This window comes from Saimiri boliviensis, chromosome X (assembly GCF_048565385.1).
Source record: "Saimiri boliviensis isolate mSaiBol1 chromosome X, mSaiBol1.pri, whole genome shotgun sequence".
In the NCBI taxonomy this organism is placed as follows: Eukaryota; Metazoa; Chordata; class Mammalia; order Primates; family Cebidae; genus Saimiri; species Saimiri boliviensis.
Genome location: NC_133470.1, coordinates 37,865,216 through 37,936,569, shown reverse-complemented (window position 1 = coordinate 37,936,569; position 71,354 = coordinate 37,865,216). Strand labels below are relative to the sequence as shown.

General features: G+C 45.6%; 1 protein-coding gene and 4 pseudogenes across 2 annotated transcripts; 2 read left to right on the top strand and 3 right to left on the bottom strand.

The window, feature by feature from the left end:
* Nucleotides 1–11,306: 11,306 nt before the first annotated feature.
* Nucleotides 11,307–12,354, bottom strand: LOC101042856 (glutathione S-transferase A3 pseudogene; annotated as a pseudogene).
* A 22,564-nt stretch (nt 12,355–34,918) lies between these two features.
* DDX3X (DEAD-box helicase 3 X-linked) lies at nt 34,919–51,420 on the bottom strand. Of its 2 annotated transcripts, none has more exons than XM_003924030.4 (17): nt 50,468–51,420; nt 47,257–47,314; nt 46,146–46,193; nt 43,607–43,739; nt 42,554–42,709; nt 42,371–42,470; nt 41,847–41,982; nt 41,115–41,200; nt 40,887–40,985; nt 40,603–40,763; nt 39,809–39,953; nt 39,581–39,725; nt 38,784–38,965; nt 38,586–38,703; nt 38,187–38,340; nt 37,754–37,893; nt 34,919–37,563 (listed from the first exon to the last, which is right to left on the bottom strand). In XM_003924030.4, exons 1-17 carry the CDS (start codon nt 50,510–50,512, stop codon nt 37,484–37,486), a joined length of 1,986 nt encoding a protein of 661 aa, XP_003924079.1. In that variant the 5' UTR covers nt 50,513–51,420; the 3' UTR covers nt 34,919–37,483. The 2 variants fall into 2 exon arrangements, with proteins under 2 accessions (XP_003924079.1, XP_010333111.1); XM_010334809.3 differs by having other exon boundaries at nt 37,754–37,890; nt 50,468–50,621.
* Nucleotides 51,421–58,030: 6,610 nt separating this feature from the next.
* On the bottom strand, nt 58,031–58,528 carry LOC101043182 (small ribosomal subunit protein eS10-like; annotated as a pseudogene).
* An 891-nt stretch (nt 58,529–59,419) lies between these two features.
* LOC120366554 (protein shisa-5 pseudogene) lies at nt 59,420–62,552 on the top strand (annotated as a pseudogene).
* A 4,632-nt stretch (nt 62,553–67,184) lies between these two features.
* Nucleotides 67,185–68,167, top strand: LOC101042545 (large ribosomal subunit protein mL46 pseudogene; annotated as a pseudogene).
* Nucleotides 68,168–71,354: the final 3,187 nt, after the last annotated feature.

Below are 71,354 nucleotides of genomic sequence, written 5' to 3'. Positions count from 1 at the left end.
TGGGGACGTGATGATTGAAGTCCCATATTCACATTCACATCTCCCTGGGCCTGCTCTGAGCTACTTTTCTTTTCTCAATAGATAATTGGGTTGTTTCCAATTTGGGGCTATTATGAATAATGCTTCTATGAACAGTCACTTGTGTAGGAGTTTTATGCATACATACGTTCTCATTTCTCTTGGGTAGATACCTAGCATGAAAGAAAAATGGAAACTCGGAACTCCAACTCACTATGCCAAAGGGAAAGTCAAACTTGGGAACTGAGTCATGCAAAAACTGCTTTCCTTTCATTCCCAAACAGAGAGCTGTAATTTCACATGCTTACTCTATCTTATGTAAAACCTATATTTACTGAGTGGGGGGGATGCATAGTTGACTCTCTCCCCATCCCCTTTCTTTTCATATGTAAAACATAGATTCACTGCCTCAAAGAATGTAACCACATGCCTCATTGCCTACCCACCCTGTTGCTTTTTCCCCCTCCTGATTGCTCTTTCCCATTTATTTAGTTAGTTAGTTAGTTTTGAGACAGAGTTTCCTTTTTGTTGCCCAAGTTGGAATGCAGTGGTGCGATCTCAGCTCACTGCAACCTCCGCCTCCTGGGTTCAAGCGATTCTCCTGCCTCATCTTCCAGAGTAGCTGGGATTACAGGCATGTGCCACCACACCCGGCGAATTTTCTGTATTTTTAGTAGAGATGGGGTTTTACCACATTAGCCAGACTGGTCTCAAACTCCTGACCTCAGGTGATCCGCCTGTCTCGGCCTCCCAAATTGCTGGGATTATAGGCATGAGCCACCATGCCTGGCCCCCCCTTTACTTTTTAAATTTATTTATTGTTTTTTGTTGTTGTTTTCTTTTTCTTTTTCTTTTTCTTTTTTTTTTTTTTTTTTTGAGATAGAGTCTCACTCTGTCTCCAGATGCCAGGCTGAAGTGCAGTGGCACGAACGGCTCACTGCAACCTCCGCCTCCCGGGTTCAAGCAATTCTCCTACCTCAGCCTCCCGAGTAGCTGGGACTACAGATGCGCGCCACTGCGCCCAGCTAATTTTTATATTTTAGTAGAGACAGAGTTTCACCATGTTGGCCAGGATGGTCTCAATCTCTTGACCTCATGATCCACCCACCTCGGCCTCCCAAAGTGCTGGGATTACAGGCGTGAGACACCGCGCCCGGCGTTTTTCTTTTTCTTTTTCTTTTTTTTTTTTTTTGGCCTGCCTGCCAGACTGACGGGCAGGCTGGCTGTTGTTGTTTTTGACATAGAGTCTCCCTCTGTTGCCAGGCTGGAGTGCAGTAGTGCAATCTTGGCTCACTGCAACTGCTGCCTCCCAAGTTTAAGCAATTCTCGTGCCTCAGCCTTCTGAATAGCTGAGATTACAGGTTCACACCACCATGCCCAGTTAATTTTTTTATTTTCAGTAGAGATAGGGTTTCACTATGTTGGCCAGGCTGGTCTTGCACTCATGATCTCAAATGATCCATCGGCCTCGGCCTCCCAAACCACTGGGATTACAAGTGTGAGCCACCCACCAAACCTGGCCCTTTCCCCTTCATTTTTCATTTATTTTTATTTATTTTGTTATTTATTTTTTGAGACAGGCTCTCATTCTGTTGCCCAGGCTGGATGGAATGTCGTGGCATGATCTTGGCTCACTGCAGCCTCTATCACCTGAGCTCAGATGATCCTCCCACCTCAGCCTCCTGAGCCACTGGGACCACAGGCACGCATCACCATGCCAGGCTAATTTTTGTATTTTCAGTAGAGACGAGGTTTTGTCATGTTGCCCTGGCTGGTTTTGGACTCTTGAGCTTGCTTGAGCCTTGGCCTCCCAAGGTGCTGGGACTGCAGGCGTGAGCCACCACGCGCAGCTGTTCTTTCCCCTTTAAATACTGAAGTTCCCAAACCCTCTTTAGTCACAGATTCTACTGTGACTTATGTTTTATTTTTCCCCAGACATGTCCTCAACCTTGGATAAATAAACCTCTAAATTCATTGAAACCTGCCTCAGTCAGTTTTGTTGTTGTCGTTGTTGCTGTTTTTGAGACAGAGTCTCACTGTCGCAGGCTGGAGTACAATAACACCAACTTGGCTCACTGCAGCCTCTGCCTCCCGGGCTCAAGGAATTCTCTTCTCAGCCTCCCGAGTAGCTGGGATTACAGGTGTGAGACAGCACAACCAGCTACTTTTGAATTTTTAGTAGAGATGGGGTTTCACCATGTTGCCCAGGCTGGTCTCCAGCTCCTGACCTCAAGTAATCTGCCCACCTCAGTCTCCCAAAGTGCTGGGATTACAGGCATGAGCCGCCGAGCCCTGCCATCAGTCATTTTTTGATTTACACTAAAAGTGGAATTGCTGTGGCGAATGGTAACTCTTTGTTTAACCTTTTGAGGAACCACCAAACGGTTTTTCTTTTTCTTTTTCTTTTTAAGACGGGGTTTCACCATATTGGTCAGGCTGGTCTCGAACTTCTGACCTCAGGTGATCCGCCCGCCTCAGCCTCCCAAAGTGCTGGGATTACAAGCGTGAGCCACCATGCCCGGCGCCAAACCGTTTTTCAAAGCGGCTGCAACATTTAGCAGTCCCTCCCGCAATGCATGAGGGATCCAGCCTCTCAGCATCCTCCGCTTGTGGATTTCTACCTTTCTCCACAGGCGTGAACAAGGTCAGGCATCCCTGCGCTGAGCTCAGAAGCCCTTTCTACCATCCTGAGAATTACCTGGCACTGCTGTGAGGTGTTGGGTGGCCCTGGATTGGATCATCTTCTCCAGAGAGCCCCAGGGTGGGGAGGGTGGAAATGGCGTACCTATGGGTGTGAGCATTGCTAAAGGAATTAATCAGGGCAGTCCCAGTGCTAAAACTAAAGTCCCAAGAAACAGAGTGATTAGAGATATTTAAAAGGAAGTAGCTGGAGTGGGGGCAGGGTCTGAGACCAAGCCAGGTCCTGACTCAGCCTCTGAGCTGCTAGTTCACTGTGATTTCGTCATTTAGGGGGGGTGCAGTGGCTCACCCCTATAATCCCAGCACTTCGGGAGGCCGAGGCGGGTGGATCACCTGAGCTCAGGAGTTCAAGACCAGTCTGGCCAATATGGTGAAACCCTGTCTCTACTAAAAATACAAAAATTAGCAGAGCTAGGTGGTGGGCGCCTGTAATCCTAGCTACTTGGGAGGCTGAGGCAGGAGAATCACTTCAACCCGGGAGGCGGAGACTGTGGTGAGCTAAGATCGCACCATTGCACTCCAGCCTGGGCAACAGAGTGAGACTCCGTCTCAAAAAACCAAACAAACAAACAAACAAAATAAACAAAAGAAATGGCTGAGCGTGGCTCACTGCCTGTAATCCCAACACTTTGGGAGGCCGAGGCGAGTGGATCACCTGTGCTTGGGAGTTCGAGATCAGCCTGGCTGACATGGTGAAACCCTGTCTCTCTACTAAAAATACAAAAATTAGCTGAGCATGGTGGCTGGCACCTGTAATCCCAGCTACTCAAGAGGCTGAGGCAGGAGAATCACTTGAACCCAGGAGGCAGGGGTTACGGTGAGCCAAGATTGCACCACTGCATTCCAGCCTGGGCGACAGAGTGAGACTATGTCTCAACAACAACAAAAAAAAGAGGATTGTATCCGCTCCCTCCTATTCCCATCCCCAGAAGGATGCTGTGAAATTAAAACGAGCCTGCTGACAGCATCTGGTGCCAGTTTTGAGCAACTCATATATTCTCATGGTATTATCTCTGTCGCGTCCTTGGTGGGAGCGGGAGGGCATGGTTGATGGAACAGGCAATGCCACAATCTTCTGGACTGATCCAGTAGCTTTGATGCTTAACGAAAGTAATAGGCACAGCTTCCAGCTCTGCTCCCTCTCCACCCCCAGGCTGAAGGGACTGAAATAAACAGGAAGTTTCCCTTCACCCAGATCGCATGGAGCTGTGTGACTTTTGTCATCTGGTACATTATCTCTCTGGAAGGAACCCCAGGCTGAGGTGTGGCTGCGTTTGTACTCGCTGCAACACTTCACCTGTTTTTTTGCCTTAACAACTTCCTGTCTAGAAGTGGTTATGGCTTCCCACCCCCGCCCTACTTTTACAACCCAGCCAGGACAGACAGGTGCTGAAATCAAAGGGTTAGCATTCATATCAAAGCCCAGCATCCAGGATCTTGTTGCAAATCGAGACTGAGCTGTGTGTGGGCAGAGGCTGACAGTTGTTACTCAGAAGCTCAGTTCCGGGGAACAGAACGAGGGCTTTTTTGTTTTTGTTTTTGTTTTTATTTTACCAGAGTGAGTGAAACTTTAATCCCTTGAGATTTCCCTATAAAAATCGCAGTGTGTTTCTTTGCCTTGTCCCTAATGGGTACCCTTTGGAGTAGGTCGAAATAGAGACTGGTCTTTCTTTGTCCCTGGGCTTGTCACCGAGTCCCAGGAAAGACTGAGCTAGGGCCACCATTGAGCTAGGGCCACCATGTGTCCCTGGCCTAATGTTAGCCAAAAAACAGAAGAGAAAAGGGGTGACTGGTATACAAAGGAATTTCTGTTTTGGGGTTTTTTCTGCCATGTTTTAAAGAACAGCAAATCCCCGATGTGGGTCCATGTGGAACTATTCATTAAGAATAAACAGCTGCTCTCCACAGAGAGCCGTCACATCCTTCTCGGCCACCAAAGGTCACCCTCTCCTACCTCCTGGAATTGGACTCAGGCAGATGGTGTAGGCTCATTTGTGGCTTTGGAATTTTTTTTTTTTTTTCCTGAGACGGAATTTCACTCTTGCCGCCCAGGCTGGAGTGCAATGGTGTGATCTCGGCTCCCTCAACCTCCGCCTCCCGGGTTCAAGCGATTCTCCTGCCTCAGCCTCCCAAGTGGCTGGGATTATAGGCACCCATCACCACACCTGGCTGATTTTTATAATTTTAGTACAGACGGGGTTTCACCATGTTGGCCAAGCTGATCTCGAGCTCCTCAGCTCAGGTGATCCACCCACCTTGCCTCCCAAGGTGCTGAGATTACAGGCATGAGCCACCTCGCCCAGCTGGCTTCTTTTTTTTTTTTTTTTTAACAGAAAAACTAAAAGCTTCTTTGGCCGGGTACGGTGGCTCACGCCTGTAATCCCAGCACTTTGGGAGGCCGAGGTAGGTGGATCACCTGAGGTCAGGAGTTCGAGACCAGCCTAGCCAACATGGTGAAACCCTGTCTCTACTAAAAATACAAAAATTAGCCAGGCGTGGTGGCAGATGCCTGTAATCCCAGCTACTCAGGAGGCTAAGACCGGAGGACTGCTTGAACCTAGGAGGTGGAGGTTGCAGCCAGCCAAGATCACACCATTGTACTCCAGCCTGGGCGACAGAGCAAGACTCTGTGTCAAAAAAAAAAAAAGAAGAGAAAAGGAAAAGTAAAGGCTTCTTCATGGGCTGCTGCGCAAGTCTTTGTTACATTTTGTGAAGCCCTTCCTTATGTTTATCGTGTCATCTCATCCAGACCTCAGTCATAAACACGCCCATCTGAACTTCTGATCCTCTTTTCCAGAAATGGGATGAGTCACCCAGTTCCTCAGCTTTCCTCTTTCAGAAGCCAGTGAGAGTATGGCTAGAGGGGACTCTGCCCCGAGGGAACACCAGGCAGTGGCCTCTGACCCAGGCCGCCCCATAGTACTCAGCTTTCCAGAACAAAGAGTTCCAGTTCCAGTAGAGGATGGGGACCTTCATTCGTGACCGGGAGAGTTTCGAGGACTTCCAAAGAGGACCCAGAAATTTCCCAGAGCTCTGAGCAAAGTGAGGAAGGGCATCCTTGCCCCAGGAGCCCACCAGTCGCCCCTAAAGAAAAAAAGAGGCCACACAGGGATTCTGGCCTCGCCCCCAGGACCCTGTCCTGGGGATGCAGTCAGTTTGAGAAAGGGGCTGGAACTGGAGAGAGAAGGCCGCAGGAAAGCTCAATGTGCACCTTGAATTTTCTCTGGGCTTGCCTTGGGTCAGCCCTCAAACCTCACCCAGGCCCAGGCCAGGACTGGGGGTAGTGAGACTTGAACCCCGAGTGCACCTACACTGAGCCGGCCCTGAAGCTTCAGCATGAGGCCCACACTAGCCTGGCTCTTGTGCAGCACCTGCCTGTCTCTCCCAGGCGCCCTGCCCACCCAGTTGGGCTGGTTGGTGGCCACTCCCTCCCTGAGAGCAGTTTCTCACAGACACCAGCATCCCTCTCCTGGCACTGCCAACCCTCAGACTCCAGGGCATTGTCCAGAATGGCGATAGTTGGCAGATAGCTCTGGAAAATAAATGGAGTTTAAAAATGACTAGCCAGGGCCAGTCACAGTGGCTGACGCCTGTAATCCCAGTGCTTTGGGAGGCCAAGGTGGGCAGATCACCTGAGGTCAGGAGTTCACATCAGCCTGGCCAACATGGTGAAACCCCGTCGCTACTAAAAATACAAAAATTGGCCAGGTGTGTTGATGCATGCCTGTAATCCCAGATATTCAGGAGGCCGAGGCAGGAGAATCGCTTGAACCCGGGAAGCAGAGGTTGCAGTGAGCTGAGATCGCGCCACTGCACTACAGCCTGGGCAACAGAGCAAGACTCTGTCTCAAACATAAATAAATAAAATAAAATAAAAATAATAAATAACTAGCCAGTGCCACCCACCTCACCTCCCCAGTTCCCTGCCCAGCTATGTAGCAAGGGGACAGAGCCTCATTTTTCAGAAAGCAAACTCATAGGCTAATGATGCCAGCTCAAGTCAGAGGGTTCTGAGAAGGCTGCTGAGAGCCTCTCAGCAATTTCTCTGCCATGAGGGCAGCACCATCCCAGCCCTGAGGGGGGCACTGGCACATGGCAAGTCTCGGCCTCTCAGGCTGATGTTCCTCAGAGGTGACAAGGGCAGATAATGGCTCTGCTGTCCTGAGCTTGTCATGATGATCAAAGGAAATCATGTGAGGGAACTCTCAGAAGTTCTGTAATGTTCTGTAGCTTGATCTCGGTGTGGGTTACCTGGTAAAATTCATTGAACTTGTCATTTAAAATTTATGCATTTTTTATATGTAAATAATATCTCAACAAAGTCCACTTGGCATGAAAATGAGCGAAACGTGAGAAAATGCATATGCAAAGGCACTTTGTACCCTGTAAACCATTTGCAATCATGGATTTTTTAAAACTTAGTGAACTATAACCACTATCCTGACTTCTATTGTCTGGATTCATTTGGCCTGTTTTGGAACATGAGCGGAATCATGCAGTATGGACTCCTATATTTGCTGGCCTGCTTACTCAACATTACGTGATGAGGTTCCTCCATGTCTTCTCAAGAGCTTACTGATTCTTGGTGCTGTATAGTATTCCATTGGGTGAATACACCATTTATTTCTCCATTCCCTGCAGGCGGTAGGCAACTGGGTATTTGGGTAGTTTTCTGTTGGGGCTATTGCGTAAAGCACTGCTATGGACATTTTTGCCTTTGTATAAACAAAATATTAGCATTTCCATTGGCTATCTACCTAGGAATGGAGTTGCTGGGTCAGGGAATGTGTATATTCAGTTTTGAGAGATATATATTGTTGATTTCTGAAGGATAATCCCACAGAGTTCTCATTACCAAAATAAATATACAAAGCTCAAAATGAGCTCATATAGCAATTTCATGTAGAAAACAGTCACATTTCAGCTGGGTGTAGTGGCTCACGCCAGTAATCCCAGCACTTTGGGAGGCCAAGGTGCACAGATCACTTGAGGTCAGGAGTTTGAGACAAGTGTGGCCCACATGGGGAAACCCCATCTCTACTAAAAATACAAAAATTAGCCAGGTGGGGTCATGCATGCCTGTAATCTCAGCTACTTGGGAGGCTGAGGCAGGAGAACCGCTTGAACCCAAGAGGCAACGGTTGCAGTGAGCCAAGATCACGTCACTGCACTCCAGCCTGGGCGACAAAGCGAGAATTCCATCTCAAAAAAACAAAACAAAACAAACAACCCCAAACGGGAAATGGTCACATTCTACCCAGCACCATTCTGGAGGTCAGCATTTTTGCCAACAGCATGTTTTCCTTGTGTAGCCTCCATCCCTACTGCTGCAGTTGAAGGATACCCAGTACAAACTGTTCGACAAGAATGAAAACTGTAGCCGGGCGCGGTGGCTCAAGCCTGTAATCCCAGCACTTTGGGAGGCCGAGGCGGGTGGATCACGAGGTCGAGAGATCGAGACCATCCCGGTCAACAAGGTGAAACCCCGTCTCTACTAAAAATACAAAAAGTTAGCTGGGCATGGTGGTGCGTGCCTGTAATCCCAGCTACTCAGGAGGCTGAGGCAGGAGAATTGCCTGAGCCCAGGAGGCGGAGGTTGCGGTGAGCCGAGATCGCGCCATTGCACTCCAGCCTGGGTAACGAGAGCGAAACTCCGTCTCAAAAAAAAAAAAAAAAAAAAAAAAAAATGAAAACTGTTTCCATCTGCCCAGTTTTTTTTTTTTAAGACAATGCTTTATTAAATCATCTCCTTATGTAAAAGGTGTGCTTAGAAACCACGGCCATGTGGCTGGTCACCATCATGGCCCTGGTCAGGCTGGCGCAGTGTGACATCCGAGCAGCACGGTTCCCATGTTCTGCTCCATGAGCAGCCCATGCTGTCACAAGATCAGGCAACGTGAGCGTCCCAACCCTGCAGACTTGTCCCACAGGGCAGGAGGCCTGGAGCTAGGGGCTGGAGGGGGCCCAGCACTCAACTCCCCAGAGGACGGCGAGGTTCCTCCTGGAATGGGCCTTGCAGCTGCCACATCACTAGACAGCTCCCCAGGACCCAGACTGCAGCCCACACAGATATCTAGACAACGCCGACATTCTGCCTCACGTGTCAAATGGTTCAGAAATACTGCTCTGCACTGTTACAGGAACACAGATTTGACATTTTAATAAAAATATAATATCTGCCGGGCACGGTGGCTCATGCCTGTAATCCCAGCACTTTGGGAGGCCGAGGCAGGCAGATCACCTGAGGTCGGGAGTTCGAGACCAATCTGACCAACATGGAGAAACCCCATCTCTACTAAAATTACAAAAAAATAGCCAGGCATGGTGACACATGCCTGTAATACCAGCTACTTGGGAGGCTGAGGCAGGAAAATCTCTTGAACCCGGGAGGCAGAGGTTGCGGTGAACCGAGATACTGCCATTACATTCCAGCCTGGGCAACAAGAATGAAACTCTGTCTCAAAACACACACGCGCGCACACACACACACACACACACACACACACACACACGCAATGTCTACAAAAGGTGCTTAACATGGCCCTGGGATGGGGCTCTAGGCAGACTCCACCCCAGGATCCCTAAAGGACGCATCAAGACAGAATCTGCTCCCTGACCACGTCCCTGGCCACTGCTGGGTACCTTTCAGTTAAAAAAAAAAAAAGAAGTTAGACTGTGACATTCCAAAACAACTCTGGACGTCACATGCCAATTTCCTGAACCCCTACTCTAGAAGTGAATGTTTTGGTGAAGTGAGGAGAAAACACCAAATTCCCATGTCAGGAATTCCAGTTTCATTTTCTTTTTCTTTTTGCTTTTTTTTAAGAAGGAGTCTTTCTGTCTCCCCCAGGCTGGAGTGCAGTGGTGTGATCTCAGCTCACTACAGCCTCCGCCTCCCGGGTTCAAGTAATTCTCTTGTCTCAGCCTCCAAGCAGCTAGGGCTACAGGCATGTTTCACCACACCTGGCTAATTTTTGTATTTTTAGTAGAAACAGAGTTTCGCCATGTTGGCCAGCCTTGTCTCGAACTTCTGACCTCAGGTGTTCTACCTGCCACAGCCTCCCAAAGTGCTGTGATTTCAGGTGTGAGCCACCGCTCCTGGCCGCTCCAGTTTCATTTTCAACAGGTGTAGACAGCCCAGCTCCTGAAAAAGACCAAGGGTTCAGGCAATGGCCAGCTGTAAGACAGGGACAGGTTGTAAGAATCTTATCACTGCTGAATGTGGTGACTCATGCTTGTAATCCCAGCAATTTGGGAGGCCGAGGCGGGTGGATCACCTGAGGTCGGGAGTTCGATAACAACCTGACCAAAATGGAGAACTGCCATCTCTACTAAAAATACAAAATTAGCTGGCCTTGGTGGGGCATGCCTGTAGTCCCAGCTATTCAGGAGGCTGAGGCAGGGGAATCACTTGAACCTGGGAGGCGGAGGTTGCAGTGAGCCGAAGTCGCACCATTGCACTCTAGCCTGGGCGACAAGAACAAAAACTCTGTGTCGAAAAAAAAATCTTATCACACTAAGTTCTTATTTCTGGATCCACCATTGGTTACGCCTGCACCCGGATACCACTTTTAGGTGCAATGAAGAAGGGTCAGGACATACAGAAAAACACACACATAATAACCAGGGCTGGGCATGGTGGCTCACACCTGTAATCCCAGCACTTTGGGAGGCCGAGGCAGATCACAAGATCAGGAGTTAGAGACCAGTCTGGCCAACATGATGAAACCCCATCTCTACTAAAATACAAAAAATTAGTCAGGCATGGTGGCACACGCCTGTAATCCCAGCTACTCAGGAGCCTGGGGCGGGAAAATTGCTTGAACCTGAGAAGCGGAGGTTGCAGTTAGCTGAGATCATGCCATGGCACTCCAGCCTGGGCGACACAGCAAGACTCCGTCTCAAAAAAACAAAACAAAACAGGGAGGAAGCCTGCATCAGAACCTTCCCCACGTGCCAAGCCCCTGCAGCACCCAGAGGGCGAGTAGGCAGAGGGGACAGTGGGACAGGCTGCTCATGGCAGTGGCTGTTCATGGCAACAGCACCTGGCCAAGGTAGTGAGGATGAGGACAAGAGCTGGGGCAGGTGATGGGCCTGGGATCCTGCTCACAGGGGAGGCATCGGCATCTGTGAACACATTTGGCAACCGCAAAGCTTGTTCTCAAAAGTAAGTACACTTTGGCCAGGCGCGGTGGCTCACACCTGTAATTCTAGCATGTTGAGAGGCTGAAGTGGGTGGATCACTTGAGGTCAGGAATTTGAGACCAGCTCGGCCAACATGGCGAAACCCCGTCTCTACTAAAAATACAAAGATTAGCAAGGTGTGGTGATGGGTGCCTATAATCCCAGCCCCTTGGGAGGCTGAGGCAGGAGAATTGCTTCAACCCGGGATTCGGAGGTTGCAGTGAGCCAAGATTATGCCACTTCACTCCACCCTGGGTGACAGAGCAAGACTCTTGTCTCAAAAAAATAAATAAAAATAAATAAATGCATTTGGACAAATGAACACCAGGCTACTAGCACAGGGTAAGAGAATTCATAAATATTAATTAAGGATCTAAAAAAACACACTTCCTTTTTTTTGGCAAATGGGAGTTTTTTATTATTTAATTTGCATATAAGTGGAAAGAGTTCATTAGCTTCACAACAGGCACAATCAACAGTTAGGTAAAGCACTTTATTGTTGCAAAGCTTTAGAATATCGGCCTGGCATATTCTTGGCCTCCATGGCTGCTTTATTAAAACTTGAAAATCTTCCTTGCTGCTTCTACAGATTTCACATTTGTAGGAGGCATCCTTGGGCTGCCAGGTTGCAGAAACTTCTTCACTGTGGGCAGGTTGCTGATTCTGGTTTTCAGGGCCTGCAGCAGAGGGAAGCTGGAGATAAGGCTGGGGTCAAGCTCTTCCACAAAGTAGAGAAGTTCCACCAGCTGAATGTCAGCCCAGCTCAGCTTGTTGCCAACAAGGTAGTCTTGTTCGTGGCTCTTTAACACTATTTCGAAGGCAGGGAAATAGCGATTTTTTGTTTTCTCTTGGATCGAGGCAATCTTGGCATCTTTTTCCTCAGGTCGGCATAAGGGCAGAAGAAGGATCATTTCATACAAATCTGCCATGCCTTCTGTATACATATCAGTCAGGGCTCTCTCCTTTGTGTCTTTCCCACAGAGGTCGTATTTGCTGGCAATGCAGTTGAGAATGGCTCTGGTCTGCACCAGCTTCAACCCGTCAATCTCAACCATTGGCACTTGCTGGAATATCAAATACCCATCATTTCTTAACTTTTCCAAATCTTCTGCAGGTTCTAGAAATTTCTCTTCAAACTCCACTCCAGCTGCAGCCAAGAGCCACCGGATGGGCTCCATTCTGCCCCATGCATTGAAGTAGTGAAGCTGGGGCTTCCCCACCATGGTATCAGTCCTTGGTTTCTCTAATCAGTCCAGCGGGTCTCTGTTCAGCTCAAGGCCCCCTTCTTGAATATTTGAAACTTGAAGGCCTTTTGGCCAGGTGCAGTGGCCAAAAACCCTGTAATCTCAGGGCTTTGGGAGGTTGAGGCAGGTGAATCACTTGAGCTCAGGAATTCGAGACCAGTCTGGGCCACATGGTAAAACTCCATCTCTATTAAAAATTTAAATAAAGAAAAGCCTTTAGAGGCCAACTGTTCCTTCACAAAGGTTTGCAATTGAGAAATATAACCTTGTTCCTACTTCGTCAAGTTTCTTCTTTAATGGCTGAACAGAAAGAAGCTTCAAGTAATAGAGAAGGCATCATTGGAGTGTGGCCGCCCTCTCTGGCTAACATGGTCTTCTGCGTGCTCTGTTCTTATATCTTCCAAATCCTATGTTTGGAAGCCTCCCCCGGAACGGACACTTTTGCCAGGAACCATCCTGACCTTAAAAAGGTGAGTGTGGGCCAGGCGCAGTGGCTCATGCCTGTAATCCCAGCATTTTGGGAGGCCAAGATGGGCAGATCACCTGAGGTCACGAGTTTGAAACCAGCCTAGCCAACATGGTAAAACCCCATCTCTACTAAAACCACAAAAATTAGCCAGGTGTGGTAGCATGCGTCTATAATTCCAGCTACTTGGGAGGCAGGAGAATCGCTTGAACCTGGGAGGCGGAGGTTGTAGTGAGCCAAGATCGCACCCCTGCACTGCAGCCTGAGCGACAGAGCAAGACTCTGTCTCAAAAAAAAAAAAAAAAAAAAAAGAGGGGGTTAGTGAGACACAGCCGGCTGGGCAGGAGAGTGAAGGTGAGGTCACAGAACACTGCCTGGCCACCCCAGGCCAGCCTGACTGTGCTGCCGAGTGCCCAGAGGCTGCTGGCCCAGGGAGGCCGGCCAGCTCAACCCAGAGGGCACAGGGCAAGCCCTAAACACTGAGAGTGTCACCCTTGAAGACCCCGGGATGCCCTGTGCCATGCATCTTGCTTCTCGGTGACCAGCCTGCTTATTAAAGGAGCTAACCCTCGACATGGTAAGGGGCGAGAGTGGTGAGCGGCTGTGGATGCAATGGACTTAAACTTCACTCCAGAAGCTACAAATAACCCCAAATGCACTTCAGGCTGGAGTTCTGCTGTGCCACGTCTGTTGCAGAGCACCACCCCCACCAATCCCCTGAGCCAGGCCCACATCTGCCCCAGTTTTCTGGGTTGGGCCCTTCACCCCAGGACCCCAGCATTTTGAGCTATTACCACAGCTCCCAAGATCCAGGTCCATCAGCAGCTTCTGCAGCCAAGGATGGTGAGCCCTATCCCCAGAATTGGGGCAGGGCGTGGGGCATTTGTCACCTCAAGGGATGTCTTAGTCAGCTAAGGCTGCCGTAACCAAATGCTGCAGACTGGATGGCTTAAACATCAGGCATTTATTTCTCACAGTTCTGGAGGCTGGAAGTCTGAGATCAGGGTGCCAGCACAATCAGGCTCTGGGGAGGGCTCTCTTTATGACTTGCAGATGGCCACCTTCTCACTGTGTTCTCACATGGCCGTTCCTCAGTGTATCACATAGATAGAGCAAGCTCTCTGGTGTCTCTTCTTATAAGGGCACTGACCTCATCGTGGGGGCCCCACCCTCATGACCTCATCCAAACCTAATCACAGCCCAAAGTCCTTTTCTCCAAATACAATCCCACTGGGGATAAGGGCTTCAACATATAAGTTTTGGGGGATACAACTCAGTTCATAAGAAAGGGCAAGAAGGCCGGGCACAGTGGCTCACATCTGTAATCCTAGCACTTTGGGAGGCCGAGGTGGGTGGATCACCTGAGGTCAGGAGTTCAAGACCAGCCTGGCCATCATGGTGAAACCCCATCTTAAAAAATAATAATAAATAAAAAATAAAAATAAAATAAAAATAAAAAATAAAACAACAAAAACAAACAAATAAATAAAAAGAAAATCAATGAAACTGAAAGCTAGTTTTTTGGAAAAAAAAATTCAGTAAAATTGATAAACCTCTAACCAAAGAAACAAAGACAGACACAAATTGCCAATGTCAGGAACAAGAGTGGGTATCACAAAAGATACCATGGCCATTAAAAAGATAAGGGCATACTATAAATAACTCTTATTTACATAAATTTGACGACTTAACATGAAATGAACCAATTTCTTGAAAGCCACAAACTACCCAAGAAGAAATATATAAGTGGAATAATCCCATGTCTAATAAAGAAATTGAATTTATAGTTAAAAACCTTCCAACTGGCTGGGCATGGTGGCCCAAGCCTGTAATCCCGGCACTTAGGGAGGCTAAGGCAGGAGGATTGCTTGAGCCCAGGAGTTCAAGACCAGCCTGAGCAACATGGTGAAAGCCCATCTATGAAACACAAAAATTAGCTGACTGTGGTGGCACACATCTGTAATCCTGGCTACATAGGAGGCTGAGATGGGAGGATCACTTCAGCTGGGAGGTCAAGGCTGCAGTGAACCGTGATCACACCACTGCACTCCAGCCTGGGTGACAGAGCAAGACTCCATCTCAAAAAAAAAAAAAGGATAAGAGTTCTTAGACATGGCTGGGCGTGGTGGCTCACTCCTGTAATCCCAGCACTTTGGGAGGCCAAGGTGGGCAGATCACTTGAGGTCAGGAGTTCAAGATCAAACTGGCCAACATGGTGAAACCCCATCTTTATAAAAAAAAAAAAAAAGTTCTTAGACATGAGTCCAAAAGTTGATCCATACAAGATAAAATCAGTAAATTGGTCATCACCAAAATTAAAAATAGTCTGGTCCCCAAAATACACTGTTAGAGCCAGGCACCATGGCTCACAACTGCAATCCCAGCACTTTGGGAGGCCGAGGCAGGAGGATCACTTGAGCCCAGGAGGTTGAGGCCAGCCTGGGCAACATAGCAAGGCCTGTTTCCACAAAAAGGTTTAAAATTAGCCAGATGTGTTGCCACACACGTGTAGCCCCAGCTACTCAGGAGGCTAAGGGGAGGATTGCTGAAGCCTGGGAGGTTGAGGCTACAGTAAGCTATGATGACACTACTGCACTCCAGCCTGGGCAACAGAGTGAGACCTTGTCTCAAAAAAATTCGAGAGAGAGACACCGTTAGGAGAATAGAAAGAAAAGCTCCAGACTGGAAGAAAATATTTGCAAATCACGTATCTGGCAAGGGACCTATATCTAGAATATATAAAGAACTCTCAATACTGAACAATAAGAAAAGGAACAAGCCAATTTTTTAAATGGGGAAAAGATTTGAATGAATATTCCACCAAATAAGATAGATGGCAAATAAGCACATGGATACATGCTCAACATCATTGGCTGTTAGGGAAGGGCAAAACGAAATCACAATGAGATACCAACTTAAATATTGGAATGTCTGGAACAAAAAACACCCTGACAACACCAAGTTCTGCTCAGACGGAAGAGCCCCTGGAACTCGCATACACTGCTGGTGGGAGTTCAAAATGGTACAGCCACTCTGGAAAACAGTTTGGGGCTGGGCACAGTGGCACACACCTGTAATCCCAGCACTTCAGGAGGCCAAGGCAGGTAGATCACCTGAGGTCGGGAGTTTGAGACCAGCCTGGCCAACATGATGAAACTCTGTCTCTACAAAAAATACAAAAATTAACCAGGTGTGGTGGCACAAGCCTGTAATCCCAGCTACTCGGGAGGCTGAGACAGGAGAATCGCTTAAACCTGGAGGCAGAGGTTGCAGTGAGCTGAGATCGTACCACTGCACTCCAGCCTGGGCAACACAGTGAAATGCTGTCTCAGTAAATAAATAAATAAATACAAACCAGCTTGGCAATTTCTTATAAAGTTAAATATCCACTTACCATGTGATTCAATAATCCTACTTGTAGACATTTACCCCTAGAAAAATGAAAACTATTTTCACAGGAAAACTTGTACCTGAATGTTTGTGGCATCATTATTCATAATCACAAAAAACTGGAAGCCATCTAAATGTCCTTCAACATGTCAATGGTTAAACTAATTGTGGTACGTCAATTCAATGAAATACTGCATCTACTCCAAGATAAAAAGAAAGATGTACTAATGCTCACAACGACATGGTTGAATCTTTAAGGCATGCAGAGTGAAAGAAGCTAGTCCAAAATGTTACATGCTATGTGATTCCCTTTATATGATACTCTGGAAAAGGCAAGACCACAGTGATGGAGAACAGATAATTGGTTGTCAGGGAAGGGTGTGATAGAAACAGCAAGAGGGAGAGTTTAGAGATGATGGAGGTGCTCTGTGTCCTGACTGTGGGTGGTGTTTACGCAGTCTGTGTATGTATTAAAATCAGAACTGTACAGCACCAAAACTTCAGTTTTACTCTATGTAAACTTTAAAAAATACAAGTTAAAAAAAATCTTGCCAGGTGTGCTTCTGTTTTCTCTCAGGTCCCTGACTGATCCAGCCACTATAAAGAGATTTGAAGGATAAATTAGGCAGAAGAAGGAGAAAGGTAAGAGTGTCTTTGACAGAAATTGCATGTAATCCACGCCTGTAATCCCAGCACATTGGGAAGCCAAAGTGGGCAGATTGCTTGAGATCAGGAGTTCAAGACCAGCCTGGCCAACATGGTGAAACCAGGTATCTACTAAAAACACAAAAATTAGTCATGTGTGGTAGCTCATATCTGCAATCCCAGCTACTCCACAGGCTGAGGCACAAGAATCGCTTGAACCTGGGAGGTGGAGGTTGCACTGAGCCGAGATCGCACCACTGCACTCCAGCCTGGGAGACAGAGCAAGATTCTGCCTCCAAAAAAAGAAAGAAAGAAAGAAAGAAAGAAAGAAAGAAAGAGCCAGGCGTGGTGGCTCACGCCTGTAATCCAAGCACTTTGGAGGCCAAGGCGGGCGGATCACCTGAAGTCGGGAGTTCAAGACCAGCCTGACCAAGGTGGTGAAACCCCGTCTTAAAAAATAAATAAAATAAAATAAAAAGAAAGAAAGAAAGAAACTGCATGTGCAAAAGCCAGGAAGTGAGAAAAAGATCAGAAGAATAAACGTGTCTCGGTGTGGCTAGTGTGAGTGTGAAGGAAGGAGTAGTTTAAAAAAAAAGTAGGGGCTGGGCACAGTGGCTCACACCTATAATCTGACTTTGGAAATAAAGGCCAAGGTGGGATCATTGTTTGAGCCCAGGAGTTCAAGACCAGGCTGGGCAATATAGCAAGGCCCTCCCTCTAATAAATAAATAAATAGGCCATATACAGTGGCTCACGCCTGTAATTCCAGCACTTTGGGAGGCTGAGGCAGGCAGATCACCAGAGGTCGGGAGTTCAAGACCAGTCTGGTCAACATGGTGAAACCCCATCTCTACTAAAAATACAAAAATTAGCTGGGTGTGGTGGCGCACGCCTGTAGTCCCAGGCTACTCCAGAAGCTGAGGCAGGAAAATCACTTGAACCTGGGAAGCAGAGATTGCAGTGAGCTGAGATCATACCACTGCACTCCAGCCTGGGCAACAGAGTGAGACTCTGTCTCAATAAATAAATAAATAAATAAAAGAAAGGAAAAAGGAAAGCTAAAGCAGGAACCAGGCGATATCAGTCACATTAAAGAATACACGTAAAGGGGAGTCACTGGAACAGTGATTCCTACTCAGAGGTTTGCCCCCAAGTCACATGGGGAATGCTTGCAAACTACATATTCCCAACCCGCAAGCCAAGCCAACAACTCAGGATCTCCAGAGACTGAGCTGGAGCCTCTGTGTTTGGCAAAGGCACCCCCAGAGATTCTGATGTGCGTTCCTCGTTTCAAACAATTGCATTGCAGTGTTAATTGTTGAAGCTGCTGATAGCGCTATGGGGGTTCATTACGCCATTCCTTCTCTACTTTTGTGTCGGTTTGAAAATTCTGCAACCACTAATCTTGATTTGCAGTTGTTCTCAATAGCAAATAACTGAAAACAACGCAAATGTCCAGCAATAATAAAGTGGATTAAATATATTGTGGTTGGCTGGCCACGGTGACTCATGCCTGTAATCCCAGCACTTTGGGAGGCCAAGGCTGGGGGATCTCCTGAGGTCAGGACTTTGAGATCAGCCTGGCCAACAGGGTGAAATCCCATGTCTTCTAAAACTACAAAAATTGCCAGGCATGGTGGGTCATGCCTATAATCTCAACACTTTGGGAGGCCGAGGCGGGCCGATCATCTGAGGTCGGGAGTTCGAGACCAGCCTGAACAACAAGGAGAAACCCCATCTCTACTGAAAAAAACAGAAAATTAGATGGGCATACTGGTGCATGCCTGTAATCCCAGTTACTCGGGAGGCTGAGGCAGGAGAATCGCTTGAACCCAGGAGGTGGAGGTTGCAGTGAGCCAAGATCGAGCCACTGCACTCCAGCCTGGGCAACAAGAATGAGACTTCAACTCAAAAAAAAAAAAAAAAAAAAAAAAAAAAAAAAACTTAGCTGAGCGTCGTGGCAGGCACCTGTAATCCCAGCTACTCAGGAGACCAAGGCATGAGAATCACTTGAACCCTTGAGGTAGAGGTTGCAGTGAGTTGAGATCAGGCCACTTCACTCCAGCCTGGGTGACAGAGCAAGACTCTTTTTTTTTTTTCTTTTTACTTATTTATTATTTATTTTTTTAAAAAGACGGGGTTTAACCATGTTGGTCAGGCTGGTCTTGAACTCCCGACCTCAGGTGATCTGCCTACCTTGGCCTCCAAAGTGCTTGGATTACAGGCATGAGCCACCACACCCAGCCAAGACTCTGTCTTAAAAATGAACAAATAAATAAATAAATACATTGTGGTGTTCATGAAATGGAATATGATACAACAAAGGAAGCTCAAAAACAGGTAAAGCAAAATTTAGGGCTGTGTATCTGGGTGATTAAATTATAGAGCAAGGAGGGAGTATGGCTGCCCCTAGGAAGAGGAGGTTAAGATTAGGAAAGTGTATCTTGTTTTTTTCTTTTGAAATGGAGTCTCGCTTTGTCACCAGGCTGGAGTGCAGTGGAGCAATCTCAGCTCACTGCCACCTCTGCCTCATGAGTTCAAGCAATTCTCCCGTCTCGGCCTCAGCCACCACGCCCAGCTAATTTTTGTATTTTTAGTAGAGATGAGGTTTCACCATGTTGGTCAGGATGGTCTCGATCTCCTAACCTTATGATTCACCCACCTAGGCCTCACAAAGTGCTGGGATTACAGGTGTGAGCTGGCCTTTTTTTGTTGTTTGAGACAGAGTCTCACTCTGTCGCCCAGGCTGGAGTACAATGGTACGATCTTGGCTCACGGAAACCTCTGCCTCCCAGGTTCAGGTGATTCTCCTGCCTCAGTCTCCCGAGTAGCTGGGATTATAGGCATGCGCCACCACACCTGACCAATTTTTATATTTTAGTAGAGATGGGATTTCACCATGTTGGTCAGACTGGTCTCGAACTTCTGACCTCATGATCTGCCTCCTCAGCCTCCCAAAGTGCTGGGATTACAGGTGTGAGCCACCGCGCCCGCCCTACATAATTAATCCTTTTCTTACTAACATCATTCTTTTCCTTTTGTGTCCCTTTAGCCCATGTGTTGGGCGCGGGGGGGGGGGGTGGGGGGGTGGGGGCAGGAACCAGCATACCTTTTACCTTCTTTTCAAATCATTTACATTAGGAGAAGACGAATGTGTTTCAGGAATCACAAACCATGGAGTTTAAGCACGTGGCAATTAGCAGTGTGGAAAAGAACTGATTCAGGCCGGGTGAGCTGGCTCAGGCCTGTAATCCCAACACTTTAGGAGGCAAAGTTGGCAGGATCCCTTGAGCCCAGAAGTTTGAGACCAACTGGGCAACATAGTGAGACCCCCACCTCTACAAAAAATACAAAAATTAGCCAGGCATGGTGGTGGGTGTTTGCAGTCCCAGCTACTCAGGAGGCTGAGGGGAAAGGTTTGCTTGAACCCAGGAGGTGAAGGTTGCAGTGAGCTAAGATCATGCCAGTGCACTCCAGCCTGGGTGACAAAGCGAGATGCTGTCTCAAAAAAAAAAAAAAAAGAAAAGAAAAAGAAAAAAATGGCCAAGCTTGGTGGCTCACGCCTGTAATCCAAGCACTTTGGGAGGTTGAGGCAGGTGGCTCACCTGAGGTCAGGAGTTCAAGACCAGCTGACCAACATATAGTGAAACCCCGCCTCTACTAAAAAATACAAAAATTAGCTGGGTATGGTGGCACATGCCTGTAGTCACAGCACAGCTACTTGGGAAGCTGAGGCAGGACAATTGCTTGAACCCCAGAGGCGGAGGTTGCAGTGAGCCAAGGTCGAGCCACTGCACTTCAGCCTGGGTGACAGAGCAAGACTCCGTCTCTCAAAAAAAAAAAAAAAAAGAACCAATTCATAACACAATGCCAAGCTCGTAAGTGTTCACACAACATTCCTGGGAATTTATCGAAAGATAATTGTTTTTTAAGACTTATCAATTGGCCAGGTGCGATGGCTCACACCTATAATCCCAGCACTTTGGGAGGCTGAGGCAGGCGAATCACGAGGTCAGGAGTTCAAGACCAGCCCGGCCAACATGGTGAAACTCTGTCTCTACAAAAAAAAGATACAAAAAAAAATTAGCCGGGCATGGTGATGTGTGCCTGTTAATCCCAGCTACTCAGAAGGCTGAGGCAGGAGAATCGCTTGAACCCGGGAGGCAGAGGTTGCAGTGAGCCGAGATGGCGCCATTGCATTCTAGTCTGGGCTACAGCGTGAGACTCTGTGTCAAAAAAAAAAGAAAACTTACCAATCACCCAACTCCAACAACTGTCAACTAAACTATGATCAGTCCTGTTTCATCTATAGCCTGACCCACTTCCCTTCTATTTTGAAGCAAAAATCCCAGATATCACTCCATTTCATTGGTAACTGCTGGGCTCAAGCGATCCACCTGCCTCGGCCTCCCAAAGTGCTGGGATTGCAGACCTGTGCCACTGCACCTGGCCCCAATTTTTAATTTAGAAAAAAATTTAAACCTGCCCCAAAGTTGCAAAACTCGACAGCCCAGGGGATGAGGCCAAGGTGCATAGGGGTTTATTCTTCTCATGTAATCAGAGAGCCAGAAGAAAACAGCTCAGGCTGGGCACTGGTGTCACCGTGTCATCTGCATGTAGGCTCACTGAAGTCTCCATTCCACCAATCTCAGCGTGCGGTTAACATCTTTGTGGTCACAGACCAGTTCACGCACTTCTGGGCATCACACTCCAGGTTCTAGGGGAGAAAAAAGAACAGAGCCAAAAGTCTCTTGTGAGGTTTTGTTTGGGAAGGGGCACCCGCTCCGTGGACTCCACCTGCTACTCCCAGCTACTCCCATTATTACATTGACTGGAACTGGAAGGCAAGTCTCTCCCTGGGGGTGCAAGGCTGAGGAGCCAATTTTTTTTTTTTTTTTTTTTTGAGACAGAGTTTCACCTTTTTTGATTCGGCTGGACTGCAGTGGCTTGATCTCAGCTCACTGCAACCTCTGCCTCCCAGGTTCAAGTGATTCTCCTGCTTCAGGCCTCCTGAGTAGCTGGGATTACAGGCGCCCACCACCACACCCGGCTAATTTTTTGTATTTTTAGTAGAGACGGGGTTTCACCATGTTGGCCAGGTTGGTCTCGAACTCCTGACCTCAGGTGGTCTGCCTGTCTTGGCCTCCCAAAGTGCAGGGATTGCAGGAATGAGCCACCGTGCCCAGCCGCAAGTATTCTTAGGCATATTGCCATCCTGAACCAAATCGGGGTTCTGTTAGGAAGGAGTGGAAGGCAGTATCTGTCACAGAATGGGGAGAGAATGAAGGCGAAGGGGCAGCTGTTTCTGGGGTATAGGCTGAAGGAAGCATGGAAGAACAGCTGACATGAGCAGTGCTCAGAAACAATGAGGCAGCCTTAGGTCACCGACTAATGGAGAGAGCAGGTAAAATGCAGAGTGGTCAGGGTGGCTCTGAGCTTCCTTCCATGGGAGAGAGAGTAGTAGAAGGATTGGGGCAGGGTTGGGGCAGAGTTACATATTTTGTGATGGTTTACTATTTTTTTTCTTTTTTTATAGAGATGAGGTTTCACCATGTTGGCCAGGCTGGTCTTGAACTCCTGACCTCAGGTGATCCATCCGCCTCGGCCTCCCAAAGTGCTGGGATTACAGGCGTGAGCCACCGCACCTGGCCAATAGTCTACTATTATATGTCCATAGGAACCATGGAATCATCAACTGACTTTTTTTTTTTTTTTTTTTTTTGAGACAGGGTCTTGCTCTGTCACCCAGGCTGGAATACAGTGGCATGATCTCAGCTCACTGCAACCTCCACCTCCTGGGTTCAAGTGATTCTCCTGTCTCAGCCTCCCAAGTAGCTGGCATTACAGGCACCTGCCACCATGCATGGATAATTTTTGTAGTACAGACGGGGTTTTGCCATGTTGGCCAGGCTGCTCTCGATCTCCTGACCTCAGGTGATCCGCCCACCTTGGCCTCCCAAAGTGCTGGGATTACAGATGTGAGCCACTGTGCCCAGCTTTTTTTTTTTTTTTTTTTTTTTTTTTTTTTTTTGAGACTGAGTCTCGCTCTGTCACCCAGGCTGGAATGCAGTGACGCAATCTCGGCTTACTGCAACCTCCACCTCCCAAGTGCAAGCGATTCTCCTGCCTCAGCCCGTAGCTGGGGCTACAGGCGCATGCCACCACGCCCAGCTAATTTTCACCATGCTGGCCAGGCTGGTCTTGCACTCCTGGCCTCAAGTGATTCGCCCGCCTCAGCCTCCCAAAGTGCTGGGATTACAGGTGTGAGCCGCTGCGCCCAGTCATCAAGTAACTCTTGGAATAGATCACCCCTTAATTGTATAGGGCAAGTACTGTTCTTACTTCATAGCAAAGAAAGCAATGCCCAGACATAAAGGCATTAGCTGAAGGTCCCAGTCAGGGAGGTGGTAATCTCTTGCCCATGAATAGAGAACATTTTACTTTAAGAAAGTAGAAGTGCTGGCCGGGCGTGGTGGCTCACACCTGTAATCCTGGCACTTTGGGAAACTGAGGTGGGTGGATCACCTGAGGTTGGGAGTTTAAGACCAGTCTGACCAACATGGTGAAATCCTGTCTCTAGTAAAAATACAAAATTAGCTGGGTATGGTAGCACTTGCTTGTAATCCTAGCTACTTGAGAGGTTGAGGCAGAAGAATCACTTGAACCCAGGAGGCAGAGGTTGCAGAGAGCCAAGATCATGCCATTGCAGTCCAGCCTGGGCAACAAGAGTGAAACTTTGTCTCCAAAAAAAAAAAAAGAAAAGAGGCCAGGCGCGGTGGCTCACGCCTGTAATCTCTGCACTTTGGGAGGCTGAGGCGGGTGGATCACGAGGTCAAGAGATCGAGACTATCCTGGTCAACATGGTGAAACCCTGTCTCTACTAAAAATACAAAAATTAGCTGGGCGTGGTGGCGCGTGCCTGTAATCCCAGCTACTCAGGAGGCTGAGGCAGGAGAATTGCCTGAGCCCAGGAGGCGGAGGTTGCGGGGAGCCGAGATCGCGCCATTGCAGTCCAGCCTGGGTAACAGGAGCGAAACTCCGTCTCAAAAAAAAAGAGTGCTGCCGGGCGCAGTGGCTCACACCTGCGAAATGGGAGGATCACAAGGTAAGGAGATTGAGACCATCCTGACCAACGTGGTGAAACCCCATCTCTACTAAAAGTACAAAAAATTAGCTGGATGTGGTGGCACAGATCTGTAGTCCCAGCTACTCAGGAGGCTGAGGAAGGCAAGAGAATCGCTTGAACCCAGGAGGTGGAGGTTACGGTGAGCCAAGATCGAGCCACAGCAATCTGGGTTTGGGTGACAGAGCAAGACTCAGTCTCAAAAAAAAAAAAGTGAAAGTGCTTTCATATTAGATCCTTTCAAGGCAGGAAGACAGCAGAGGAGAACAGACAGAGCTCATAATATGGGAGCCAGGAAGAACATGTCTACCTGGAGTGTGCTACATGTAATGACCAGGAGCCAGCGGAAGCACTGGCTGTCCTCGACCTGTCCCTCATCGGCTGGGTGTCAGATGGCTGAAGAAGAATCATAAGCCTCAGCAGCTCCTGCCCCTCCTCCCATAGGGAAGAGACTAGCCCAGAGCCCTGTCAGCGGATGGATGTCTTTTCTGCAGCGCATCCTTGGAACTTTATAATTAGCGTAGTTAGCTAGGAATGTCAGGGAGAGCCTCTCTGGAGAGGTGACACTTGAGTTGAGGCCTGAATGAGGAGGAGACAGCCATGTGAAGAAAGAAGGTTCCAGCAGAAAGAATGAACTTGGCACGAGTAAAGATTAAAAGGCAGCTGATATGATAGGGACACAGTGGATGAGGGAAGGTTGGCAGAAGTCTTGTAAGTCATGATGGAGGCGGGGAGATCAGGTTAAGGAGGCTGTTCCAGTAGTTCAGATGAGGAAAGAAGTTAGCTTGTCTCAACCAGGCGCGGTGGCTCATGCCTGTAATCCCAGCACTTTGGGAGCCCAAGGCAGGTGGATCGCTTGAGGCCAGGAGTGCAAGACCAGCCTGGCCAACATGGTGAAACCCTGTCTCTATTAAAAATACAGAAATTAGCTGGGCGTGGTGGTACGTGCCTGTAATCCCAGCTACTTGGGAGGCTGAGGCAGGAGAATTTCTTGAACCCAGGAGACAAAGGTTGCAGTGAGCCAAAAGATCATGCCACTGCACTCCAGCCTGGGTGACACGGTGAGACCCTGTCTCAAAGAAACAAACAAAGAGAAGCACTCCATACCTCCCCCACTAGGAGAAAATGAACACTTCTTCTTCTTTTTTTTTTTTTTTTTTTTTTTTTGTGGTAGTTTCACTCTGCTGCCCAGGCTGCAATGCAGTGGTGTAGTCTCCGCTCATTGCAATCTCCGCCTTCCAGGTTCAGGTGACTTCTGCTCAGCCTCCCTAGTAGCTGGGACTACAGGCACGTGCCACCACACCCAGCTAATTTTCATATTTTTAGTAGAGACAGGGTTTCACCATGTTGGCCAGGATGGTCTCGATCTCTTGACCTAGTGATCCACTCACCTTGGCCTCCCAAAGTGCTGGGATTACAGACGTGAACCACCGTGCCCACCAAAAAGCTTCTAAGGGAAGAAAAGGCACAAGCATGACTGGAGTGACACTACTTTCTCTCTTGGGGTTTTAAAGAGAGCTATTTCCAACATACATGCTTATCTTCTAGTACTAAACACATCTTACAACACCTTTGACTGCTTAATCATTAAAACATAGTAAGTCTATAGCTGTGCACACTCTATTGGCACTATTTATTAGTGATTTTATCTACCTTAGTAGAGAATACAGTCAGAGGAACCACCCAGTTGTGACGAGCTTCTGTAAGGAAGATAAAACAATGGTTTCTAAAACAATTCAGGGATAAAACCCTACCTCCCTGCAGAATTAGATAAAACCTAAGAGTTGTGTCCCAACTCTTCCTAAGCAGGATATTAATAGGATGACCTGGGTAACTCTGCTGCCAGACTTCAGGTAAGACAGCCTCCTCCCATTTTTCTTTTTATTATCACTGTTAAATCTAAAGTCTCCTGTCTCAAAATATCCCTTCTTGTTTGGTAAAAAACCAAAACAGTACACTTCTCTTTCTTTCCTTTTTTTTTTTTTTTTTTGAGACGGAGTCTTGCTCTGTTGCCCAGGCTAGAGTGCAATGGCTCAATCTCAGCTCACCGCAACCTCCACCTCCTGGGTTCAAGCAATTCTCCCGCCTCAGCTTCCCCAGGAGCTGAGCCACCGCCCAGCCCGCTTTTTTAAAAAAAATACCTTTAAAGTTTCATTTTATATTCTTTTTTTTTTTTTTTTTTTTTTGAGACGGAGTTTCGCTCTTGTTACCCAGGCTGGAGTGCAATGGCGCGATCTCGGCTCACCGCAACCTCCGCCTCCTGGGTTCAAGCAATTCTCCTGCCTCAGCCTCCCGAGTAGCTGGGACTACAGGCGTGTGTCACCACGCCCAGCTAATTTTTGTATTTTTAGTAGAGATGGGGTTTCACCATGTTGACCAGGATGGTCTCGATCTCTTGACCTCGTGATCCACCCGCCTCGGCCTCCCAAAGTACTGGGATTATAGGTGTGAGCCATCATGCCCGGCCCATTTTATATTCTTATACCTTATCTCACTCAAAATTTTGGAGGCAATTTTTTTTTTTTTTTTTTTTTTGAGATGGAGCCTTAATCTGCGGCCCAGGCTGGAGTGCAGTGGCACCATCTTGGCTCACTGCAACCTCTGCCTCCCTACTAACTGGAATTACAAGTGTGCACCACAATGCCAAGCTAATTTTTGTATTTTTAGTAGAGGTTTCTACCATGCTGGCCAGGCTGGTCTCAAGCTGACCTCAGGTGATCCGCCTACCTCCCAAAGCGCTGGGATTATAGGTGTGAGCCATTACACCCGGCCTGAAGGCAACTTTCAGGTGTACATGCAAGAAAATGAAAAGATTGGAAAACAGAAAATAAGTAAATGAAGATTCAACCATGTGGTATTGCCAATAAATGCAGTAAGACTTCATTCCTGTGGGTGGGTAAGAGAGAAATCATATAGTTTCCCCAGTGTTGCGTCTAAGAAAACATGTTTCTTAGATGCAAAGCATACTTATGACACTGATACCCATGGGTTCTGCTAACACTGTAGATTTCTTCAAAATCCCTGTACAGGCCGGGTGCGGTGGCTCACGCCTGTAATCCCAGCACTTTGGGAGGCTGAGGCAGGCAGATCACGAGGTCAGGAGTTCGAGATCAGCCTGACCAACATGGTGAACTCTCGTCTCTGCTAAAAATGCAAAAATTAACCAGGCGTGGTGGTGGGCACCTGTAATCCCAGCTGCTCAGGAGGCTAAGGCAGAATTGCCTGGACCCGGGAGATGGAGGTTGCAGTGAGCCAAGACGGCGCCATTATACTCCAGCCTGGGCAACAAGAGCAAAACTTGATCTTAAAAAACAAAAGGTCTTTTCCTCTCAGAAGTTTCCTCCCTTCCACCAGAGAAAGAGTTGTTTTCCTCTTTCTTTTCTTCCTTCGTATTAAACCTCCACTCCTAAACTCCTAAAAAAAAAAAAAAAAAAAATCCCCGTGCAACAGAGGACTGCAAATTGAGCATGGCAGCTGCTTCTGTGCTCCATGTGAAAGGGACGGCTCTGCCCAGGTGTGTTCCAATTAAAGACCTTCGACAGGAAGTCACAGCAGCAGCATTCAAGGACAAGGCTCCCTGATGAAAATCGACATGGAAATTGTAAGCATTATTAAAATCTTGGGACATTAAGGTAATTAGGTTGAATGCATGCTGAGAATTAATACTCAAGTAACTCCAAAGTACTCTCAAAATGATGAGTTTTAAGAAGATGAAACTTAAAGGTAGAAAATTCCTTCCAAGTTTGGAATTAGCTGAATACTGCATTTTCTGCCCAGGCAGTTATTAACTTACTTGACTATTAGAAAGCGTCTATCTCTGTCCCAGATAGGAAACCTTCCAAAAGGTGCTTACAGACCAAGAATGCTTACAGACTCATGCCTGCATGAGTTATGGTTGTCTTCGGCAGGAGGATTGGTTGGTCTCAAATACCTAAGGCTGCCATGACTACGCACTGGACTCCTGAATATTTCTATGTGCACTTTCTTCACAAAATGTGGCATTTCATGGAGGCACCTGCTCCACAGAGGAGCACGATCCTAGGATGAACAAGTAGGAGAATTCCATGTTAGGAAGTACTAGGCAATCTTTACTGTTGGTTGGATATTCTAAGTTCACAACATAAAAATAAGTTTAGGCAGGACGCAGGGCTCACGCCTGTAATCCCAATACTTTGGGAGGCTGAGGTGGGAGAATCACTTGAGCTCAGGTGCTGGAGACCAGCCTGGGCAACACAGCGAGACCTTGTCTCTACTAAAAATAAAAATTAAAAAATTAGCCGGGCGTGGTAGTGTGTACCTGTAGTCCCAGCTATTCAGGAGGGGAATTCAAGAGGATTGCTTGAGCCCAGTGACAGAGCAAGACCCGACCCTGTCTCAAAAAAAAAAAAAAAAAAAAAAAAAAAGTCTCAGGCCAGGCACGATGGCTCACTCCTGTAATCCCAGCACTTTGGGAGGCTGAGGCGGGTGGATCACAAGGTCAATAGATCGAGACCATCCTGGTCAACATGGTGAAACCCCGTCTCTACTAAAAATACAAAAAATTAGCCGGGCATGGCGGCATGTGCCTGTAGTCCCAGCTACTCAGGAGGCTGAGGCAGGAGAATTGCCTGAACCCAGGAGGCGGAGGTTGCGGTGAGCCGAGATCGCGCCATTGCACTCCAGCCTGGGTAACAAGAGCGAAGCTCCACCTCCAAAAAGAAAAAAAAAGTTTTGGACTCAACATAGTAAACATGTCAATTCTCCTCAAAACTGATCACTGATCTATAGGTTTAGCAGAATTACCATCAAAATCCCAGAGAGATTTTTTTTTGTATATAGAAAAATAGCTTATTCTAAAATGTATGTGGAAAGGTGAATTAACTAGAAGAGCTATATCACTTTGGCAAAACTATAACAAAGTGGGAGGAATTACTCTACCCAACTTTAAGACTTACTATATAGATAAAAATAATTGAGGCCAGGCTCAGTGGCTCACATTTGTAATCCCAGCACTTTGGGAGGCCAAGGTGGATGGATCACCTGAGGTCAGGGGTTCAAGACTAGCCTGGCCAACATGGTGAAACCCTATCTCTACTAAAAACACAAAAATTATCTGGGCATGGTGGCACGCACCTGTAATTCCAGCTACTTGGGAGGCTGAGGCAGAAGAATTGCTTGCACCCAGGAGGTGGAGGTTGTAGTGAGCTGAGATCACACCACTCACTCCAGCCTGGGCGACAGAACGAGACTTTGTCTCAAAAAAAAAAAAAAAAAAAAAAAAAACTGCCCTTAGCCAGATGCAAGGTTTCATAACTCTGCACCTCACAACAATAAAAAATAATTTGAGTAGAAAAAAATTAGTGTGGTATTCTGCAGAAATGGTGGAAGGATAGACACATAGATTAATGAAACAGATTTGTGAACCTAGAAATAGACTCACACAAGGACAGCCAACTAATTTTTGACAAAGATACAAAAGCAATTCGATGGAGAAAGGACAGTTTTTCTGACAAATGATGCTAGAACAATTGGACATCTGTAGATTTAATAAATGAACCTCAAGCTACACCTCACATTTTTTAAATGGACTCAAAATGGATCACAGATTTAAATGTAAAACTACAAATTTAGTAGAAAAAAAACAGGAGGAAATCTTTAGGACGCAGGGCTAGGTGAAGAGTTCTACATGAGACGGAAAGCATGATCCATAAAAGAAATACTGACTCGGCAAGGTGGCTCACGCCTGTAATCCCAGCACTTTGGGAGGCCAAGGCAGGTGGATCACCTGAGGTCAGGAGTTCGAGACCAGCGGTAAAACACCATCTCTACTAAAAATAAAAAAATTAGCCATTAGCCGGGTGCCTGTAATCCTAGCTACTCAGGAGGCTGAGGCGCAAGAATGGCGTGAACCTGGGAGGCAGAGATTGCAGTGAGCCGAGATCACTTCACTCCAGCCTGGGTGACAGAGTGGGACCCTGTCTCAAAAAAAAAAAAAAAAAAAAAAAAAATCAAGAAAGAAAGAAAAGGAGGCCGGGCACGGTGGCTCAAGCCTGTAATCCCAGCACTTTGGGAGGCCGAGGCGGGTGGATCACGAGGTCAAGAGATCGAGACCATCCTGGTCAACACGGTGAAACCCCGTCTCTACTAAAAACACTAAAAATTAGCTGGGCATGGTGGCGCGTGCCTGTAATCCCAGCTACTCAGGAGGCTGAGGCAGGAGAATTGCCTGAACCCAGGAGGCGGAGGTTGCGGTGAGCCGAGATCGCGCCGTTGCACTCCAGCCTGGGTAACAAGAGCGAAACTCCGTCTCAAAAAAAAAAAAAAAGAAAGAAAGAAAGAAAGAAAAGGAAATACTGACAAATTGGACTACATCAAAATTTTAAATGTTAAAGAACAATTAAAAGCTTTTTGCTCTGCAAAAGACCTTGTTAAGATGAAAAGCTACAGATTGAGAGAAAATATTTGCAAACTGACAAAAAGACTTGTACTTAGAATAAAGAACTCTCAAAACTCAACAGTAAAAAACTATCAATTTAAAAATGAGCAAAAGACACAGACATATATTTTACCAAAAAGAATACAAGGATGGCAAATAAGCGCATGAAGAGATGTTCAACATCACCAGCCATTAGAGAAACACAAATTAAGACAATGAGATATTACTTCACACCAATTAGGGTAGCCACAATTTTAAAATAATGACAGGCCTGGTGTGGTGGCTCACACCTATAATCCCAGCACTTTGAGAGTGCTGGGCAAGGTGGAAGGATCACTTGACCCCAGAAATTTAAGACTAGCCTGGGCAATATAGTGAGATCCCATCTCTAAAAAAAAAAAAAAAAAAAAAATTGCCGGGCATGGTGGTGCACACCTGTGGTCCCAATTGCTCAGGAGTTTGAGGTGGGAAGGATTGCTTGAGCCTGGGAGGTCGAGGCTGCTGTGAGCTGTGGTCACACCAGCCTGGGCAACCCTATCTCAAAAAATAAAAATAAAAATGAAGTAGCTCAAGGGAGATCACTGTGATGATGGAACCATTCTGTGGAGGGGGTTACACAAATCTACACATAGGATAAAACTGCACAGAACTACACACACACGAGTGCCTACAACTGAATAACTGGTGAAATTGGAATAGGGTCTGTGAATTGTACCAATGGCAATTTCCTGGTTTTGTACTACAGTATGCCAGATGTTACCATTGGGGGAAACTGGGTGAAGGGTACAGTGGAATCTCTCTGTGCTGTTTTTGCAACTTCCTGTGAATCTATGAAGTTTTATTAGAAAATACATTTTAATTGTATAAAATTTGCTCAGGAAAGGATAAACCAGCAGAAAATCTTTATAATTTCAACCAGAAGCAAGAACTATTACTTTAGCAGGTTTCCTTCTGATCTCCTATGTATTTTCAAAATACTTGAGATCATTCTGCACACTGAGATGTAACCTACTTTTTCCTCTACCCACTGGAGCAAGTATTTTTCTCTATGTCACTAGTAATTGTAAATGGCAGCTTTATATATATACACATATATACCTTTTTTTTCTTTTTTTGAGACGGAGTCTTACTCTGTTGCTGATGCTGGAGTACACTGGCACAAACTTGACCCACTGCAACCTTCGCCTCCCAGGTTCAAGCGATTCTCCTGCTTCAGCCTCCCAAGTAGCTGGGATTACAAGTGCGCACCACCATGCCCTGCTAATTTTTTTGTATTTTTAGTAGAGACAAGGTTTCGCCATGTTGGCCAGGCTAGTTTCAAACTCCTGACCTCAGACAATCCACTGACCTTCCAATGTGGTGGGATCACAGGCGTGAGCCACCACACCCAGCCAGCAGCTTCATATTGAGTACAATATATAATATTTTAAAGCATTAATTTAGCTCTGATTCTAGTTAGAAGGAACAAGGTGAGCAAAAACTACCGCAGAGGCAGAAGCAAGCACAGGATGTGTCTAGACAGTAGCATGACATTCAACTACAGGATAAGGTCTGGGAATAAGTTAAAGCTGCAATGATAGATTAGAACCACTACCACAGGGGCCACGTATTAATTTGTTTGCAGTATCTGTTTTAATTTGGAATATAGAGATGCTTCCACCATGAAGAACCAGAAACATGATCATGGCAATGCTGTTTGAAACAGATGACAGGCTGGGCGTGGTGGCTCAAGCCTGTAATCTCAGCACTTTGGGAGGCCAAGGTGGGAGGATCACCTGAGGTCAGGAGTTTGAGACCAGCCTGGCCAACATGGTGAAACCCCATCTTAAAAAACAGATGACAAAAAGAAGGGGAGAGAACAGTGGACACCACACCTAAGCCTGCTCTATCAGAATTGCCTGGGGAGCTTTAGGAATAAAAACACAGGCAAAAACCAAAACCAAAACCAGATTCCCGAGAACCCCAGAGGTGGATGATCCCGTTAGGAGAGCTGCCGTACAATCATTTCCCAGGTACTTTCTGTTGCCAATACCAAGTTGGAGAAACATAAAACGGCTAGGTTCCAAGAAAGAAAAGATGAATCTAAATTAATCACTACATCTCCCAGTGCCAATACTCAAGCAGACACCAAATCAGGTTTTGAATGCACCCTAAGTCGACCCTCGCCTTGCACTGAAAGATCCCATCAGGTGATTGAGGTCTGGAGGAGAGGTTCAGGGACCATTCTGCATACCACTAATGTTAATTGACTGTTAGGTAAATAAGATGGGCTGCTGTGAATACAATGGGTGGAAAAGGAAGTGAATGGAGGATTTCCAATGAAAGACAGGAAGCTCTTCTCTCAAAAAATGAAACATCTTCAATGGAACAAGGAAGACAGTAAATATCCAAAAAACCATGATTGCATCTGCTTCACAGTAAAATCAGGACTAAAACTGGATATACATCCACAGAAAACCTTAGAATATAAATGTGTCATAGTACTGATAGGCCTGCCTAATGACGCTTTGAAAAGCGGGGAGGAAATTGGGGATGTGGGTGGTCCCCTAGAGAGGAGATAGTATTTCATGTAACTCACTAAACAGTATCTCATCTTACGTATATATTTAGTTTATCCATTTGCCAGTTGATGGACATGTTTGTTTTCATTTTTGGTTACAGTGAATGATGCTTCAAAACCTTCACATGCTTAGCATTTTCATTTCTCCTGGGGAGAATCCTCCTAGGAATGAAATTGCTGACTTTTATCTTGTTTTGAGACACCCATTCCCTGCTCTTAAATTGTATTGGTCCGTTTTGTTTTCTTCCATGATAAACATCTTTCCAAGTCACAAAGCATCCTTCCATAATATAATTAAACACTGCTTTGTCGGAAAAGTCCTTTCTCAGACTTATCCTAAAGAAAACCCAGTCAAGTGTGTAGAGAAAACTGAGAAAAAAATATGAGGAAACTGAAGAGTAGTCATTAGAGAGAGGACAGCCGCATTAGAAATGACACTAAACATGCTGAAAAATAGACCATAAACTGAAATGAGGACATGAAGCAAAGCAGGTTTAAATATACCCAGAATTGTATTAAAAATAGAATGGAACAGAAAAAATGCAACGAGTCCTAAAACTTTCAAAGCCCTGTATCTACAGTAAGTGGAACCTCTGCATTCTGGGAGTGATGAGGCCGAATCAATATATTAGTCACTGAGCTCCAAAGAACAAGCCTGTGGCCATTCACGCAGGTCACTTGAGTGTAGGAGCAAGGAAAATGTATTTTTTTTAAGCATGAAGGTTAGACACAGCTCCTATAAAGCCATTTTTAAAATCCTGAGTTGAAATTAAGAATCCAGGAAACAGATTAACAGAGCACAAGAGTGGCAATTGCACTTAAATGCAATTAAAATTAAACCAGAGATTAATGTAGCATGTAAACATAAATGAATTTGTCACCATAATCCTAACCATTAGACTAGAAATAACCTCAAATTTTTGCAATTCCGCCAGGGCAGACTGTCGTGTTCACTCCTAATTCACATAAAGGGGACCTTGAACTCTCCTTAGCATCCAATTTCACTCCACCAGTCACTTTTGGCTATTATTTGATCTAGCAATCCCAAACCTTTCCATGCTTGACTAAACAGACTCAAGTACCATCATTTTTTCTATCTTCAAAATCCTTATGGCCATGTTTCAAAATTCTGTCCTAAATACGTAGGCTTAAGAGTTCAACCATGCCTCCTTACCATGCAAAAAATTATTCATACTGCAAACCTTCAACTTACAGTGAAACAAAAACGGAATACACATATTCATTAGGTTGAACCATATCAAACTGCTAGTATTTGGCCATTTTTACCCAAAACCAGTAATTTCTTACAGCTCAACCTAACGAAACACCTATGCACATGTAGTAGTAGTAAACTGCAGCAGCATGTACAGTAGCCTGCTAGATGTACGGTAGACATCTATTAACAGCTTTTTTTTAGGGACAAGGTCTTGCTGTATGTTGCCCAGGCTGGACTTGGAACTCCTGGGCTCAAGCAATCTTCCTGCTCTCCAGCTTCCAAGTAAGCTAGCACTACAGGGCCACACCATTATCACACCTGGCCCAAATACATTTTTTTTTTTTTTTTTTTTTTTTTTTTGAGACGGAGTTTCACTCTTGTTACCCAGGCTGGAGTGCAATGGCGCGATCTCGGCTCACCGCAACCTCCGCCTCGTGGGTTCAGGCAATTCTCCTGCCTCAGCCTCCTGAGTAGCTCGGATTACAGGCACGCGCCACTATGCCCAGCTAATTTTTTGTATTTTTAGTAGAGATGGGGTTTCACCATGTTGACCAGGATGGTCTCGATCTCTCGACCTCGTGATCCACCCGCCTCAGCCTCCCAAAGTGCTGGGATTACAGGCTTGAGCCACCGCGCCCGGCTGCAAATACATTGATTCCTTCCCTAAGTACATACTTACCATCACTTGTACTACTAACACTTGACTTTTATCCTGCTCATTCTTTCACTGTTCGACCATTCTTCATATCAGATACTTCAGACACTCTCACCCATGTCAAATTGTTCAAAGTACAAGCCAATTTCTAATACATGCTGTACATCAAGCCTTTTAGATGTCCACCTATTACAAAAATCCTATTTCAAACATACACCATCTTCATCTTTCATTGCAAATACTTATATCATTCTGTATCCCAAAAAAATAACACTAGACAACCAAAAAATAACATTTTACAATTTTTCAGGCAAGAGCACAACTTTATTTTTTCACCTCTGAAAATAAACCACAATTAACAACAACAAAGGAGACTGTGCAGTTCAACTTTTTATTTTAATAAAATCAGAATATGCACAGCACATGCAGTGCTAGCATCTAAACTAATACAATAAGCAATTACTAAAGCTACAGTGACTTGAGTTTCAATCTTCACATTCAGCAAGTTTAAATCCTTACACGATTTTTGAAACCTTATTAACTGAAAATATTGCTTGCTGATAAAACTTGCTCAAACACTATTGCTGAATGTACAAGTCACTGATTATGCCAATACAACAAAGATAACCACATGTTTGAGGATTGCAATGTGCCAGACATTCACTGGAAAAAAAAAAAAACACACACAACTAAACAAAATTCACACAACAAACATCTGAGAATCTGGACACTTCGTATCAGTGTTTTGAAGTGTTTCATTAATATCTTAAGACAAGTGTATCAAAACCTTGGCATGATTTAATTTCAAGTCGCCAATTTTGTTTTTACTAACATCAGAAAGTTATGGCTACACTGCCAACGCCGGGTCTGCTTAATTTGACTTAAGAGTTTAATATGACTTAACATTAAAAGCTCACACTACCCCGAAATATATAATTTCACGCATACGGTGACATTCAACATTCAAGTGCCAGTGTTTTTGTACTGTCTTTTGGTCAAGTTTCTTTAACTTTCAAAGAATCACTTTTAGGCTTACAAAAATAAATATTTGTCAAAATGTTCAATAAATATTACATAAAACTAGCAGCAAAAAGTATCTAGAAATCTGTCGTGTGCAAATAGTTTTCTTCCCAACTATCATTCCCATGGTCCCAAATAAATTTTAGAATCTAGTCCCATCCCCTTCCTAGACAAGCTGCGTTCAACAATCTCCAAGAGACAAAATAAGATTGGAAGTTTAAGGACACGCACACAAGACATATATATAAAATTCTCTGAATGTGCAATAAAAGAAGTACTTTGTAAAAAGTTATGGGCAAAATGTACAAGGGCCTAAACCTAGACTAATTGAAATAGCACCATAACAAATGACCTCAATACTGTCAAGTGCACCTACTTAATAAAAGTTTTAGAACAAGGCACAATACACTTGAAAATCTATTGCACTTTAGGAAATTTTTGCCGTCTTCCTATGCCACTATAAAAAGATGGAGCGTTTTGATCACCGCATTCTGGCCACAAAATTAGCACAGAATTCAAAGTGGCAGAGGCATTTTAGTGGTGGACAATGCTCATCTTTGGCCAGATTTAGCATAAACAGACTATAAATACAATGGAAACCTATGCAACTAAAACTGACTAAAACTGCACTGTAGAGCAGAATTGACACCTTGTGCAGTTATGTACATATTTCCAACCTGTGTGATCTCAAAGATTTCAGTTTTACTCTTCTGGAGCCATTTTTACAAAGTCTATAGTAAGCCAGTTTAACATCTCAACGCAGCTTGAACAGAGTAATGTGAATCGGCATTTAAAATAAAGCCTGCTGCATTAATTCTTCCTGTTCATATCCTCTTGACCAAAAAACATCAACACTAGCATGCGTTATTAGACCAAAAATCATCCAGGGCCCTAATGAGGGCTGGTCATTGCTGTGGTCAGCCATTCTACCATTTCAATTTCATTTATGGCAGGCATTTAAAAAGTCTAAGTAGATGAATTCTCCTAAAAACCTATTTCAAGTTATCAGACCTTTAAACTTTCCCTGTAATAGTATGCCCACATTTGGCTAGCTCATTAATTAATGATCTGCCTAAACGCTGAAAGAGGAATTGCTGTATTTACTTGCATTAACTTTGAAAACAGTGCTTTGAATGTATGCATGTATTCATACATCACCTCATCATGACTGGAATGGCTTGTTTAAAGACTATCAGGTTCTAAATACCTATCCAGGATAGAGTGAGCAAATCAGAACTTTAACTTAATACAGTTTGCCACATTAGAAACTAATTCCATTAATATGCTTCAAGACGTTTGTTGTTTGTTTTCCCCCAATCTGCAAGTATCAAAAAGCCCTAATGCAGGCTACCGCATAAGTTTTTCCTTATAATATTTATGGATGAATCGATGATTCCTGTTAAGTTGTATCACACCTGTGTGCCAAGGTTTGATTTTAGCCCAAGTTCAGTAAATTTATTTTGTCAAAACAATTGATATCTTGAGCATTACTGAGCCAACAGGACATCAAAATAAAAAGTTGTCTAAAGTTAAAGGCACAGTACATTAACAAACAAATGATCCTCAGTCACAAAATTATAAATGCAGTTTGGGATGGGGGTAGGCGGGAGGGGAGTTAATCCAAACTACAGCAATGAAGTCTTCAAACCACCTTCTGAACAGGGCTGCTGATTGTTCCTTTCATTTCTTCTTGTGACCTTGAGCTCCCTTAAAAAAAAAATTTCAGTGGAGAATCACAGCTGGTAATGTACTGCGAGTTCTTGAAGCTACACAAGGTATAGTCTGGCTAAGTTACATGTGGTTTCCATATTAGCTTGTTTGGCAGGGTGACCTACTGCAAAGCAGGCTCAGTTACCCCACCAGTCAACCCCCTGGGAGTTATAATTTCCTCCATATCCATCACTGTTGTAAAAGCCTCCATAGCCACCTAATGAGAGATTTAAAAGAGAGATAAATTAATGAAGTTATCCATCATTAAATACAATCCTTCCCTTAAGTACTTTGCCATCAAGTTTCTATAGTGCTGGACTTCCCCAATGCTTTAATTAGGCTTTGAAAAAGATGACTACAAAGAAAAAAGCCCTTCCCAAAGCTATGAAGTTATAGATTAACACTACCTCCACCGAATCCTCTGCTGCTGCCGTGGCCACCTCCACCACTGCGGCTGCTGCTTGCACGGCTGCTGCTGAAGCTGGAACTGCTGGCACCGCTACTTTGTCGGTAGTCTCTGGCACCAAACCCTCCGCTAAATCTGCTACTATAGGAAAAAAATTGTGTTGGTTCACATGAAGATGAAATTCCACTAAAGTTACCCAACTATTACATACTTCCCAATGACCAATTTCTAAGTTTTCCATTCAAACAATTCCCCATCCAGCTATATTTTCCCCAACAGATACAACCCCTTACCCGAAGAATCTAGGAAGCCTAAGATGATTAAGCTTTTTGAATACTGCAAAGTTAACCCTGGATGTTATGCATGCAGAGGAAACACTAGGAACGGTAAGTGAACACCCGATCCCCTCATTATATGCCATCTGTATACCTCACCTCTTAGAACGTCCACGACTGCTACCCTTGTAGTGGTGTTCATAAGCCATGTTTTCTAACCAAGATGGCACTTCTTGTTTAGCTTCAACAAGAAGATCCAACAAATCCTTAGTAATGTTTATGTTCCTCTCATTAAAGAATGAGGTTGCCAGGCCTGAAAGAGTTCCCAAAAAAGCATATAAACAAAAGGTCTTCCATAAAGTAACTTGTGACTGTTCTTATTTTCTCATGTAAAAATACTTTAAATATTACAATCTAACATTTAAACAAGCAATTTGAGCACAACCTAACCTTTTTGTCACAGTTCACTGTTAAAAATATATTTTAGATCCTAGTAAGGTCTTTGCTGCATGCATCACAATGAAAAACAGTGAAACCATCAAGTAATCAAATACACACCAAGGTTTCCTACACGTCCTGTACGACCAATGCGATGTACATATTCTTCAATATCACTTGGCAAGTCAAAATTGATAACATGTTTCACATTTGAAATGTCCAGTCCTCTTGCTGCTACCTGGAAAATAACTTTTATTAGATATGGCCCACTTAAATACTTGAATATGCACAACTTGAATAAAAGATGTTTATACATACTGCTGTAGCCACTAGAATTGGGCTTTTTCCTGAGCGGAACTGGTGAAGAGCCTCTTCCCTATCCCTCTGAGAACGGTCTCCATGGATACTTGTACATGCATATCCTTCATGGTATAAGAAATCCTCCAGAGAATCTGCACCCTTTTTGGTCTCCACAAACACTAAGGTCAGTGAATCCTTGCCTATAGTTGGAAAATTACAGGTTTTTAATCACTAATACAGCTTAGTTCTCTTTGCACTTACAAAATATGTACAATTTTAATGTGTCAATTAAAATACGTTCTATATATATATATATCTTCTTAAAAACAGGCTCTTAACAGCATGTTTTAAGTTGAGAAGGAAAAGTAATGAAGGTAATCCAAATATATTTAAGAGATGGGGGTCTCACTCTATTGCCCAGGCTGGACACTGGCTATTCACAGGTGACATGACACACTATAGCCTCAGCTGGAGTAGCTGGGACTACAGGCATTACCCACTGCACCCAGCCCAAATGAAAATTACACGTAATTTCAGCTGGGCACAGTAGTTAGTGCCTATAGTCCCAGCCACTCTGCAGGCTTATGCCTATCAGGAGTCCACACTAAGTTTGACATCAACATGGTAACCTCCTAGGAGCAAGGAAGCACCAGGTTGCCTAAGGAGGGGTGAACTAGCCCAGGTCAGAAACAGAGCAGGTCAAATATTCCTGTGCTGATCAGTAAGGGATTGTGCCTGTGAATAAACCCGTGCCCCAGCCTGGGCAACACAGAGAAACCCTCATCTCTAGAAAAATAAAAAACTCTTTATTTTACCTGTTGCATTTAGAAGGTCAAGCAGAAATGACCGTTTGTCTGCTTCTTCGACCCAAACTACTTTCTGCGTGATGTTTTCAGAGGTAGAGCCAACTCTTCCTACAGCCAAGAAGATATATTCATCTAAGAAATCACGAGCCAGCATCTGGAAGAAAAAAAAATTTTTTTCATTAGCTGCTGAGATAAACAAATTCCTAAATAAATAAAATTTGCAACATCTAACAGTACCTGTATTTCCTTAGGAAAAGTAGCACTAAACATCATAGTGTGGCGGACACCCTTTGGAGGCATAGTATCTTGTTCAACTATTCTACGTATCTGAGGCTCAAACCCCATATCCAACATCCGATCAGCTTCATCTAACACCAAGTATCTGTCATGTCATGGGGAAAAAAAAACCAAGCCTGAGTTTAGAATTTGAGGAGAAATCAAGAGATGGTCTTGGTATGGCTGTTAATATAATTGTAATTACCATAGTATAAATTATTACAACTATATATTCATTAAGGTGGTTCCTCCTACTGCATAATTTTAAAGACGCAGCACAGGATTCTTGCCACTACCTAAGTCATCCAAGAGCACATAGCCAAATTAGCTCATCCTAGATGACTGTCCCATGAGCTGGTCATTCTAAGCCTCCACCAAGATGTTACTGATTTTTCAACATTAAAATTACAATGCACAAGCTTTTTGTAAAAGTTACATGACTGAAATACATCACTTCTCAATCTTAAAATTGGTCAGGAATTCGAGACCAGTCTGACCAACATGGAGAAACCTCAACTCTACTAAAAATACAAAAACTAGCTGGGCAGTGGCACATGCCTGTAATCCCTGCTACTCAGGAGGCTGAGACAGGAGAATTGCTTGAACCCAGGAGGCAGAGGTTGCAGTGAGCAGAGATCGTGCTATTGCACTCTGGCCTGGGCAACAACAGTGAAATGGGGGGGGGGGGGGGACAACAACAACAACAACAAAACAAAGAACCACCACCATGTCAAAGAAACAAACAAAAAACGTACTTGCAAAAGTCTAATCCAATCTTTCCTCTTTCCATCATATCCACCAAACGTCCTGGAGTGGCTACTAACAAGTGGCATCCACGTTCCAAGTCTCGAATCTGCTGACCAATATCGGCACCACCATAAACCACGCAAGGACGAACTCTAGATCGGTATGAAAACTACGAGCAAAAAAATGTTATGAACTTAAAAGTCAAAATTTTTACACTATCATTTTTACATGATCATTAAACATTTAATTAGAATCAATTTAAAAGCTAGTAATCACTGAAACTCATACTTACTTTTCTGGCTTCCTCGTAGATCTGTACTGCCAACTCTCTCGTTGGTGCTAATACCAAGGAGATTGGGTATTGTTTGCGGCGCCCATACCTTCCATTTTCCTAAGAAATTAGTTAATTGTTAACTCCACCTATCTTTTGTAATTTACAGATTACAGATTACACTTGAAAACCGTTTTTCATTAGACTGAAGTTCTACAATAATTTTCCATTTTATAAAGAAATGTCTACCTTCATGGCCCTCAAAGCCTCGCCTGGACCATCTGAATAAATCTGACTCAAGATGGGCAAGAGAAATGCTGCAGTTTTTCCAGATCCTGTTCAAAAACAAACAAACCCTGCTCATTACTTTTGAATAGACATTGGTTGATGAGTGTCCCGTGACCCTTTTGTGAGACGGAGTCTCACTCTATCGCCCAGGCTGGATAAGGTGCAATGGTGCGATCTTATTAGCTCACTACAACCTCCATCTCCCATGTTCAAACAATTATCCTGCCTCAGCCTCTCACCATCATGCCCGGTTAATTTTTGTATTTTCAGTTAAGACAGAGTTTCACCATGTTGGCCAAGCTGGTATTGAACTCCTGACCTTGTGATTCACCAGCCTCAGCCTCCAAAGTGCTGGGATTACTAGCCTGAGCCACTGCGCCCTGCTGATGACAGTGTTTAACTGCCTTATTACTAGTAATTAGTACTTTTAGTTTATGCTCAAATTAAGTTTTCCAAAAAGTGGCTGCTTTGGTCCATCTAAGAGAAGTCAGCAAACAGACTATTTTTGTAAATAAAGCTCTTATGGAATACAGCCATATCCAATAATTTACGTATCATCTATGGCTTCTTTCACACTCCCAATAGCAGTGCTTGAGCAGCTGCAAAACCACATGGCCCATAAAAACCAAAGTATTTTACTGTCTAGTGCTTTATAGAACAAATATGATGTTTACTCTTACCAGCTGAGCTTACCTGTTTGGGCACAAGCCATCAAGTCTCTTTTCTCTTTGATAATAGGAATAGCATGCTTTTGCACTGGAGTTGGGCGAGTATAACGAGTAAGCTCAATGTTTCCCATGATAATTTCTCCCATCTCAACATCGCTGAACTGTTAAGAAATTCAATGGGGTTAGAAATGCTACCTAGGGCCATTTTCTGTTTTATGCTAATAATAGAAATAACCAACTAACAGCTAATTTGTAACTCACGTTTATAATTGCTTTAAGTAAAATTATCATATTATACTTTGAGAAAAACGAATCCCCAGGCTTAATGTACATTGGAGAAGACTGTGTGTTCTTCCTATGTTTGACCCATTTTCTATTTCAGGTAATAAATTATTCGTAATAGTGACACTAAACTCAACTTCTCCTTTTCCACAAACCTATGAAGCCTTTGGTCTACATATGACTTTATGAAGCCCATCTCACATTCTAATGTACCACGAAAACATTTACATCTCCCTGTGTCTTAAAAAGTGAAGCAAAAATACTTACACTTTCAATATGTGGAGGACAGTTGTTGCCTGTTGCCTCAACTGGAATGTCATCATATTTCTCAAAATTAATCCCAGTGTTGCCTCCAGAAAAGAGTTCCCTCAAATCAAAAGATTGGTAAATTCATTTATTATACTAGCTAATAAAGCTTCATCGCAAGTAACATACATTTCAGAAACTTACTGTTCCAAGCGTTCACTTGGTGGGAGTGGTTTTGACCAATCATCTTCATCTGATTTGTCACACCAGCGACTGTTTCCACCACGTTCAAATTTGCCAAAGCCACTTCGGTCACGGCTGCCAATGCCGTCATAATCACTCCGTCCACGATCATCAAATCTGAACAGCACAAGTAATTAATCAGAATCACATCATTTAACCATTATCAGATTTCTACTCCTACTCTAGAGCTGTATCTGGAGACTTAAGTTACTGCTAACTACAAAGATGTCAACAAGTCAATTCTGAGTTATCTGACAAATAAGGGTCTCTAAACCAGTATCATTTATGTAACCTCATTTTCTAAAATTAGTAACTTTTATATTTCTATAAAGTCGTATAGCCTAAAAGGCCTCCCTCACAGATGCCACAATTAAGAATCAACGTTTTTTGGTTGAATTCCTTCACTTCACAGGACACTTAAAAAAAAAAAGTTATCAAGGTTTTATCTGAAATTGGCACACAGCTCACAACCTTCATTTAAAGTCCTCATTCGAATATATTTAGTGGTGGGGAAAAAAAGAAAGTTATACACCAAATATCAATCGTCCTAGTTATACTAGGATTTCACTTAAAGGACAATTCACCTGTGTGACAGATTTTGGATAAAAGGCAGAAAATAGTCCTTACTTGAACTAAGATGTTTTTAGAGTTTTAGGCCTGTGCAAAAAATCAGGACACAGGACTAACCACAGCTATTAGGCACATGGGGTCAGTTCACCACACTGGCATAATCAAAAATCCAAGGTGTTTAAAAATTGTTACAGAGTCCACAAAAATCCCAACCAAATTAGGCCATTCACTAGTTGTACTCTTTTAAGTAGAACATATAAAACTCGAGAAATAAAAAAAAAAATTGATTACATATTATGCCAATGACCATATTCCGATTTTCATCTAATTCAACGTTAACAGGTTCAATGCAGCAAAAGCCTCTCACATCCAAATAGGTGGTCAGGATAAGAACTTATTAAACTGTTACTATACACACATTTAAGGTGAGAAGAAATCACTTACCTTCCCCTTGATCCACTTCCACGGTCACTGAAGAAGCTAGACTTCCCTCTTGAATCACTGCGAGATCCAAAACTGCTATATGCATCCTTATCTTTGCTAGAACTCCACCCTGAACTGTCTTTATCGTAGAAACCTTCAATTAAAAAAGCACAAATCCATTTTATCATTAATGAGAAATAGGAACCACGTTAAGGTTATTATCAATCTTTCCGAAATTGAAGGCCTCCACTGACTATCTTATCTCTGTGGACTTGAGGTTCAATCTCAAGGTATTCCTACCATGGCACTGTAAGAGAACCAAGATTGAAAGCTAGTTTACACCAAGACGTTTTTAATTATTGTCCACTGGTGACTCACACCTGTTAATTCCAGTACTTTGGGAGGCCAAGGTGGGCGGATCACTTGAGGTCAGGAGTTTAAGACCAGCCTGACCAACAAGGAGAAACCCTGTCTCTACTAAAAAATACAAAATTAGGCAGGCGTGGTGGTGCATGCCTGTAATCCCAGCTACTCGAGAGGCTGAGTCAGGAGAATTGCTTGAACCCAGGAGGCAGAGGTCATGGTGCACAGAGATTGCACCACTGCACTCCAGCCTGGGCAACAAGAGTGAAACTCCGTCTCAAAAAAAAAAAAGAAAGAAAAAGAAAATCCTGTACACTAAATCAAGCAATCTGACAGTCTAAGAATGTTTTTGAATGAATACCACCTCTAAGTGGTCAATAGCTTTGCCTTTAACACATTGATTATGATATTGTTACATGACCGTCACGATTTAACTTCCACTCATTTTATAGGTATGAATTGGTTTACAAGGAAACCATTACCACCGTTTCCATATTTCTTGGAGGTGGTATTCATTTAGAACATTCTTAGACTGTCAGATTACTTGACTTAATATAGTATTTTTTTGTTTCAGTAGTATGAAGTACAAGAATACTACTGTCAAATGGTACTATTATTTTAGTGGTTCATCTGTTATAAGCTTGATGACAATCAGGAATACCTGGGAAAAAGGAAAATCCTCATCACTATATATTCTCAATATAAACAAGGCTCCTGGGTATAGCTATAAATATCCAGGTAAAGGATGACAAATATGTAAATTAGCCCAAAGACAGGTAGAGGGTTTAAAGACAAGTAGAGGGTTTAGCTTCAGCAACACCTTATTAAATAGTCAGTTTCTGAATTCAGTTACTTTCCTTCTGCCTTCTACCTCCTACCATTAGGCCAGTCAGGTGACCAATAGCCTTTGCTAGCTAAGAGTTGAGTGAGATTGCCACATCTCTTCCAGCTCTAAAAGCTCTGAGTTGCGGCCATATACATGAGGGTCAATTCTGGTTAGTATACTAGAAATACTGAGAACACCCATGATGATAAAGACGAATTACACAGTAGCCTCCTCTAAAAAGAATATGATACTACCCAGGAGTGGTGGCTCACGACTGTAATTCCAATACTTGGGGAGGCTTAGGCGGGCAAATCACTTGAGGTCAGGAGTTTTGAGACCAGCCTGGCCAACATGGCAAAACCCCATCACTACTAAAAATACAGAAATTAGGCCGGGCGCGGTGGCTCAAGCCTGTAATCCCAGCACTTTGGGAAGCTGAGGCGGGCGGATCATGAGGTCAAGAGATCGAGACCATCTGGTCAACATGGTGAAACCCCGTCTCTACTAAAAATACAAAAAAATCAACTGGGCATGGTGGTGTGTGCCTGTAATCCCAGCTACTCAGGAGGCTGAGGCAGGAGAATTGCCTGAACCCAGGAAGCGGAGGTTGCGGTGAGCCGAGATCGCGCCATTGCACTCCAGCCTGGGTAACAAGAGTGAAACTCCGTCTCAAAAAAAAAAAAAAAAATACAGAAATTAGCCAGGTGTGGTGGTGCATGCCTGTGATCCCAGCTACTCAGGAGGCTGAGACAGGAGAATCGCTTGAACCCAGAAGGTGGAGGATGCAGTGAGCTGAGACTGCACCACTGTACTCTAGCCTGAGCAACAGACCGAGGTGTCATAAAGTGATCTTCTGGTAGAAATAATACAGGTTTTATATCCATGCATCACCAGGTCAGTGAAGCTAATACAGACTACATATGGAGATGGAGGAACAACAGCAAACCATGTGCTCCCCTTTGGACTCTCCACACTTCCAATCTGCCTTTTTTATCCAGTATCTTCCCTCCTCCTGATCTTCAGTATTCCTGACCTTCCCTTTTCCTCCAAATTTTAGATGGTCTACTTTACATAATATAAAGCACCTGAACAGCTGTCCCATAATACTAAACATATACTAGCTGTTATCTATCACTACATTACAACTGCAACGGGAAGACACCAGATATTGTAATACATTTCGGACAAAACCTTTCAAAAGCAGCAAGGCAAGGAGATGAAATCAGAGAATCACTCCCAACCAATGCCGACAGAAGCATAGAGGAAGAACACAATATTTAGACTTCCTCAAAATGCCTCATTCTCCTTAGGCTTCAACTTCTAAAAATGAGGCAAAAAAACAGACCTACGAAGTTACTTGTGAGGACTTACCTTTAGTAGCTTCTCGGTTCCTTAAATGAGGAGGAATATAGCGCCCTTCTAAAAAAAATTTATAAAATTAATTAAATGCCAAAAACCTTCCATTTAAATTTCTGCTACTAAAAAATGGCCCTGGGAAATTAAAATCTCCAGCCTTCCAGTCTGCTTACCTGGAAATTGAGGGGTGGGGGAAGAACCTACTTTAATTTTAAATGGGTTACTGCTTCATAAGGAGAACTCTGAAAGGCATTTTTAACAAAAAGCTGATTTAAAACCTAATAGTTGAAATCCACAAATTGAACACATTTAGCTACTAGCGGTCATTTAATGTGATTTTTTTTAAAAAGGCCTGCTAGATTTAAGAGAACTGTCATTAAAAACTAAGAGGATCACTTACAGCATTAAGTATTATTACTGTAACCTCAGACTACTCATGTAATTAAATCTCACAATCAGCCACCAAGAACCTGTTGTTTCTATGCCAGTTAAGTTGCAAAACATACAATAAATACACAAGAAAAAGCTGCAAACGAGAGTTAATTTCAAGATATTGCAGGTTTTAATTTGGGGCTTCCTGAGTTTAAGGAAACTTGATAGTTGTTCCATATGCAGGCAGAATATAGCTTAAACTATGGTAAAGAAGCAAAAGCAGGCCGGAAGCAGTGGCTCGCACCTATAATCCCAGCACTTTGGGAGGCTGCAGACCACCTGAGGTTGGAAGTTCAAGACCAGCCTGACCAACACTGAGAAACCTCGTCTCTACTAAAAATACAAAATTAGCCAGGCGTGGTGGCACATGCCTGTAATCCCAGCTACTCAGGATGCTGAGGCAAGAGAATCACTTGAACCCTGGAGACAGAGGCTGTGGTTAGCCGAGATCACGCCATGGCACTCCAGCCTGGGCAACAAGAGCGAAACTCTGTCTCAAAAAAAAAAAAAAGATGAAGAAAAAAGAAAGGCAACCATGCTTCACATTCATCACTAAGTACTACATAATTCTGTAACGCAAAGTCTACATAATTCTTTATGCAGTAAAAACTGAAATGCAGATTTCTTAAAATTTAGATAAGTCTTAAGATATTAAGCTCTAATATTCAATATATCCATAAGATATTTTACTTACTGCTGGCTGTACTTCCTCCACTCTGATTATCTGAAGAGTTCAGGTCTAGGCCAGCAAACTAGGAGAGAGAGAGATGGTTAGCAGCCCGTGTGGTCACATACTGTATTAAGACAAAACTAGTCCTGCTAGCATGTTAGCACTGCATTCAAGTAGTTGCCCTGACCACCTCACAGGATGGATACTCTTAATGGGAATGTGATTAAGAATGCTTTCAAGTTTGTAATGCTCTAAGTAATGCAAAATATTGCTATTGTATATACTGCAGAAGGCGGCACACCAAGATGCTTGTGCTATCCAGTCGAAACTGTCCAAATTTAATTCATTCATTCAAAATAAATTCTCACTGTAGCATGTTCCATAGTACAGGCTCCCTAATCACCAAACTGAAGCTTTCACTGAATCTCAAAATTATTCTTAAATGTCAAATAGATAAGGGATTTTAGTGCCAATCATAAATGTTTCCAATGCCAATTTTCTATAATACTTGGTATTTTAAAACTAAAATGCACACCACACCTGAAAAATGTCGACAAATTTTGAATTGACTGTTCTTTAGTTCTTTCACCCCAAATACTGCACAAGTATTTTTAGTAGGGTAGTACTCTTAAGAACAACAACAACAAAAAAATAGCAATATACCCACCACTTACAGAACACTATGTATGTTAAGCACAATTCTGAAGTAGTTTGTTGTTTCATTAGTTTCTATTGAAGACAGTCCCTTTCTTCCTGTCACTCAGGTTGGAATTCAGTTGTATCAGCTCACTGAAACCTCTGCCTCAAGCATCTGGGATTACAGGGGTGCGCCACCAAGCTTGGCTACTTTTTCTATTTTTGGTAGAGACGAGATTTTGCCCAGTTTTGTCAGGTCACCTCCTGACCTCAGGTGATCACCTGCCTTGGCATCCCAAAGTGTTGGGATTACAAGCACGAGCCCAGCCTGAAATAGTTACTTATTTATTCTCCCATTTTAACGGAACTTCAAAGATGACTTCATTTGAATAAATGGCACAACTGGCATTCTATGCTCTTAAAGAGTAGGACGTTTTAGTGCCTTTTATCTCTATTTCTACCCATCCCCTAACATTGGTAGCTCAAAAGCTTCAACATTCTAGAAAAGGGTTATCTGCTACCTTCATAATGCTTTGTAGCTAACCAAGAACTACTAACAAGTAGGGAGTTAAAACTGTACATGCAGAAAGTATTTCATTTTTCTCAAAAAAGCCACAAAAGACCGAGTCACACAGTACTGTTGCCAACCTGTGTGCAAAAGACACGATACCATGTTCATAAATCGTGTGTTTAAAGCTTAGTATGATACTGCCAAACTGCATGCATGATCAAATGGAGTCACCGAAAATTGGAAGCAGATGCTACACTTTTAAATAAAATGTTTAAAAGATGAGTTTAAGACTTCAGGCACCTAATTTCCAGAATTTCTATGAGCAAAAACACCGCCACCTCTCTCTTGCTGCCGTTAAGAAACTGGTAATTTAAAAGCACGGTAGGAACACAAACTTCATGTACTTGTAGTACATTTTGCTTTTTAAATAAGGTTCACTGCTGCCTGAAATCCTTAAGACACTATAGCTAAATGGTAAAAGTGGGAATACTCTGTGCTGCTGGTAGTAGATTTTTAAAATGTCTGTGTTCAATTCAACATATGAAGTGTCAACAATTAGAAGATTTAATATAATTGGTTCATTAAACGGGGGGGGGGGGGCGGGGGAGTGTGTGTGAATGCTCCCAAAAGAACAGATCGTTCAATTCCTTACAAATAAGTATTACACATGACTACTTTAAAATTTATATTTAATTGATTTGTGCCACTAAACTTCATCTCAGGATGATTCCGGAGTTTGTGAAATCAACTCTCTCCTAATCACAGTAGGCAGAAGTTTTATTTAAAGGCTCCGCGTAACCCACACAAGAACTTATCTGAAGCCTGGTGCCACTGTTGCGGCGGGATGCAGACTTCCTGCCACCAAAGCCCATAACCTTCTCCTCTCAGATCACACGTCCTTCTCTCCTCCGCCTCTAAACCCTTAGAAAAGGGGGTTCTGGTTAAGAGAAAATATCTGGAGGCCTTGGACCCACTGCAAGATTTTATTCCACAGGCAGCAACAAGTCCACAACAAAACTGTTTACTTCCCCCGTAAGCCGGGCGTTTTTCCAATGCCGGATTCCTGGATCAAACGTCACTAACATGAAGACACTCCTACAATGCGCGATGGCCTCTCCACCTCAGAAAAATAGCGCGCGGCCCCCAGCTAATGCGCCACACAGGGACAATCTGGGGGCAAGCAAGGAGGAGAAACGGCCTCGCTGGTTCCTTAACCTCCCCACCGCGTCCAACCTCCCTCTTCAGAGCCCAGCGCGCAGCGGCCCATTCCCGCCTCCCCTCCCCTCCCCTCCCCTCCCCGCCCCCACTCCTCCCCAATCTTCTGCGTCACAAAACTTTCCACTCCGGAAACGCGGCCTCCCAGGCCGCGGCGCCCTGCCCGCCGACCCTGCGGAAACTGGGTTGAAGCAAAAGGGCCGGCGGAAGAAGCCCAAGAGAAACAAGCAGCCCATTCCATCCTCCTTTCCAGGCCCTCGCCCGCCCGGGACCCGCCGTCTCCCGAGAGTGGGCCACAGCGCCGCCCAGCACCACACAAAAGAGGCCGCCGCCATTACCCGGAGCGAAGGCCACCCCCCGCTATCGCGCCGCGCCGCCCCCTCCCACATTCCTGGGCCGCGTTCCACCCCTTGCTCGCAGGCACGCAAACACCGGATGCCGCCGGGTCTCCCGGACCGGAATCCAGGCTGCGCAGCCCTGAGGGCTGAAGCCCTCCAGGCCAAAAGGGTCCCCAGGCGCATCCCGCCGCGCTGCGCACTCCTCCAAGCCCCCCACCCCCCGGGTCACTCATCAGTCGGGTTTCGCGCGTGCGCGTCCCCGCGAAGGCGCGCGCACTCCCCCCCACCCCCCACCGCCCGCCTGCGCAAGCCCACACAAAAGCCGCCATTGTGCTCGGCCCGGGGACAATACAGCGGGCTAAGCTCTGGCCCTGGCGACTGCCCCAACCAACGTTCCTGCCGCCTCCCTGACCCTCCATAGCCCCGGGGCACCCAAGAACTGTAAATTAAGGGTGTCGGTTAGCGCTGCGCCATTAGCCAGATTAAGTCAAGGGATTCACGCAGCAGCCAGCCCGGTGGGATCTTTGCAGCTCACCTGCTGGTCCAGCCCGAGCGCATTTTCCACCGCCACATGACTCATCCCTGAAGAGTACCGAGAACTCGGTGTCTTCTGCTGCTGAGCGAGTGTTTTTGTTCCACCGCGAAGGACCTCTCACGGGAGAACTGCGGCTCTGAAGCGCACGGCGCGGCCACGGATCTAATATACCCGCTCCAAACCCTGCTACGTCAGCACGTACAGCGTGTGCCCGCCCCTTTCACACCGCAATCCCCCGCCGCGGCGACTTCTGCCCAGCTACTGCGCGCTCCCTCAGGTCAAACCTCACGGGATTTCCTACTCAGTCCCGTCGCCCCTCGTCGTCCTGCCTTGGAGCTCAGGGCGCCAAATGCTGTCCCAGTTCTCTCGAGTTACACTTCCCCTGTTCTCTAAAACCCTTTTCTCACCCTCCGAGTTCTCGAGATCTCGCGAGAATTGGAATCTCCCGCGTTCCGTCAGCTATGAGGCCTGAGAATGTCAACCTAGGCCTCTTCGCTCCCCTTTCCAACCTTAAGCCCTAAGCACTCAGCTTTCGTTTTTCCTTTTTTTTTTTTTTTTTTGTGTGTGTGTGTAACAGTGGCCTTCACTCTTCTTCCTCTCTCAGTCCCCGGGCTTGGAGATGTGGTGGGATTTCTCCAGTCTAATCTGCCCTCGCTCTTCCGCGTGTAGCCTCCTCGAAGTCGGAGCTTAGCAGAGTATCAAAACCTAGAGGGCGGCAGGCCACGTGACCGCAGGTGTCGCGCGCGGTGGCCATTTTGTGAAACAGGAAACGGTGGCGTGAATATTGAGTGCTCGGGCCGGGGGGGAGGGGGTGGGAAAAGGACGAGAGAAGAGAGAGAAGTGGAGGGAGGAGGAGGGGGAAAGGAGGAGGAAGGAGGGTAAGATGGTGACCAGGGCGGGAGTCGGGGTAAAATGGAGGGGAGCCGGCGGCGCGCGCTGGTGGCCGGACACCTCTCTGCCCGGTTGCCTAGGCAGCAGGGGGCGCCGCCTAGAAACACACAATGGCCCCTCCCGCCCCACCCCCCGACGTGTGCGCGCGCGCCCCCGCCCCCCGCGGTGAGGGAACAATGAGACAGTCACGCGCTGATCCGGAGCCGCCGCTGGCGCGCCCTCCGGGGACCCCGGCTCTCCGCAGGAATGCGGGCTACATTTGCCCCTAGTTTCCTCCTGCGGGGTGCCCAACGGCTTAGGGCCAGTGGCCACCGGTACTGCGGGGACCCCGAGGATGGCGAACGGCTCTTTTAGGGCCCAAGAGTGTCGGAAATTTTTGTAGCTGGTGCAACCTGGGCCTGCCGGAGGGGCTGCAACGGGGTTATCGGCCTGGGCTCGGGGTGACCCTATGGCCGCTGCCGTGGATAAAGAACGGGAGGAAATGTGTTTCTTGTCGTCGGAGGAACCTCTTCCCGTGGCTCCCTTCTAGACAGGCCACCCCAAGTTTCGGCTTCGGTGCCGCAGGCCCTTAAATAGGAGAAAACGTTTACTAGGGGATCCCCGGCTTTGAGCCGGCGGCCGCACATCCGTGGTTTCTTTTGACCACTTTCCCCTCTCTCTTCTGACCCTCAGCCCGACGGAATTAAATAAAACGCAGTGGTTTGCACCACCCCCCAAAGGGTCTTCTGCTGCCAGAATTCAAATAGTTCGTGCTCATCACATAATTTACCATACACATAACTTCTCTCCCTTCCCAGTTTTTAAAATCGAAACGGAGATTCGAACGTGACGAGGAGAATATCACACTGTGTCGGGGGCAACTTGTTTAATGGCTTTGAGTCTCAATTTCCTCATCTATAAAAGGAGTCAGCTACATTCCATAACCCTATGAAAGACCCAACTCCTCCTTTTCATAACTAGTATTTTCTAATGCCCACTTTAACCATACTGAAATAATAAATCATAGGTAATATAATGTGAACCTACAGATAATTTCAAAGAACATGACTTGTCTATTAACAAACGAATGCAAAATGATTGTAATAAAACCATGTGTATTTTAATGTGTAAATGCCCCCGCACAGCTACACTAACTAATGGTAATATACTTGCCCGGTAGAGCCACAAATGCAAACTGGAAAGGTGTATTGATTTAACAACTCTAGTTCTATGAGCAACATTGCTACTGGGAACTCAATTTCCAAAACGATGAACTATTAATAATGTTTAAATAAAACAGTACAATCTTCCTTCACTGGAAACAGTGGTTGCATTTGTGGAAAATTCAGGATCTATGGAAACTGGGCAAAGACATTTTGTGTTCCTTCGTAAAACAGGGTTACTTCTAAGCTTAGATGATAATGAACTAGTTTTTCACCGACATCAGTGTCCAGCGGTTTAGTTCTTCGCTGTATGGGACTGACCAGCATCACAGAGCATCCTAGCATGCCTGGCTCCTGCCCACTAAATGCCAGTAGCTCTCGCCAGTCATTGTGACAATCAGAAATACACAGATGTCTACAATGCCCCTTTGAGAGCCACTAGGTTTAATGATCATTAAGGTCTCTTCCTGCCCGGAGATTAGTGGATTTTCATGGAGCATTGGTGAGGGACCTCGGTTTCGTTTCAGTTTCGTTTTCCTATGAACCAGGGTAAACATGAATCATGTTCAAAAACTGAGTTCCGACAGCTCTTCAAACTGCATATATCAACAATGGGATGCACTGACTACCCTGGTTCTGGGCTTTGTTTTACTTCAGAGTAGAACCGAGTACAGGGTACCGCCATGGGAGTACCTAAAAAGAATTAAAATATACAGCAGTTCCCTATTTTCAATTAACCCCTGCTCATAGGCATACTCGGTTCAAACCACCAGGGTATTTTGTTAATCAATATGTTATAATTGGAAAATCCAATTGGAGAGGAAGCGGGAAAACATACAAAGCTTCGTCTTCAAACACAGTCACTCCGAAAAAGAATGATGTGCACACTTGAGGCAGCTCAATAAATGAGCCAACTTTCACAGCACTCCAAATGACTTTTCCATTAAGCAGCATTTGCATATCTTCTCCACATGGCAGTTATTTGCAATTTTTATTTGAAGTGACCTAAAAAGAGCTAGAGATGGCTGAAACCAGGGAAATGTTTTTGCAGGCTCCCTTTCGTAATGTTTCCAGGCATTTTGGGTGCTCATATCGATGCGAATGTACTTCCTGCAACACCACCCCATCCCTTTTCCAGCCCCATCCCTGGAGGTAGCGCAGTGAACCAGAGCCTAGGAACTGCAATTCCTCTAACCAGCAGTTCAGCTGCCTGCTTACAGGCACGGAAGCTACAGTGTCTCGGCTTCCTTGTTTATAAAGTTAGAATAAAAGTAGTCCCTGCCGGTCGGGCGCGGTGCCTCAAACCTGTAATCCCAGCACTTTGGAAGGCCAAGGCGGGCGGATCACCTGAGGTCAGGAGTTCCAGATCAGCCTGACCAACAGGGAGAAACCCCGTCTTACTAAAAATGCAAAAGTAGCCGGGCCTGGTGGCGCGTGCCTGTAATCCCAGCTATTCGGGAGGCTGAGACAGGAGAATCGCTTGAACTCGGGAGGCAGAGGTTGCGGTGAGCCGAGATGGTGCCATTGCACTCTAGCCTAGTTAACAAGAGCGAAACTCCGTCCTCCTCCCCCGCCCAAAAATGTAGTCTCTACCTCTGAGAGTGTTTGGGATTCAAGGGCTTGTGCATGAATTGAAAGTGCTTTTTGAGGCAGAGCGTGGTGGATAATGCCTGTAATCCCAGCGCTTTGGGAGGCCTAGGCACGCGGGATCACATGAGTTCAGGAGTTCGGCGTGGTGGCGCGCACCTGTAATCCCAGCTACACCAGAGGCTGAGGTGGGAGAATCGCTTGAGCCCAGGAAGCAGAGTTTGCAGTGAGCTGAGATTGTGCCACAGCATTCCAGCCTGGGCGACAGAGTGAAACCCCCGTCTCAAAAAAAAAAAGGCGGGGGGGGCGGGGGGGGCGGGGGGGGGAGGAGCGGTAGTGTTTCAGTTTTGTTGTTTTAAGTGCTTTGCAGAGAGTAAGAGCTTAGCACCGGGTAGCATCTGGATCCACATATACGTGTCTAGCTCCCCATCCTCTCAACTCCCCTAGTAGAGGAGGTTGCTCTGTGCACTGGGCTCCCACAGTCTCCACTGTTCAAACCGCCCTTGTAATTCCGTGCAGTACTGCAGCTGTGTGTGAGCCCACAAAGGACAGAAAATTTGTCACACTTCTCTATGCAGGGTGGAGACTAAGATGGACTAAAATCACATGATCGCAATGCACCTAAATAATGTGCCCAAGTAACCTAAAACTTGGCACAAAAATGGGCTATTCGGAAGCTAGAAGAAAAGGATTTGTAAAAGGGATTCCAAGAGATACGTAACTTAAAGCCTTTAGTGAACTTCATAATTGCCAGTCATTTTTCTGCAAGGTCCAGGGGAAGGGCCAGCTGATTCATACTTTTCTTTAGGGTGGATTTGGAATAAAGTTCAGACATGGAACTTCCCTCTAATAAGGATAATTATAGGTGTGGAGGTAAATGCAGTTCCCTACTTTCTCTCGCTCCCTTTTTTTTCTTTTTTTCTGAGACAGAATCTCGCTCTGCCACCCAGGCTGGAGTGCAGTGGCGTGATTTTAGCTCACTGCAACCTCCACCTCCCGGTTTCAAGCTATTCTCATGCCTCAGCCTCCCAAGTAGCTGGGATTACAGGAGCCTGCCACTATGCCCGGCTAATTTTTATATTTTCAGTAGAGCTGGGGTTTCACCCTGTTGGCCAGGCTGGTCTTGAACTTCCGACCTCAAGTGATCCTCCCACTTTGGCCTCCCAAAGTGCTGGGCTTACAGGCATGAGCCACTGCACCCAGACCTACTTAATTCTCTTTTTATGTTTTAAAATGTCAAAGCCTTTTTGGGCTTGTTCATTTGTTTGCAGCTTCCGATAAAGCAAATCATCAGATTTATGATAATTAGAAGAATGTTACTATGGAGGCCAATAAAAGTTCTAAAGGGAAAAGCAGAGATCTTAGGCTCTAGGATATTGCTGTAAGCCCTTCTACTCTAGGCTGGGGTCTGGTCCATACAAAACTAGGAATGTTTTAGGCAATTGTTATACTCCTGAACAGCAGATACAGCCTGGAATCTGCTTTCCTTCCACAAAGAAGACAAGACCAAAACCAAAATTGTATCAAAGGGCATCTTCTCTACCACTAAAATTGGTAAAAATATTTTCAAACAGCAAAGCTTAGTGCACGTCTGCCTTTGTTCATGCAAAGTGAACGAAGACTGTAGTCTTGGAAGTACAGCGAAGGAGGTTGAGTCACAGGCCCTCAGGAGGCCACGCTGCCTCTTAGGTACTAGGAACATTTTCAGCAATCACTCTCAGGTGATACAGAACTGAAAGCCTGGCCATACCTCACAGGGCTGCAGGCTGCATAGCAGTCCCTTGTTGAAATTTTATACTCCGTACTTCAAACCAATTCACTCTCCCCTACACCTTCCTACTTACAGATAAATTATTGCTGTTATTGTCCTACAGACCTTGATGTCTATTAGATTTAATCAGATGGAGTTTCACTCTGTCGCCTAGGCTGGAGCGCAGTGGCATGATCTCGGCTCACTGCAACATCCGCCTTCTCCTGCCTCAGCCTCCCAAGTAGCTGAGATTACAGGTGTGCGCCATCACGCCCGGCAAATTTTTGTATTTTTAAGTAGAGACTGGGTTTCTCCCTGTTGGTCAGGCTGGTCTCAAACCCCTGACCTCGTGATCTGCCCGCCTCAGCCTCCCAAAGTGCTGGGATTACAGGTGTGAGCCACTGTGCCCGGCTCATTTTTAAAGTTTTTAAAACTTTTTCAAGGTTTTAACTTTGATTTATTTAAAGCCTTAAAAAAAAAAAAAAAAAAAAAAAAACAGGGTCTCAATCTGCTGTCCAGACTGAACTGTAGTGCACTTATAGCTCTCTGCAGCCTCAAACTCCTGAGCTAAGATGATCCTCCCTCTGACCTCAGCCTCCTAAAGTGCTGGGATCTTAGGCATGGGCCACCATACCCAGCCCTTTAAAAACATCTTGCTATAACTGTTCAACCTAGTGTCCTCTCAAGAAATACAAACTGGGCATGGTGGCTTATGCCTGTAGTCCTAGCTACTTGGGAGGCTGAGGCTGGAAGACCACTTGAGCCCAGAAGCTCAAGGCTGTGGTAAGCTATGATTGCCACCACTGCACTCCAGCCTGGGTGATAAAGCAAGACCCCGTCTCTTAAATAAAGAAAAAGAAAGAAAAAGAAAATCTGGGTCAGGCTATAATCTCAGCACTTTGGGAGACCAAGGTGGGAGGATCCATTGAATCTAGAAGTTTGAGACTAGCTTGGGCAACATAGCAAGCTCCCATCTCTACAAAACATAAAAAATTGGCCAGGTGTAGTGGCATGCACCTGTCGTTCCAGCTACTCAGGAGGCTAAGGTGGGAGGACTTCTTGAGCCTGGGAGTGCAACACCACGGTGAGCCATGATCGTACCACTGCATTCAGCCTGGGCAACACAGGGTGAGACCCTATCTAAAAAAAAAAAAAAGGCCGGGCGCTGTGGCTCATGCCTGTAATCCTAGCACTTTGGGAGGCCAAGGTGGGTGGATCACTTGAGGTCAGGAGTTCAAGACCAGCCTGGCCAAAATGGCAAAACCTCATTTCTACTAAAAGTACCAAAAAAAAGAAAAAAAAAGCTGGGCATGTTGGAGGGCACCTGTAATCTCAGCTACTCGGGAGGCTGAGACAGGAGAATCACTTGAACCCGTGGGGCAGCAGTGAGCCGAGATTGCACCACTTCACTCCAGCCTGGGTGAAAGAGTGAAACTCCATCTCAAAACAAACAAACAAAAAAAACTGGATCATTTGTCCGGAAGAACTTTCCAATCTGTCCCCCTCGACCTCACCCTTTATGTGTCTACCAGAGTTTTCTTCTTGAACACAGTCCTGTTGTGCCACTTCCCTGCTTCAAAACCTCTGACACCTCCCACAGCATTCAAGGTTCTTGTGGACCCAGCGCTCATCCAGTCACGTTTGCTCCTATCCTCCGCGGTTCCCCACCCCTCTTGTGCACTTTGGCTCCTTCTACCACCTCACCCCCATGCTGTACTTTTTGCTCCTCCGCTGGGCTTCTCTCGATTCTCTGAGAGTGCTCAGCATCTTCCCACCTCGGCACCTTTGTTCACCAAGCCCTCTTCTGGCACCTGTGTTTCCACCTTCCAATCCCTGCATACGCGCTTACCCAGCCAATGAAAAACGGTTAATTTTAATGTGTCAACTTGGCTAGGTCAAGGTACCCAAATATTTGATCAAACACCAGTCTAGACGTCATTATCAAGGTATTTATTATTTATTTATTTATTTATTTATTTATTTATTTATATTTATTTATTTATTTATTTAAAGATGGGGTTTCACCATGGTGGCCAGGCTGGTCTTGAACTCCTGACCTCAGGTGATCCACCTACCTCAACCTCCCAAAGTGCTAGGATTACAGGCGTGAGCCACCACACCTGGCCTTTATTGTTTATTTTTAAGGTTTTTTTGGCTGTAAGTGTATTCAATGCAAAATAATCCTCTCCAGTTTTACTGAGGTGGCTGACCACATCCACGACCAAATCCACCTCTAAACTGGAATTGGATTGCTGACCCAGCCCCAGCATCAGCTTTCTTGTCGGCACCAGGTGGCACAGCACTTCATCTGTAGGTGTCTCTTTCGGCTTCCCTTCTTGTGAGTCTTGCGGGTTGCTCACCCTCCAGACCTTTAGGCCAAGGCCTGGCAGTCTCTGGACGGCTGCAGTGTAGGGTGGCAGGCACAATCTCCGGGGGCAGATGAAGGTCATCACGGAGATACTGTATACCCTCATTGGTAAGGCACCAGTAGAAATGTCTCCAGGCAAATTCTTCCTTTACGTAGCCTCGGGACTTGAGAGACTGCATGGTCTCCATGATATGAAGGTTGGGCACATTCTTGTCTGCCAGCTCCGGGTTCTTAGGCATGTGGACATGCTTCTTGGCCACCATAACTCCCTTCTTAAAAAGGAGTTCATAAATGGCAATACGGTTCTTCTTAGGCATCAACATCTTGGCGGCTATAGAGTCCGGGTCCAGGGCTGGAAAGGCTACTACTTTTTATTTTTTGAGACAGAGTCTCACTCTATCACCCAGGCTGGTGCAATGGTGCAATCTCCGCTCACTGCAACTTCCACCTCCCGGGTTCAAGTGATTCTCCTGCCTCAGCCTCCCGAGTCGCTGGGATTACAGGCGTGCACCACCATGCCCGGCTAATTTTTGTATTTTTAGTAGAGACGGGGTTTCACCATGTTTGCCAGGCTGGTGTCAAACTCCCCACCCCAAGTGATCCTCCCGCCTTAGCCTCCCAAAGTGCTGGGATTACAGGTGTGAGCCACCGTGCCCGGTCCACAGGTCATTTTCCTCCATGGATACTCGTCCATTGAAGGCAGACAGTTTCTCCTTGTCTGCACATCTCCATGGAGCCTAATGGCTCTTTTTCTTTCTTTCTTTTTTTTTTTTTTTTTATGACTATTTGAAGCACTGTGGTTTGTACTTTTTTTTTTTTTTTTAAAGAGACAGGGTCTCACTCTGTCACCCTTACTGGGGTTGCAGTGGCATGATCATAGCTCATTGTATCCTGGAACTCCTGGACTCAAGTGAACCTCCTGCCTCAGCCTCCTGAGTAGCTAGGACCACAGATGTGCACCACCATGCCTGGCTAGGTTTAAATTTCTTTTTTTTCTTTTCTTTTTTTTTTTTTTTTTTTGGTAGAAATGGCATCTCACTATGTTGCCTAGGTTGGTTTCGAACTCCTGGGCTCAAGCGATCCTCCCATCTCAGTCCCTCAATATCCTGGGATTATAGGCATGAGCCACCTTGCCTGGCCTTCTAGTGCCTCTTAAAGGTCCTGCTCCACCAGGAAAGGAGATATCCCAAAGCAGAGGCAGGAGAACTAGGGAAATGGAGAGCTTGAACGGCATCAAGGGAGAAGGAGCCAATCCAGAAAGGAAACGCACAGCGGGGGTTACCAACGCAGGTGCCTCCAGGGCTGGACGGGTCATGTGGATGGAGGAGGCAGCAGAGAACAGATAAGGGTGGGATGGGGTGATCTGCATGGCCATCCCATGCAGTGCCAGCCCCGTATTTCCCTATGGGAACATAGGCACAGTGGTGCCAGCTTTTTCAAGAGAGGCTGGAAATCCGAATTTTTGTGTGAAATGTCCCAATTTGTAACTGTTGACAGCTAATTCCGATTATTTCAGTGTACTGTATGTGTCTAGAAGCCTTCAGGGCTACTGGTACTGTTCTGTTTTTCAGGCTGGATTGATGGGTACGTGAGTCTTTGGTTTTCCTGTATTTTTCTTGCCTTATAGAAATATAAATATTGGCCGGGTGTGGTGGTTCACACCCGTAATGCCAGCACTTTGGGAGGCCAAGGCGAGTGGATCACCTGAGGTCAGGAGTTTAAGACCAGCCTGGCCAACATGGTGAAACCCCGTCTCTACTAAAAATATAAAAATTAGTGACATGTGGTGGTGGGTGCCTGTAACTCCAGCTACTCAGGAGGCTGAGGCAGGAGAATTGCTTGAACCCAGAGGGGTGGGGGTGGTGGGGGGCAGAGGTTGCAGTGAGCTGAGATCGCACCACTGCACTCCAGCCTGGGTGAAAGAGCAAAACTCTGTCTCAAAAAAAAAAAAAAGAAAAAAAAAGAAAAAGTATATAAATATCATTTCTTTTTTTGAGAGAGAGAGAGAGCCTCACACTGTTGCCAGTCTGGAGTGCAGTGGTACAATCTCGGCTCACTGCAACCTCTGCCTCCCAGGTTCAAGCAAGGCTGCCTCAGCCTCCCGAGTAGCTGGGACTGCAGGTGTGCACCACCACGCCCAGCTAATTTTTTTGTATTTTTGGTAGAGATGGAGTTTCACCATGTTGGCCAGGATGGTCTCGATCTCTTGACCCCGTAATCCCAGGTACTTTGGGAGGTAAGGCTGCCTTGGCCTCCCAAAGTACCTGGGATTACAGGCATGAACCACCACGCCCGGCCATAAATATCATTTCATATGTATTCAAAATTAAGTTGAGAAACCTTGAAACCCTTTCTGTGAGTTAAGTTTCACCGGCAGACCACCCATTTGTGTCCCCTGCTGTGGGTTAGTTTGCTGCTTTGCAGTACTTGCCGATTAAATGAAGTCTGTGGCTATATACCTTCACTTGAATATTAATTAGTTAAGTGCTACTTTATGCTGAAAATAGAAAAAGTCAGAAATGCTGTTTCTTCTACAAGAATTGTTCTGTGAAAGGAAAAATGTTGCAGCTCACCAACTGCCACCCACTCTTTCCTCTCTGGAATATTTCTGAATCTATCATGTGTTACCTTTCACACAACTTGATATTGAATATAAGAAAAAATATTAATCATTCTGCATAAACCAAAGTCTGACTTCAAACATATGCATGATTTTGATAAAGTCTGCATGTGTGTATATGGGGCACAATTTGCATCTCAGAATCTAAGAAACATGTAAATACTGGCACCAAGGACACATAGCTGTCTTTGGTTCCAAAGCTGTCCAGCATGTGTTCTGGATGAAGCAACCATGAGTCACTTGAAGTGTGGAACAAGTTATTTCACCATTCTGTGCCTCAGTTTCCTCACTTATAAATTTCTAGGCCGGGTGTGGTGGCTCACGCCTGTAATCCCAGCCCTTTGGGAGGCTGAGGTGGGAGGATCACTTGAGCCTGGGAGTTCAAGACCAGTCTGGGCAACAAAGCGAGACCTCATCTCTATAAATAATAATAATAAATAAATAAATAAATAAATAAATAAATAAAATACGTTTCTATATGTGGGTGATATTTTACCTAGGTGGCAGAAGTAAACCACAGAGTGGGAAAGTATCAAATCAAATCAAATTATTTTACTCATTCAAGAGATGTTTATTGGCCGGGCATGGTGGCTCTCACCTGTAATCCCAGCACTTTGGGGGACTGAGATGGATGGATCATCTGAGGTCAGGAGTTTGAGACCAGCCTGGCCAACATGGCAAAACCCCGTCTTTACTAAAAATAAAAAAATAAAAAAATTAGCCGGGCATGGTGGCATGCACCTGTAATCCCAGGTACTCAGGGGATCGCTTGAACCTGGGAGGCGGAGGTTGAGGTGAGCCGAGATTGCACCACTGCACTCCAGCCTGGGTGACAGAGTGAGACTCCATCTCAAAAAAAAAAGAGAGAGAGAGAGAGAGAGAGATGTTTATTGAACACCATGCTAAGTAAGGGCTCTGGGAAAGGCAAAGAAGTTTAGGACATGGCCTCTGCTGTCATGGAACTGGAGAGACAAGACACATACACAAAAAGATCATGACACAATATGAGAAAATATGTAGTCGGCCATCTAGACTGTGAGCTCCTCAACGGCAGGGCCTGCATTCTATTCACCCTTGTAAATGTAGAACTAATGAATGAATAGTACCGAAAACACAGTAGCTGTTCTCAGGAGGAAGGTACCATCGTGGGCTCGAAAGTTAATGAAGCAGTCCTTCCTGTGGCTGATGTCATCTGGAGGAGATTTGCTTTCCCTTTCTCTGAAAAGAGAGGAAATTGAAACTGAGTGGCCCATGTTGGAAAGAGAGGAAGTCCAGGGGTACAGGAAGCCCCTGGGTGAAAGCAGAGGCTAATAAGGGGTTCAGCGCAACCGTGGCCGTCAGACTGACCATCTTTGTGCTGTCTGTTGTCACTATCATCATCTGATTCACCTGCTCCTGCTGCTCCCTCTACAAGATGTGAGGCTGACTGCATCTGGTTGTGACCACCACCATGTCCACTATTGTGGTGCATGCCCCTTACCCTCAGCATCCAAGTGTGTGGCTCAGCTACCCTGGACCAAGCTACCAGGGCTACCACCCCATGTCCTCCCCAGCCAGGGATGCCAGAAGCACCCTACCCAAAACAGTACCCACCACCTTACCTGGCCCAGCCCATGGGCCTGCTGGCCTACCATGAGACCCCGACTGGAGGAGCAGCTGCACCCTACCCCACCAGCCAGCCTCCCTCCAACCTGGCCTACATGGATGCCCCAAAGGCGGCCCCCTGAGTGTGCCTGGGCCTTGCTGGCTGCCACTTGGTTATGTCGTATGTGTGGGAGTGGTGTGCAGGCATGGTTCCTCGAGCCCTGTGCATGCTGTGTGTGTCCTGTCTGTACATGTGACTTCCTCTGATGCCGATGAGGTAGGAAGTGATCCTTGCCAGAGTGGGCCAGGACAGGACTTTGTTTTCTTCCTCACCTGAAAGTATGCTTCCTAAAATCTCAAGCCAAACTTGAATAATGCGGTGGTGGGGGCTCCCTGGGAGGTGGCTCCCTAGAGGTGGGGGGCTCTCCAGGGCACATCTGGAGTTCTTTTCCAGCTTACCCCAGGGTTACCGAGTGTGGCCTGTCACACTAGGACGGCGCAGCTTTCTGTGAGTGTGATGCAGATGTGTCCTGGTTTCAGCAGCATAGCCAGCTGCTGCTTGAGGCCACGGCTTGTCTCCAAAGTTGGGGGTACCCTTTGTAGAGCCAGGGCCATGATGCAGGCAAAGCTTGGGCTCTGACCAAGTTGGTCTTTTATCCTTTGGGCAGATGTCCCCTTGTTCCCTGGAGCCTGTGTCATGCCCACTGGGGGTCAGGCAGCCTCCTGATGCCAGGCTCCCACTGGGAGCTCTCATGGCCCTGCACTTCCCACAGGTGGGCAGGGCAGCCCGTCTACTAGCACAGCAGGTCTCTTCCCTTGCAGCATTTTCATTTTATTTTAGCCGAACATTTTACCTATTTTCTTTTCTTTTTTTTTTTTTTTTGAGAAGGAGTCTTGCTCTGTCGCCAGGCTGGAGTGCACTGGCACGATCTTAGCTCACTGCAACCTCCACCTACCAGGTTCAAGCGATTCTCCTGCCTCAGCCTCAAGAGTAGCTGGAATTACAGGCATGCCCCACCACGCTCAGCTAATTTTTGTATTTTTAGTAGATACGGGGTTTCACTATGTTCTCTAGGATGGTCTCAATCTCTTGATCTCATGATCTGCCGCCTCAGCCTCCCAAAGAGCTGGGATTACAGGCGTGAGCCACCACGCCCAGCCCATTTTGCCTATTTCCTGTTTTAAAATGTGATGTGAGACTGAAGCCCCTGGGTTGTGGAGGGAAATTGGCCTGGAGGAGAGGAATAACCTGGCTCATGTTTGAGTCCCTGCTTCCCCTGACACCGGCCTCAGCGAATCTGCAACTCCTATACCCCAGGCCAGTGTGTTCTGACAGCAGGGACACCAGGGCCAAGGGGCCGTCTGGACCAAAGGTGGGGTATGGGGCCCTGGATGGCAGCTGTCTCCCTGTTACTGTTTCACCAGAGCTGGCTTAGCTTCGTATGTATCTGTTGCTGTGTTTCTGAGAGTCTAGGGTCTGTATCCTTGTTTAGAATAAATGCAGTCATTTGGAAGAAGAAGAAAGAAAAATGTTTGTGAAGACTTCAAAGTTGGAATTTGAGTCATACCTGGAAACATGGACAGGATTCAGATCATCAGATGGGAGCGAAAAGGCTATTTCTGGTGGGGTTGGCTCTGGGGATAAGGAGAAGACACTAGTGTGCAGAGACTTGTGGGGAGGGGGATAGGAATGACAAAGGAGCTTTTGGAAGCAGTGAGTTTTGGAAACAATGGTTGGAGCGGATGGTTCATTCATTTACTCAGCAAAACCCACAAAGCATGGTCCTGACAGCTGGAAATATGGTGACAAACAAGAAAGATACAAGTCCTTCACCTCATGGAGCTGACCATCTGCTGACTGTGGTGTTTAAGTGGGTGCTTAGAAAAATCATGAGAGGGCCGGGTGCGGTGGCTCACATCTGTAATCCCAGCACTTTGGGAGGCCGAGGCAGGTGGCACCTGAGGTCAGGAGTTTGAGACCGGCCTGGCCAACATGGTGAAACCCCCATCTCTACAAAAAATGAGCCGGGTGTGGTCCTGATTAGACATTGGGCTGAAAAGCATTCTCAGGTTTTGAGGCTCAAGTATTTATTATAATGAAAATGTAAGGGCCAGGCGCAGTGGCTCACACCTGTAATTCCAGCATTTTGGGAGGCCGAAGCAGGTGAATCACTTGAGGTCAGGAGTTCGAGACCAGCCTGACCAACATGGCGAAACACCGTCTCCACTAAAAATACAAAAATTAGCTGGACGTGGTGGTGGGCGCCTGTAATCCCAGCTACTAGAGAGGCTGAGGCAGGAGAATCACTTGAACCCAGGAAGCGGAGGTTGCAGAGAGCTGAGATTGTACCATTGCACTCCAGCCTAGGCAACAAGAGCAAAACTCCATCTCAAAATAATAATAATAAGAAGAAGAAGAATCAGTCTGGGTGTTGTGGCTCACGCCTGTAATCCAAGCACTTCAGGATGCCAAGGTGGGCAAATCACTTGAGGCAAGGAGTTCAAGACCAGCCTGGGCAACATAGTGAAACCCCATCTCTAACTAAAACCACTAAAATTATCCGGCCGTAGTGGTGCTCACCTGTAGTTCCAGCTACTGGAAAGGCTGAGTCCCAGCTACTGGGGAGGCTGAGGCAGGAGAATTGCTTGAACCCGGGAGGCAGAGGTTGCAATGCCAGATATTACACCACTGCACTCCAGCCTGGGCTATAGATTGAGACTGTGTCTCAAAACAAAGAGAAAGTCTTACAGCAAACCACAGCTCATATGAAGAAAAGAAAAAAACAGAAAGAAAGAAAAGAAAGAAAGAATTTAATCAGTCCTATATAAGCAAGATCAGTACTTACTTTTTTTTTTTTTTTTTTTTTGAGATGGAGTTTTGCTCTTGTTACCCAGGCTGGAGTGCAATGGCGCGATGGAGTGCAATGGCGCGATCTCGGCTCACCGCAACCTCCGCCTCCTGGGTTCAGGCAATTCTCCTGCCTCAGCCTCCTGAGTAGCTGGGATTACAGGCACACGCCACCATGCCCAGCTGATTTTTTGTATTTTTAGGAGAGATGGGGTTTCACCATGTCGATCAGGATGGTCTCAAACTCTCGACCTCGTGATCCACCCACCTCGGCCTCCCAAAGTGCTGGGATTACAGGCTTGAGCCACCGCGCCCGGCCAGTACTTACATTTTAAAAAAATATTATGGATGGAGAGCTGCAGCCTAAAACCAAAGATTCAATCCCCTTCTTACCCCTGGATCCTTGCCTCCCTCCTAAATGTGTCATTAGACATACCTTTCTAGTTACCTGGGTAGAGAGGATCCTTCTCTACTTGGAATATAGGCCACTGGATAATAAATCTTATCTTGCCTTCCTCAAAGAGTCAGTGCAAAAATGAGGCAACTTGTCATGTGAGGCAAGTCCTTTAAGCTTCTCAGATGAATGTTGCTATATTAGGACCAAGGACTATTATGCAACAAGACCTATCTACACCTTTCCTTGATGCCTGAGCTTCACAGCAAAGACCACTTGTTGAACTAACCATTGTATCGTATTTTTGCAAAACGATCATTTCTAGGGGTGAATCCCCCATTAATTTCACAAGATCTCGGTTTGGGTATTAGCCATTTGGTATTTGGGAAAAGAATCTTTCAGAAAATGAACCAGTGGTAATCGTGATGAAAATAATGGTTGGAAATGTTTTTATAGAATATACTATAACATGTATATAGCAAGAATAATACTAAAATTTCAACTGGTTTGTAACTGACAAGCAAGGAGTGGCCTTCCCGACTTCCCTGGCCAGAGCTAGTGCTCTGTCTTGGGCTCCCACAGCCTGCTTTACATCCCTTACCACACTTCCATGGAAGGCATGTGCTCAGAAGTCTCTGTCCTAGCTGGGTGCAGTGGCTCACGCCTGTAATCCCAGCACTTTGGGAGGCAGAGGCAGGCAGATCACCTGAGGTAAGGAGTTTGAGACCAGCGTGGCCAACATGGTAAAACCCTGTCTCTACTAAAAATACCAAAAATTAGCCAGGCATGGTGGCAGACACCTGTAGTTCCAGATACTCGGGAGGCTAAGGCAGGAGAATTGCTTGAATCTGGGAGGCGGAGGTTGCAGTGAGCCGAAATAGCACCATGGCACTCTAGCCTGGCTGACAGAGTGAGACTCTGTCTCAAAATAAATAAATAAATAAATAAATAAATAAGTCTCTGTCTCCACTAGACTATGAACACTTAATAGCAACTGTATTTTATTTATTTTCAGATCAGTAGCACCTGGGACTGAACCTGGACACAGTAGGTACTCGATAAACGTTGACTGAATGGGTAGAGGAGATTTGTACAGGCCCTTTACTTCGCATGGATGACAAGGCAGGCCAGGAGATGATAATAATGATAATTATTATTTTAATTTTAATTTTTATTATTTTGACACAGGGGCTCGCTCTGTCGCTCAGGCTGGACTGCAGTGGTATGATCACAGCTCACTGCAGCCTCCAACTCCTGGCCTTAAGCAGTCCTTCCACCCCAGCCTCCTGAGTAGCTGGGACCACAGGCACGTGCCACCACACATGGCTAATTTTATTTATTTATTTATTTATTTTTGGTAGAGATGGGGTTTCACCATGTTGCCCAAGCTGGTCTGGAACTCCTGGTCTCAAGCAGTCCACCTGCCTCAGCCTCCTAAAGTGCTGGGATTACAGGCCATCTCACCTGGCCTGAGAGCATTATTACTTTTTCACCTTTAAGAATAAACCACATTGACTGTGGGAGAACAGAAAGATGGCAACGCCCGCACGGCTGTCTCTGTTAGAGGTAGCGGGGGAGCTGGCGGCGGTTCGAGCGGCTCTGGGCCGGTAGCCTAGGCTCTCGCAGCCTGGCCCTTGCTGCTGTACCTTTAAGCAGCGGATCCCCATGGCACCTGTTGGGCGCGTTGTGCCTGCAGAGGCCGTCTCTAGCCTCCAAGCCGTTGACCCCGTTGCAGGAAGAGATGGCGTCTCTACTACAGCAGATTGAGACAGAGAAAAGCCTGTATTCAGACCATGAGCTTCATGCTCTGGATGAAGGCAGGCGACTGGAAAAGAAGAAAGCTGACCTCTATGATGATGAAGATGAACAGGATATATTGCTGGTGCAAGATGTGGAAGATAGGTGGGAACAGAGATTTGTACAGTTCAAACCTGGAGCTCGTGTAACAAGCTGACGAAAAGAATGACCGAACATCCCTGAACCGGAAGCTAGACACGAACCTGGTTCTGTTAGTCAGAGAGAAGCTTGGAGATGAGGATGTTTGGATGCTGCCCCAGGCGGAATGGCAGCCTGGGGAGACCCTTGGAGGAACAGCTGAACGAACCCTAGCCACACTCTCTGAAAACAATATGGAAGCCCAGTTCCTGGGAAACGCACCCTGTGGGCACTACAAATTCAAGTTCCCCCAGGCACTGCGGACAGAGAGTAACCTCAGGGCGAAGGTGTTCTTCTTCAAAGCACTGCTGTTAACTGGAGACTTTTCCCAGGCCGGGAAGCAGGGCCAGCATGTGTGCGTCATTAAGGATGAGCTGAGTGACTATTTGAAACCAAAATACCTGGCCCAAGTTAGGAGGTTTCTTTTGGACCTCTGATGGGCCGAGCTGCTTATGGACGGTGCTCAGATAAGTCTGGGATTAGGGCCTCAAGGACATTGTGTGGTTGCCTCACATTTGGAGGTAATATCTAGCAGTAAGCTAAATTCTGAGAAATAAATGAGTCTATTACTCAAAAAAAAAAAAAAAAGAATAAACCACATCAAAATTTAAAATTACTCTGCCAAAGACCCTGTTAAGAGAATGAAAAGACAAAGACTGGGAGAAAATATTTGCAAATCACATATCTGACAAAGGGCTAGTATCTGGAGTATGTAAAGAACTCTCAAAACTTATCAGTAATATTAGCCAGGTATGGTGGCAGGTGCCTGTAATCCCAGCTACTTGGGAGGCTGAGGCAGGAGAATCGCTTGAACCCTGAAGGCAGAGGTTGCAGTGAGCTGAGGTCTCACCACTGCACTCCAGCCTGGACAATAAGAGCTAAACTCTGTCTCAAAAAAAACCAAAAAACAAAAAAAACTTTCACTTGACCTTAAGAAAAAAAAAGAAGAAAAAAACCTTATCGGTAATAAACAATCCAATTAGAAAAAGGGCAAAAGACGTGAACAGATATGTCCCTGAAGAAGATATACAATGGCAATTAAGCGTGTGAAAAGATGCTCACTGTCATTAGACATTAGAGAAATGCAAATTAAAACCACAATGAGGTTCTAAGCCCCTGACCACACAGAAGGCCATTGGCCACTGGCCAGGCATTTCGAGAAATTATCTTTGGCCACTTTTTTTTTTTTTGAGATGGAGTTTCGCTCTTGTTACCCAGGCTGGAGCGCAATGGTGCGATCTTGGCTCACCGCAACCTCCGCCTCCTGGGTTCAGGCAATTCTCCTGCCTCAGCCTCCTGAGTAGCTGGGATTACAGGCACGCGCCACCATGCCCAGCTAATTTTTTTGTATTTTTAGTAGAGACGGGGTTTCACCATGTTGACCAGGATGGTCTCGATCTCTTGACCTCGTGATCCACCCGCCTCGGACTCACAAAGTACTGGGATTACAGGCTTGAGCCACCGCGTCCGGCCATCTTTGGCCACTTTTTAAAAATTAAAAAAAAAAAATTAAAAAAAAAAACCACAATGAGGTATCACCACACACCTATCAGAATGGCAAAAATTAAAAATAGCGACATCAAATGCTGGAGACACAGAGAAACTGGATCACTTGTAGATTTCTGGTGGAAACGTAAAATAGGACAGCCATTCTGGAAATGGCTTGGCAGTTCTATTAAAACGTATTTATTTATTTATTTATTTATGAGATGGAGTCTTGCTCTGTTGCCCAGGCGGGAGTGCAGTGGCATGATATTGGCTCACTGAAACCTCTGCCTCCCGGGTTCAAGCAATTCTCCTGCCTCAGCCTCCCTAGAAGCTGGAATTACTGGCATGTGCCTCCACACCTGGCTAAGTTTTGTGTTTTTAGGTGAAGGGGTTTCACCATGTTGGCCAGCTGGTCTCGAAATCCTGACCTCAAGTGATCTACCTGCCTCGGGCTCTAAAAGTGCTGGAATTACAAGCATGAGCCACTGTGCCAAGTCCATTTATGTGTTTATTTATCTACTGTCTGTCTATCTATCTATCACTCTATCACTGTGTTGCCCAGGCTGCTCTTGAAGTCCTGGCCTAAAGCTGTCCTCCTACCTCTGCCTCCCAAAGTGCTTGGATTACAGGCTTGAGCCATGACAGTTTCTTTTAAAACTAAAAACGGATTTACCATACAACCCAGCACTTACAATTTTGGCCATTTGTCCCAGAGAAATAAACCTTATTTTTACACGGAAACTTCTACACGAATGCTTACAGTAGCTTTATTTGTGATAGCCAAAGCCTGGAAACTATCCAAACATTGCTCAATGGATGAATGGTTAACCAAACATTGATACAGCCATGCCATGGAAGACTACTCAGCAGTGAAAAAGGAATGAGCTATTGATACAAACAACATGGATGGATCCCCAGGGAATTATGTTGAGTGGAGAAGAAAATCAACCTCAAAAGGATGTGTGTCACATGATTCCATTTATATCACATTCACTGAATAACAGAATTTCAGAGATGGAGAACAGTTGGTGTAGTGCAAGTTACATGTGATAAAATTGCATAGGGACACACACACACACACATATACACACACACATGCAGAAATGAGTGTGGGTAAAACTGGCAAAATCTGAATAAGGTCTGTGGATTGTACCAATGGCAATTTCTTGGTTTTGATTTTGTATTACAGTTATGCAACTTCCTGTGAATCTATAATTATTTCAAAATTAAAAGTTTAAAAAAGAAACTAGTCAGTATTTATTTCTGACTTGCAACTTTATATTTTCTTTATGCACACTGTCTCTCTCTCTTTTTTTTTTTTTTCTGAGACTGAGTCTCACTATGTTGTCCAGGCTGGAGTGCAGTGGCACCATCTCAGCTCGCTGCAACTGCTGCCTCATGGGTTCAAGCAATTCTCCTGCCTCAGCCTCCTGAGTAGCTGAGATTACAGGCCCCTGCCACCACACCCACCTAATGTTTGCATTTTTAGTAGAGACAGGGTTTCACCATGTTGGCCAGGCTGGTCTCGAACTCCTGAACTCAAGTGATCTGCCCACCTCGGCCTCCCAAAGTGCTGGGATTACAGTGGTGAGCCACTGTGCGTGGCCCACACTGTCTTTTTTAAAACTGTTTCTTACATCAGGATTTGTGAGAACTTTGCGGCCGTTAAAATATACGTAGAGGTTCAAACGTGCCTTTGAAGTTTGAGCCTTTTGTGATCGTTTCATGGTGGTAATAATGTGAGCAGATTTCTTTTAAAGGCTCAATACAGGTTCCTTCCCCTTCCTTCCTGAGTGTAGAAATCATCATTGCCTCCCTCCTTGGTAAAACTCTCTGGCAAATGTTGGAATAAAGTGTTTTCTTTTTCTTTCTCTTTCTTTCTTTCTTTTCTTTCTTTCTTTCTTTCTCTTTCTTTCTTTCTTTCTTTCTTTCTTTCTTTCTTTCTTTCTTTCTTTCAGTCTAGTAAAGTGTAGCAGTGAGAGTGGAGAAGGAAAAAGGAAATCCATAACTAGCGAGGCGTGGTAGCTCATGCCTGTAATCCCAGCACTTTGAGAGGCTGAGGTGGGCGGACCACTTGAGGTCAGGAGTTTAAAACCAGCCTGGCCATCATGGTGAAACCCCGTCTCTACTACAAATACAAAAAAATTAGCCGGGTGTGGTGGCGGATACCTGTAATCTCAGCTACTCAGGAGGCTGAGGCAGGAGAATCGCTTGAACCTGGGAGGTTGAGGTTGCAGCGAGCCACGGTCGTACCACTGCACTCCAGCCTGGGTGACAGAG

Excerpts from the sequence above, each read along its gene's own strand:
- DDX3X (XM_003924030.4), bottom strand. The coding sequence starts at position 50,512 with ATGAGTCATGTGGCGGTGGAAAATGCGCTCGGGCTGGACCAGCAG. Across the intron at positions 42,471-42,553 it reads CCAAGTGAACGCTTGGAACA|GGAACTCTTTTCTGGAGGCA; the intron begins GTAAGTTTCTGA and ends TTTTGATTTGAG. Across the intron at positions 40,764-40,886 it reads TCTACGAGGAAGCCAGAAAA|TTTTCATACCGATCTAGAGT; the intron begins GTAAGTATGAGT and ends TTTTGCTCGTAG.